Raw genomic sequence first — 70,735 nt, 5'->3', positions numbered from 1 at the left:
CCAAAATGTTGTCTATATCTAAAAAAACAAATAAAACTCATCTGTCAAATAATAAAATCACTCACAATCCCCGAGAACCCAACTCCTTATTAAACTCTTTGGCAATACTTACCCCACTCCCACTCGTTACAAATAATTTAAAAAAACCAAAAAACACTAAACCAACTCATAATTAAAAAAAATCCAAACTTTTATCTATATCTAAAAAATAAATAAAACTCCTCTGCCAAATAACAAAATCACTCACAATTCCTGAGAACCCAACTCCTTATTAAACTCTTTGGCAATGCTTACTCCACTCGTTACAAACAATTAAAAAAAACAAAAAATACTAAACTAACTCACAATTAAAAAAATCCAAACTTTTATCTATATCTAAAAAAATAAATAAAACTCCTCTGCCAAATAACAAAATCACTCACAATCCCCGAGAACCCAACTCCTTATTAAATTCTTTAGCAATACTTACCCCACTCGTTACAAACAATTAAAAAAAAAAAAATATTAAACCAACTCACAATTAAAAAACCCAAACTTTTATTTATATCTAATAATAAAAAAAAAAATCTTCTGTCAAATAACAAAATCACTTCACTCGCTTTTGAATTATATTGAATAACACAAATTAAAAATAATAATAATAACATTAACATATATAGAGTCACATTCTATTGTATTGCTTTAAGCCACCAAAATGTCAGGGCCGGCACTGAAAGATGGCAGTGATTCAGTTTGTGGATAAGCTCCTACCGTGAGTGTTCAAAAGCAAGCATAGAAAAACATATTGTCTGGTTTGATTTCAATAAATTGGAAAGCATTGCAAGAAGGTTTTAAATGTAATTACGACAAGTTGGTACACTAGTAGCATGGAAGTGCACTTGGCTAAGTTATGTAAGAACACTTGGACAGTTAAGGAAATTCAAGGAAGAAAAATTTGTTTGTGATTGGCTGTTTAAAATGGGGGTGATCTTGGACATACCCAACAAAACACTCCCGTATCCTAATTTTTAAAATAAATAAAAAAAATGATTTTAGACATATTTAGCTTCCTAAATTACCTTTTTTTTTTTTTAGACATACCCAAGATATTTATTAACAAAAACAAGTCATTTACTTCCAGAAGAAAAAGACAGCGTTTTTTTTTTTTTTTTCCCATCTTCTCCAATAACCTCTTATTCTTTTATCTCATCAATAAACATGCAAACACCCACTTTTGATTTGAATCAATCATACCAAAGTAATGAGGATGAATACCAACTAAATAAGGATGAAGAAAAAAATTTAAAATCAAATTTTGACAAATGGGAGAACGCAGAAGACTATTATACTTGGGAGAACCTGCTGATTTCCTAGTTCAGTTGAGAGCATACTGCAGCAATAGTACTAGTGGGCTCTCTCCACCGTCACCTGGCATAGGGATGATGTACTACTAGACTCTATTACCATCCATGTCCTCAGGAGCTGGTTTCGACACTCACTACTATGTGAGCTTGATGAGAGGGAGAGGACTCCTATTTGCTGATCAACAATTGATGGCGACACAAAAAACTGCAGCACTGGTGATCATGAAGGCCTATGCGTTTGATGATGGTTTGGCTTTTAGGAGGGAATTTGCTCGTGCAATGGTGAAGATGTCAAGTCTAGGTGGTGTCTCCAACTACCAAGTTCCTACTCGGGTCACCTGCTCCATGCTAGCCCAGGAATCTGACTATTGAACACCAAGTTTGTCAGTTCTGTTTACGGCTCTTATCTTAGCTTCTCTCCTTCCTGGAATTTGTAAGTATTGTTGGTACATGAGCACGGAGCACCCCACATGTTTTCCAGGTGTTTTACACATGGTTTTGTATTTTGGTAAATTTCACTTGGTTTTGTTAAAAAGCTAATACGTGTAAGTATCCTATAATATGGATCATCTCATGTATTTACCTGGTTGGGCATTTACAGTTCACTTGTGGACTGTGGTGTGAGATTTGAGTCCCATTTAATCATCGTCCTTGCTCGTTGAAGTTAGTACTTCTAATAGTCTGGTACCTTAGGCGTATTTTAAATACTCTAGCTGTAAGAGAACAAAGATAACCAGGAACGTGGTCACGATGTTGTGTGTGTATTCAGTATTCACATTGGCGTAAATAAAGACTTGCCTCCTAAGTCCTAACCATCTTAAATCTAGGTTTGTTTTTAGGCATGTGTCGCCGTGTCCCAAAGTCTTTGAATGGAAATGTATCAATTCTCGTAGCATAGAGTCCCAACAAGTTTTAAAGTTTCTGCTGCACGAGATATTAGGACTGAAGTGAGATAAATTAGCAGGTGGTTGCCAATATACTTGTCAATCGACAAATTATCTTAATTGAAAAGAGGTATCAGATGGTGCCAAACTAATGGCGGCAGCATAGTTGTGATTGAATTTGCCTTATTGATTCTGGAACTACCTATTAAGATATATACCTTCTTTAAACAAACTTCTCCATTAACGTTTACTAAGTTTTCTCATTGTCACGTCCTTGCTTCATCATGACGAGAACCATATCCACAATAAGAAGGTTATGATACGTTCGTCTCACAAAAAGTTTCATGTTCTCCATTACTGTCTCATAAGAAAAGGCCTAGGCAAAGAACATTTACAAAGCAGTCAAACATGAGCATGGTGTTTTGGAGATTCTTGGCTATATCTCCTCTTATATTCTTTCATTTTTCGAGTAGTAGCAGAGATAGAGAAAGCTACTCCTTCCTAAGGTAGCTTGAAAGGAATAAATTGAGTTCCACATTGTCTGGTCCATGAACTTCTATTTCAAGTTCTAATCCTAAAACAACTGATCGAAGGTTAGTTGAAAGCGACAAGAGAGTTATTCACTTAAGCTTCTGAACGTGGATTCTGGTCCCATTACAAGTTGACAAGGATTCTCAGCTTGCAAAAGCATATCTCCCATCTCACTAGTGGATGTGCAAGTGCATCGGACTATTGATCATTACATATATTATAACTTCATTGATCATTTAAAAGACGTGAAGGGTAACTGCAAATTATTTTTATTTTTAAAGCTTCAAACACGTATATTTAATCCTCTATGCAAATATAGCAGGTTCTTGTGCTCAAAATAATATTTTTTCATTTTTGTTTTCACTTCGGTTAGAAAGTACAGCGAAGGATGAAGAAGAATGCGAAAAAAAGAAACTTTCACTAAAACAAGGGTACAAAATAGACTTGTTATTTTGTTTATCTTTTTTAATCTTTTGCCCTTATGTTAAATACCCCAAAATATATGGGAGATACTATTGAATTTAGGCAGTTATTGGGGTATGACAAAAATTTATGTTAGTTATGGGTATGGGAGTATTTTTATGGGTGTGTCCAAGATCACCCTAAAATGGTAGTGGGATATATTGGATATTAATTGAGAAGAAGCATTCGAAAGTTAAGCTGCACAGACTTGTTATTAAGAGGGGAGATATCTACTATCTATATACTAAAGCAGAGACCTTTAAAAATGATTTTCTCTCTCCCATGGCACTCTAATATGAGAGTTAATTTTTTTCTATCTTATGTGACACTCTAATATGAAAAGATCTTTAAAAGAGTTTGAGTGTATTTCTAATTCTTATATTTGGAGAGTTTGAGATATTTCCAATTCTTATATATTTGATCAAATAAAAAAGTTTTTGTTACATAGGACCCTAATTTGTGTTGGGGACTCCCACAAAAAAAAAACTATTATTACAAGTGTGCCATTGGTTTCAAAAAAATCCAAAAAAAAAATAATTTATTACAAGTATGCCATTGATTCCCAAAAAATTGAATTCGAAACCTCAAACTTAAACGACCCGGCTAAGTCGTTTGGACTAAGTCCCAAACGACTTGGCCACACCGGTCAAGAGCCCAAAAAACGTAACTTTGAATTTTTTTTTTCAAAGTTCAAATCCTAAACGATTATGGCCACACCGCTCGATCGAGTCCAAAACGATGTGACCATATCGTTTGGGATTTGACTTATAAAAAATGGCCACACCGCTTTAGGTTATATGTTGTGGGAATGTCTCGATAAGTATAGTTTTGCATTTAAAATGATGTTTATCTTATCTATTTCCGATGATTGGGAACTCCTTTGCTATTCAAGTAGCTTCATATATATGAATTTCTCGCCTTTATTAGGCAATCTCACAAAAATTCATCAAACTTCTATTATTAAACAAAAATGAAGTTGAAGGTTTTATCAAAGGTGAGTTATTTTTTTAAATGGAGAGTGAGGTTTTCACGTTATAAGAAATTTGGTTGAGTGATCAATATAATATTAATATATAATAATTATGCATATTTGCAAATATTTTTAGAATAATTAATATAACAACACCGCTCAGAGATAATCTTTGAAGATTCCACATAGTGAGTCATGCATAATTTAAAGAATAATTAACGAAAATCGAAACTAGATAATCTTCGATGATCCCACATAGTAAATTAAGTATAATTTACTTTTTATGTCATGTTTTCAATGACACTACTGGATGGATCGATAGAAGTTGGTATTACACACCACATTGGATAATTATAAGGAAATTGAAACCTGATTCAAATACATAACCGAACTCAAGGAGTAATTAATGGAAATCATAAACTTTATGCAAATTGCATTAAACTAATGACGAGAATAGCTAACGGATAATTAGAAATTGAATGCAAATCCTTGAAAAATATTTATTGGAAAATCGAAATGGTATGCAAATACATCAAACAAACCTCAAATAATAATTAGTGGGGAATCGAAACCTAATGCTAATGCATTGAACTTAACTCAAAAAATAATTAACATAAAATCAAAACCGAATGCAACCGCATTGAACTAACCTCATAAAATAATTGGTGGAAAATTGAAAACTAAATACAAATGCATTGAAATAACCTCAAAGAATAGTTAACGGAAAATCAAAACCGATATAATTATATCGAACTAACCTCAAAGCATAAATAATCGAAAACTAGATGCAAATGTATCAACTAACCTTAAAGAGTTATTAATGTGAAATCGAAACCGGATCCAAATGCAATGAACTAATCTCAAAGACTAATTAATGAAACATTAAAAATGGATGAAACCGCACCTAACTAACAATCTAAATGAATAATTAACGGAAAATTATAAATTTGATGTAACTACATCGAACTAACCTCAAAAAATAATTAACCGGAAATCAGAAACTTGATGCAAATGCATTGAACTAACCTCAAATAACAAATAACATAAAATCTAAAATTATATGCAACTGCATTGAACTAACCTCAAAGAATAATTAATGGAAAACTAAAAATTGGATGCAACTGCATTAAACTAAAATCAGAGATTAACTAACGGGAAATAAAAAATTGGATGCAAATATTCTGATTCAAAAATTTGCCGCTAAATCACCATAAATCTAAGAAAACTATTATACAAGCTAGATCGAGTTTAATATAATTCTATTTGAAAATTATGAATTAATATCCTAAACCACAAAGTGAATAGGCTATCTCAATTTGATCCCTTAGTTTCCAAGTACTTATGCATCATAATCACCGCCATTAATGTATTTCGGTTTATTTTTAATAAAAATATATTCTCGATTCGAAAATTTGCCGCTAAATGACCATAAATATAATAAAACTATTATACAAGATAGATCGAAGTTTAAGATAATTCTATTTGAAAATTACGGATTAATATCCTAAACCACAAAGTGATGAGGCTATCTCAATTTGATCTCTTAATTAGTTTCCAAGTATTTATGCACCATAATCGTTGGTCATTAATGTATTTCGTTTATTTTCAATAAAAATATATTTTGATTCAAAATGTGTGTGAGACATTTTGTAAAACATTTTCAGCCCACAAAATATTTAATAGATCCCGGCGTATGTCCGGTCCAAAATCTAGTTTAAACACTAAAAGTGTACCAAGGTATAATGGATAGTTGCGACTCTTTCTTGAATTGTGGGCTTTTTATTGGGCTTAAGGGCATTGGACTTTGTTTTGTAAGGTTTCTATTGGGCTTTTTTTTTTTTAAAGTTGCTTATCGCTTGTCCATGGGCCAGTCTTTGCTTTGAACCATTCGAGAAGTTTAATCATTCCCAACTTGAAAAGGTTCCGACATACAAAAGATGTTTGAAGCAAAAGTTCGTGATTCCGAACGGAACTCCGGAATTCCGCTCGGAATTTCGGTTTTCCAAAAAAACGAAATTTCAAATATAGTGTTGAAATATTCGAAATTCCGAAAGAATTCGAAATTCTGAATATAATAGGGTCGAAATTTACTGGATTTCGGTTTTTAGATTTATCGGAATTCCGAGAATTCCAAAATCCCGAACTATGGTTTGAAGTAGCACTCCCCAAGTTTAGCCAGATTTATGTTTCGGCCCTTCTAAAGTGGACGGGTGTTACAGATTTCTATCTGGAAGTTCCTACTTCCTAGTACATTCGCTTTACATTACTCCAAAATGGATGAAAAATAAACAAAAACAAAATAATAATAATAATAATAATGAACAAATAAATAAATAAATAAATATATATATATATATATCGGTTTGGCTAGGGTGACATCCTAACTGTGACATCCTTATTGTACATCCTATCAAAAAGTGCATTTCAACAATGAATTAGTGTATGATTTTTGTAGATATAATCTACTCTTCATGGATTATATCTCTACAAAAAATTAAAATTTCTAGCTCCGTATATATATATATATATATATATATATATATATATATATATATATATATATATATATATATATATATATATATATATATATATATAGTCTCTCTCTTAAACGTTGGTACTTAAGATAATAACTAACGGAGTAACCCTCACAAGATATCCCATGAGATTTATTCAATTATAAAACTAAAAACCCCCACCGTATCTCTTTTATTTTCTCTCTCCAAATTTCTCTCCCACTTTTTTTGTCTCCCGTAACTCTCTCTCTTTTCTCTCTCTAACTCTCTCCCACTTTTTTGTCTATCGTAATTCTCTCTCAACCAAAGGAACCAGCAAAAAAAAATGAAAAAAAACTCTCGTTGCTCTCTCCCACTTAAGTAGTTTGATTCTCAGTGGTAATAAATTTTATGGTGCAGTGCCTTCAAGTATTGGGGATTTGAGGACTTTGAAATTTCTTAATATGAGTAATTGTGGGTTTTCAGGAAGAATTCCAGCCAAAGACCGGGAATTTATCGAGTCTCACAACGTTGGATTTGAGCCATCAAAAATTTTCTCGTGAGGTTCCAATTGAACTTTCTCGGTTTATGTAATTTGCAGTTTATTTCATTAGAACAGAAAATGTTATTCTCGGTGATGTACCAAGGGTTTAGTAGTTTATCGAAGTTTACGATATCCGAACTTAACGCCCAATGCTCTCTCCGTGAGATTCCAAAGAACTTACGGCTTTCGCCAGGGTTATTGATAATCGTCTTTATCCGATAATCGTGTTTCGCACGATTCCAACCGAGCTTGGTAACCGTTTCTAATCTTGAAGTACTTGTGCTCGAATCGGTTAACCGGTGGGCTACCCGCTGATCTTTCAAGGCTTTCCCATTTGAAGGAGCTTGATCTTGGGAACAATAATTTTTCGTGTCAAATCCTTAAGAAATCTCCCAAAGTACAAATGCTAACGCCTCGTTATTTAATGAGAATCACCTTCGTAGCATACCAAACTCGATATCTAAGCTATCTAACCTAACTAGGGTTTGGATTTATCTGCAAACAACTTGACCGTGTAATTCCCGAGTCATACTTATATTGCCGGATTTCATATTTTTGAAACTTATTTCATAGCAAATTTTGTTGTTAGTAATTTTTTTTTTTTGTAGTTAATTTTTTTTTTCGCGCCTTGAATTTCAATATCGAGTGATGGGTATGTCAATGGGCATGATGTAGTGAAGTCGAAGTTGAATTTGGTTTTTCGCTTTTTGTTGTGTTTCTAATGGTAATTAGTAAACCGGTTTTATAAAGTACCGATAAACACATTCACAAGGATTGATCTTTAGCTCAAATGGTAGAGCACTTTGGGGTTATCCAAAGATATGGTGGTTCAATCCACCAAGATCCTATATTGTTCATCCGCATAAATTTAAGAGATGTTTAGAAAGTATTCCTTGTGTTGAAATGAACTGATCGCTGGCTAGACACCACCAACTCCGTTTAATGATACTACAAATGAGAAATAAACCGCTAATACCAAGTGCGTAATGAGAATAAGGATTTTGCACTTCCCGAGAGATGCTTAAGCTTGGCTGATGAGTTTGAAGGATCAAGATCAAATGTTTGTTTGTCCGAATTGTTGGGATGGATTACATTTTTTATCAATGATAAGGACTTTTATATGAGCTTTGTCGAGTTCTGAATTTTCTATTCAATTTTGATGTTTATTGACTAATTGCAACTTCATCTTACGGTTGACGTTATTTTTCTATTTCTTCTTTTTCAATGTGCATTGAAATATCTAAGGTTCTTACTGCCTCAAGCTTTAGCTAGATTGTTCGGGCTGCCTTCAACATATTCAAAATGAATTAACAAATGTCCATTCTAAATAGCATGAGGCCTTCAAATTTGATTTTTTATCCCAATATTGCCTTTTAGTGAGAGACACTTAAGATTGCCTTTATTGAGAAGTCTTTATCCTCTAATTCTCAAGTTGACATCCCGTCCAAAGAAAGTCGCCACAAATGAACTTGCTACCCACAACTTTGAATCTCTTCCGGGATAGAAGTTTATCTCATCATTTCGAAGTTTATCCATCATGGCGGACTTTCTTCTACTGAGCATGACATTTATTTCACTACAAATACTACAAGAGCTAGTCATTTTGAAAGATGACCAAAACAAAAGTTTCAGCCGCGTATGCGTAACCAACTATGTATTCAAAAGTGTCTTGTTGTGGTGTTAGGTCCAAAATAAGAAGTTCCATATCTACTCGGGTTGAACCAACCATGTATTTACATTCTTAATTCAAAAACTTTAACTGCCATTTGAGCTATTAAAGTGATAGGCAAGATAGCATCAGTTTCCATTATAATTGAAGGACACTAAAAACTTAAAAAAGATATCAAATACAGAGAGCACGCACTTACATGATCCACCAAATACATGCGCGCCTTGGTCCGACCACCAACCGCTAATCAATCAAATTATAAACCACCACAACATCACATCTTTTACTTACTTGTTTTAGTTAGGTCTTTACATTATGTGCCTTCTATATGTCAGTCCATCTTGTCCATATAAACCACGTAAACAAGTGACCGGATCGTCCGACTTTGGGATTTACTCTTATGAAATCTGTACCACGCACCACCAACTGCCATGTACTTTATGCATATCAATGCAAAACTCCATCACCTAATATCAAGCAAAAATTTAATAGCGATAAGGATAAAATGAATATAATACTAAAAGGTAAAAAACAATACTAAAAATCAGTGTGTACCCGAGGCAGAATAAGAATCATCATCACTATTAGAATTTGTATTAGTTTCATTCTCCTCGTCACATGAAATTTGTGAAGCTTGTTCGCTACAAGACAATTAACATAACAAAGAATATGTGAAATGCACTTTTAGGATTAAAAATGAAGAAATAATAAATTGGCATTTCTTACCCATTATTAAGCATTGACAATTCCTTTTGTCATGAGATACTCCACCTTTATTACATCCATTGCAATTTTTGCCTTTACTTTGCTTCCCCTTTTTAGTGCCTTCTCTTTTGCCCCTTTTAAGCCTTTTTCCAACCTTTTGACCTTGCTTGACTCGGTTCAGTATAATTATTTTCTATATTAGAACTCATATTTCTAAGAAAAATATTTTTATCGCGTGTTGCTGCTACACTTGTGCCACAATCAACTAACTTCTTAATCTCTTCAAGTGCACTACATAAAGCATCAGTATACACTTTAATTGCTTCTTTACTTCTAAGAGCTTCATCAACTACATCTGTAGACATTTGAATCAGTTCATTCCTCATCAAAAGGTATAATTTATTATCTTTTATCTCCATTCCACCATCATCAATGACTGCCTCTCGATTTTGCGGTTTTACACCATCTCTTTAAAATGTATTGGTCCGCAATTTATCAAAATCATGCATCTTGTTCAAATATGCCAAACGCGTCTACACAGAGGACCCCGCGACTTTCAAACATTTTGCAACTATATGAAGCCAAATCCAAATCTTTTTTTTTATAACAAACTTCCCGCACTCTATACTTTTCCTCCACTTTCTTCCCCCAAAATTTTTCTTCTTTCACTTTTATAAACACAACAACTGTCATCGCACTAAAAGCTCAAATATATAGTTCAAGCTCTCCCACAACTCATCTTGAAATTTAAAAACAACTCAAGTGTATAAACATCAGCCATATGTACCAAAAAATTATGGGGCATTTTCAATTTAGGCTTCTCAATCATATCTTTGTTATCGAATTAATTCTTCATGGCGTTGGTGCATAATTCCCCTACCAAATTGAATCATAAAATCTACTAAAGAATTTTCCTTGAAACATACCTCTTGTAGAATGAATGAGCACTTTCCGCCACCGGGCTACTTGACATACCAAAAGAGAGAAAAATATGATTCACATATGCAGGCACCCACCGTGAACGGATATCGCATATTGATCAGTAGCCATTTGTTTTCATGTAAACCACTCTTTCAACAAGATTATTTCATTTGGAGTCAAACTCGCCCTTCGCCTCACATCTCCATATGCAACTTGAAAACTCACCATAGTACTCAAGATACTTAACTATATCTAATCTCTCGAAAAATTTCGTTAATATGTGCCAACTGCAGTACCTGTGACAGAGTACCCAAATCTTTAATATGCCAAAAGAAATAAAAATAAAATAAAAGAAAAGAAAAAATTACAATACCTATGATAAGTAGTTGAAAGAACTTGAGAAATGGCTTTTGTCATTGCTGGATCCTGATATGTTATAATCATATTCGGCGCTTTGCTTGGCATAGCTTCTAAAAATTGGTCGAATAACCAACAAAACGACACTGCGGTCTCATCACATAAAAAAGCACAAGCAAATAAAATAGTCTGGCCATGATTATTAACCCCAAATAATGGTGCGAAAATCAATCCATATCGATTGGTCTTATAGGTAGTGTTAGGAATATACAACTTAGTTGTACTTACTCTTTACCAATTACCAAACTATACAAACCTTTTGTCTTGTAAGTGTCTTGTACTTTTTAATTAAATCCGAGCCTAGTGTAGATACACTATGTCCTTAAGACAGATTTTTCCCCTCACGGTGCTTGAAGGTTGATGGGAAACTATCTCCCAAGATAGAACGGATTTCCTTCTATAGAAAGCTAGCACTTCAATTCTATAGACTCAGCGAACACAACATAGTATTTGACTAAGAACAGAGGGAGAAGAGAAAGATCAGAACTCTGTGTGATCTGGTGTATTTTTCTCTCCAAATTCATCCACTATTTATAGGTGAGTGGTGCCTTTTCGAAACAACACAGTGACTCTTGGGAAAAAGTAAGCAACTCTTTGAAAAGTCACATGTTTCGAAAGGACACACCATTTCGCATATATAGCATCGCTTCAACCGGTGCCTATTTCGAAAAGGTTGCACCTTTTCGCATGATGCAATCGCTTTCAAACCAAGGCACATTTCGAAAAGGTCGCGACCTTTTCGCATAATGCAATCGCTTCAAACAAATGCATCATTTTGAAAAGGTTTTTCTCACATTACGTACTGTTTCAAGAAAAAACCCATTTCATCTTAAGTGGGGTAACTTGGGAGACAAACTACTCATTCATATTTAAATGGATTTGAGCAAATCATTTTTCTAACATGTAGTATAAAAAATAACCACATCTCCAAAAAACGTGTATGCTCGCCTAGAGATTGCATCTGTCCAAAAACAACGAGTAATTCTTTGTTCAGCATCTGCCTCAATTTTAAAAATGAAAGAAGGATTCTTTCCTTGTTCCAATTTTAAATACTCGTGAAACATATCTCCATCGTGGCCCTTCATCTCATTACGCTTGTTCCTTTTCTGGTTATATAAATCCTTCTGTATGAAACCAATGTTTTCTATCCCACCCGACTGCACTCCAAGCAAGCTGAATTGTTGATGTTGTGGTATATTAACCATGCTAAGTTGTTGTGTTAAATATTTTTGGGCATTAGAAAAGCCACGGTGAGATCTCAGAAAGTGTACTCTACTCGGAGTTGACAACGAGTGAGTATGCCCCTCAACGAACATACTAACTACAAATGCACCGGATTTTGTCTTCGTCACCGCTACTTTTGCTTTACAATCTTCTTTTATATTATCCCGACGCCTTTTTTGCCCAACATCCGCTACTATTAAACTTTTTCCTTGTTTATAGCAAACATATTCCTTTCTTACTGTTACACCATCCTTCTTCTGTTGAGTCCAACTACGTATACTAAATCCAGCTATTTTTGCATATGCGTTATAAAAGTTATAAACCTCATCCAATGATTCAAATTCTTTACCTACTTTTGGCTTCACGTCATTTGATTCTTGAGGAGTATAGATCTCAAAATTTTCAACACCTAAGCTCCCACTCTTTGCATCGAGTTCCGGATTCTCCATCACTATAACCTAACACATAAGAAAAAATTTAACTTATTACCAAAAAACACTATATAGTAATAATTAATTATTTGTTTTAGTATAGTACCTACTAATAACTATAAAATTAAGGAACTACAAAACTTAATTAATTCCAAAGAAGAAAACTTATGAAGAGGTAGATATTGTCAATGGCGGGGACGGAAAAAACTACTTTCGTGGAACTAGTGTATCGTACTTCAAGTTGAGATATGTGAGATATGATGATATATATATATATATATATATATATATATATATATATATATATATATATATATATAGATGCTATTTACATGGAAGAAGAAAATCCTTGTCTGAAGTTAAACTTTGATATATATTTTTTTTGCAGGATAATATTGTTACATGCCACTTCAATATACTATTGTTAATAAGGCATAAGTAGTAATTTATACCTTTAAACAGTAAAGAAAAACCTTCTCCTAGAAAAAGTAATGGAGAGAGATATGAATGAGGTTTTTTTTTTTCTTTGGAAGAGAGAGAAACGAGGGAGAACCGTGAGAGAGAAAAGTTGGAGGGGAAGAAATTCACAAAATGGGAGAGAGAAAATAGGGAGGGAAAGAGAGATTTACGAAATGGGAGAGAAAATAGAGAGGGAAAGAGAAAGATAGATACGGTGGGGTTTTCTAGTTTTAAGATTGACTAAATCTCGTGGGATATCTTGTGAGGTTTACTCCGTTAGTTATTATCTTAAGTACCTACGTTTAAGAGAGGGACTGTATATATATATAGCCCGACTCCTAAAAGGACCTTAAATAAGTACCAAATCTAAAACACCCACAACTTCACCTACAAAATAATTTAAACCCTAATCTTTTGTGCATATGATCTGTTAACTATAAAGAACATCTCTACAAAAATTCAACTCGTTTGACAATTTTTAACACTGGCAAAAGATGAATGCAAAAACTAGACATTTCTGGACCTTTATATATATATACAGTCAAGCCCATTAATGAGCCTTGTTGGACCAACTTCCAGGGCTGGCCCTGAACTCAATTCTTGCGGAAGGGTGCTTCATGGGCCTAGTCAAGCCCATTAATGAGCCTTGCTGGACCAACTTCAGTTAATCCTTGCAATCCACTGACGTGTATATATGCCGGTTCAGTTTTTTTACCTATCACAATTCACAAACCATGGGACTAGAAACAATAGTAAATAAGTGCTTTGGTATCATCGAAAAAAATAAAAATAGGACGTGTTTTGGGACGAAACAAGGGCAGTACAAAATGAACGTTTCAGTGTGATGCCAGTGGTGCACCGTGCACTGCTGTTAATCCCTCTTCCAGCTTTTGCTTTCTTTACTTTTGTCCTAGGAACACCTCAACAAGGAAAACTGGCAATCATGATTTAGAAATGTATAAGCTCCATATATGATGTATTCATTCTATGAACAAAACAAAATTGTAAGTGAATATCTAACTCAAACTCTCAAAGCAATCTTTGGGCTCACGCAGCCTGAGTTGGGCCCAACAAATAGACTACAGAACTACAGATCTTAAGGTAAATCTAAAATTTGAGTCAAGATTCAAACAGTTGGCTTGAATCCGAAGTACAGTTGGCCACACGTCTGTTTCTCTTTATTTATTATTATTATTATTACTTTCCTCGAAACTGAAAATAAATTCCCCCAACACTTTTCTTCTTCCGTATTAAAACATATTTCCGATATTTTAAATCAAAACACAAAAGAAGCTTTTTCATCATCATTATTTCCAATCATGAATCAAGAATAGTAAGTTTGTATATCAGATCTGTTTATAAAATTTCTTGATCTGTCTTTTTAGATATCTTAGATCATGTTGCTTGATCTAAGATCCGTTTATTTTAATCATAATTGATCTTGTATTTTGCGATGTTTTAATAATTGATGTTGATTTATAGGTTGAGTTTTTAAAACTAGATTTATTAAGGGCTTGTTACCATCTGGTGTAGTTTGATTGAAAATAGTAATTTCATTGATATCCTTTGAATTTTTGTCAGACTCAGGCAATTGTTTTAGCTCATCACGATATCCAATCAAATTTAATGAATTAATTACGACTAGCGGAGATTGCACCTAGAACGTATCGTATCTCCTGGTATTCAAAGTTGTTGTTGTTTGAGGTGTTGATATGTGTATTTGTTTGAATTATTGTACTAGTAATGGACAACAATTATTGTTAGCCTATAAATGAACTTTTCTGAGAATTCTAGATGAACTCTACATGAAGCAACACCCTCCCTTTGCCATATGCTTAACTAAATTCAATTACCCTGTAGAGTTTATGACGGTTCCGTGAATGTGTTTTATGATCCTAATCTAAACGATTAGCTAATTATAGGTACTATCCTTATTATTTTTAGAAATTTTGCATAAGCTTTCATGATCTTTTGAAAACTTACTGAAGCAGTATAACATTCCAAAGCTTTTTACTACATTTTGAAGCATTGTTCTTCGATGTGAATCATCTGTGATCTAGAAGTAAATATATTTGGGTGGTTGTTTTGGGGGGGGAGGGGGGAGGGGGGAGGGTTATGCCATTATGCAACTTGGTACTATAATGAGAATCATGTTTTCTGTGGTGCTGTTTTGTAGTGATTATCTGTTCAAGCTTTTGCTCATTGGAGATTCTGGTGTTGGCAAATCATGTCTGCTCCTGAGATTTTCTGTAAGTTATACTGATGACAGCATTTTTAATATTCATATCGTGGTTCATTTTTTGTAACATTGAGGCTCTATTCTATTGAGTGTTTATTTTTTATCTTTAGCAATGATACACTTGCTTACAACATATTGGTAGATCGATGCAGCTTGAGGGAATTAAAGTGTGTTTACAACTATCGTTGCATTTTAAACAATTCACATGATCAATTTGGTTAAGTTTAAAATGCGAACAATTAGCTTTTTTAGTGAATTGAGATGGAAATTTATCGCGGTACTGGTTACCAGAATGCCGTGGTATAACTATCAAGCCTACTGGTCAAGCCTTTGGATGTTGGTTCCAAGGTCTTTGGTCTGATTCCCAACCTAAGCAGGAGTTAGAAACCCTGATTGTCAGTGCATTATTCTGTGTCAAGTGATTCTGTAGGTCATTGAGAAGTTGCTACTTCCCAATATATTTCTATGTGGAGTTGCTCTCAGTTTCCTGACCTTTTTCGTTTCCATGGTGTACAGGATGACTCATATCTGGAGAGCTACATCAGCACAATTGGAGTTGACTTTGTAAGCAGTTGTTACTTATGCAGATATTTTATTTATTTTTTCACTTTTTCTTACCGTGAATGTGCATTAACAGTATTACTTTACTCGTCCATATGTAGAAAATAATGACTGTTGAGCAGGATGGCAAGACCATTAAACTTCAGATTGTAAGTTCTTTTGTTAACTTTAAAATGTATAATCTTGTGATAACTGCATCGATGGATATAAGACTATTCACATTCAAGGTCTTCCTTTGACGCCCAAATGGTGACATACATCAGATGTGAGTAGGAGGTGCTTGATTGGGTGGGGTACCATTCTGGGATTCAACGGTATTCTGTACTGTTGGTCAGTTCTTTTGAAGAAATAAATGGGAAAACCTTTGGAGGGTTTCATAATTGGTTCAGAGGTTTTATTATTTGCTAAATATGGCGCCTTTAACATTTATCTCATTCTACATCTAATTATCTCTTTTTTGAAGAGATCTATCTCCATGACAAAAAAAAAAGAGAAAATGATTGGCATAGTCTGTCAGGCCACTGCTTTGGCAGGAGGTGTCCTAACTGTGATTTACCTGTCTGAATTTGCATATCTATTCTTAGCATGTGGTTATTTAATTTTACATTTTATGGGTATTCAGTGACACAAAATTGTGGATGCCATTCATTTTCTGGTTGTTTTCCATCTATGCCATTCAACATTAAAGAGCAACCATTTTAATTTTTTATACATTTCTGTAGTAAAATAACCCATTTAAATCTTTTTTTAATGGACTAATTATTTGGTCATCAACTCAAAGGAATATATGTTGAACTGCTCTCTTTCTTTTAATGGACATTGCATCACAATTCACATGTTAGCTGTATTATGGTCTTGCTAACAAATAAGAAACTACTGTGCTTTGTGCCTTTCTTTACCATGCAGTGGGATACTGCTGGGCAAGAACACTTCAGAACGATCACCAGCAGCTATTACCGTGGTGCACACGACATTATAGTAAGTGAATCCCGTAGTTTTAACCTTACTTTGGATATTCTTACTCTAGTACTGGCTCATTGTGTTTGTATTTGTTTGCAGGTAGTTTATGACGTTACAGACCAGGAGAGCTTTAACAATGTTAAGCAATAGTTAAACGAAATCGATCGCTATGCTAGTGAGGATGTAAACAAGCTTCTGGTTGGTAACAAGTGTGACCTAACTGATAAAAAAGTGGTGTCCTATGAGACAGGCAAGGTAGAACTTGTTATCCCTCACATTTTGTTTTTAATGATTACTATATATCTTTTTGTTGGAGAACATTTTCTCCCAATCCCTCTTTATGTTTTCTCAATTTGCATTTGTATAATATTAGTATATCGAGAAAAAAGGTCAGCTTTGTCTGATGTCTATTCTTACGTGTTTAGGCTTTTGCTGATGAAATTGGAATTCCATTCATGGAAACCAGTGCCAAAAGTTCTACCAATGTAGAACAAGCTTTTATGGCCATGGCTGCTGAGATCAAGAACAGGTATTTATTTTCCTTTGCATTTTTATATTTGAGGAGGAATGTTTAACTGAAGGGCTAATCTACATTACTCATTCTCAGAGTTTGGGGTTGCACTACTAGATAATGATGCATTTGTGGATTTTTCTTTAATTTAAAAAAAAAAAAAATTAGAAAAAAAAATGACTTTTGAGAGATCTCCAACCCGGTCTTCTTTTCAAGCAAAGTAGACCTAAGATATTTCCGATGAGACCTGGGAATCTTGGATGTGGTAGACAATAAATCATGGCAAATGGTCAACTGCTGTTTTTGTTTACAATTCAATCTGTTGATGCATTTACATGTTTGGAGTACTAATTCAATGTAAATAAACCACATTGCAGTTCTAGTAAGTGTGGTAGTAAGTGTTTAAGTCGACCATGTGTTTCCTCAATGATAAATAATACTGGTATAGCCACATAAATTTGTTTGTAACAATATGTGTCTCTGTATATTTATGATTCTGATTGCTTTCCAGAATGGCAAGTCAACCAGGGTTGAACAATGCTAGGCCTCCTACTGTTCAGATCCGAGGACAACTTGTTGGACAGAAGACTAGCTGTTGCTCTTCTTAAAGGAAGTATAAGCAGGAGAATACAGATTTCTGTCTTGACCATTTGCACTGTCATGGCATGTAAATCTAGCCTACTTTACTGGGATGAAAGACCGGTCAAGCCTCACCTTGATTTCTGTTATTTCTTGTTATTTCAAATGTTACTGAAATTCAATTCTTTTAAACTATCAACAGGTAGGAATGTACAAATATGGAACATTGTGACCAAATAGCAGTATTATGTTTCTTGTGTTCAATTCACATGTGCCATGTTTTAATGTTCTATGCAATGTTTGAAAAGTCTATTTGTAGCTACGTATTGTAAGACGTACAAATTCGTGACCCAAATTCAGCTGGGAGCCATGTCCAAATATCATCATTTAGGGCCCAGTCATGGCCTAAACTTATACGAAATCCGAAGCTTGATTTTTCTAATATATATTGCGAGTGTTATTTTCAGCTCTGGCATCGGTAGAAAGTCAAACGTGTTATTTTCAGCTCTGGCATTCGTAGAAAGTCAAACGTTATTTGATTTTGTAATCTATTGGTCCGAGCTTATAGCATTCCAATCTTGTCCTCGTTTTAGATGCTTTGTTGTGCCGTCCCTCCCATTACATTATCCGAAGTTGAGGTCGTAGAAAGGCTAAAGAAGAAGAGAATGCGTGCCAAAGGTGAGAACAGTGGTATCTGGTAACCTTCAAATCTGGCTTTGAGTCGTGGTGCCACAAGTCGACAATACTTTCTGCAAATACACTTGGAGAAACCACGTAACTCACAATCAAAAGATATGATACCATGTTAAACTGTAGAGCTACAGAGATTATCCGTGCTTCATAGAGTTAGTATTGTACACGGAACAAAGGTTTCCACACCTACACTCCACACGTTCACGTCGCCCTCGTGATACATAGTTTGCCTATAATGAAAACTCCCTAAGCAACAATGTTATTTCCATCAACCGGATTTTCCACTTTCTAAATTTGCCCTCGCTCAAAAATTCTATTTATAATGCTATAATCTGATTTGATAAAATGAATGTGTAAATATAATATTCAATTCTAATTAGAGTGGTCAATAATTGTGGCTGGACTGAAATTCGATGGGCTTTTGAGTGGACTTCGGTTGCAATTTTAAGTGGGTTTCTGTTGTAATTTTTTAAAAATCAATTTTACCGCATGGACTAGTAGGTTTTTGTTGGGCTTGCTTCCGTGGATCGAGACAATTCCCGTGAAACTCTTTCATGTAATAGAAGTGAGTTCTTATTCTTACGAAGCACATAGCATTTCCTATTGATTTGTCCTCTGGACTGGATGGACCTATTCTGATTCTTAATTATCCGTCGCTACGCTGCTCCCAAGGACTAGCAGAATCGAAATAGCGAAATTCTTGGGTCATCTCAATGTGTTCAGAAACCACACGTTTCTCTAGATCAATAGATCATCATAGCGTACTTCCACATATCCACTCAGAGGAAAGTCTTTTCGTAATGGATGACCCTCGAAACCATGATCTGTTGAACCACATCCGGATGATTGATGGAAGAAACACCAAACATATTCCCATACTTTATACGTACGCTGTGACTGCATACGGTACCTATGAGGCCCAAACTATAGATGAATGTATTGATTCGTTATGTTGGGCCTTGACTGACCCAAGGCCCGATCGAAGCTACTACTTCCTTTGTGACGCAGCGGTGGTCAACACACCAATTTGCTCTCTCCAGCACCAAACCTGTAAGCTCTATCTTGTTTTTTCTGTTTTCATTAGTTTGAGAATACACCACAAGTTGCATATTAATAATATTTGATTAGTTTTTACTTTGTTGTTAATAGGTCAGTGTGAAATTCCACAATTTATTACTCGATATTATTTTTAAGTTCAATTGTTGAATTAAAGGAGTTATGAAGATTCCACCTCCCATATGCTAATATTAATAGTTTTGGTGAATTTTTGAGACTATGCTTAAAAGTTACGAGCATTGTTGTACATACTCTTCAGCAAGCCCTGACTAAGTGTGGGGAAATGTATTCGATGCATATTGTGCATTGCCTTATAATGAGTTTTTTGCAAAATGTTTGCAGTCAGTGAGAAAGAAAAGTTCGTGATTAATCAATGGCGACTACTTCAGCTTCAGTTTTCAATCCAGCATTAGCCTTAAATAACTACTCCAAAGAACAATTGCATGTTGCGTTTACATCAAATCTTAGAATGTCCACTTCCTGTTTCACCAAGTTTCAGTTGAAGCACTTCTCTTCCTCCTTAATCCCATCACAATCCACACGAATCCCTATTTGTGCCGCCACCAGCCCAACATCTCCGTCAGAAACCACTGCTACCACCTTCCACGGTCTCTGCTATGTCCTTGGCAATAACATCGATACTGATCAAATCATCCCTGCTGAGTACTTAACTCTGGTCCCTTCCAAACCTGATGAATACCGCAAGCTTGGATCTTTTGCCCTTATTGGTCTTCCCTCTACTTATGAAACTCGATTCATTGAATCAGGTGAAGTCCAATCTAAATACTCTATTGTCATTGGAGGAGAGAATTTTGGTTGTGGGTCATCGAGGGAACATGCACCTGTTGCACTTGGTGCTGCAGGGGTGAAGGCGGTTGTGGCGGAGTCTTATGCAAGGATATTCTTTAGGAATTCAGTCGCAACTGGTGAAGTCTACCCATTGGAATCAGAGGGAAGGTTGTGTGATGAGTGCTCTACTGGTGATGTTGTTACTGTTGAGCTTGCTAAGAGCCTCCTGATTAATCATACTACTGGAAAGGAATATAAGTTGAAGCCCATCGGAGATGCAGGGCCTGTTATTGATGCTGGTGGGATTTTCGCTTATGCTAGGAAGACTGGGATGATTCCTTCTGCAGCACCTTCTTAAGGTTTTACTAAAGCCCACTTTCTCTGGTTTCTATGGATGTTTACTAATTAGTCATAAATAATGGAAAGTCGAAAGAGCTCAGACTAGCCAATATTGGGTTCTATTAGTTGCTAATTTTGGTGCTGTTATGTGTTGCTCTTTTTATGGTTTTGGTTACAGACTCCAAGGGTCGTACTTTGTGTAATACCAAGTGTCTTTCATTTCAAAATACAATTTGTTTGTATTTTTGTATTTTTGGAGTAGATGCATAACAAATGCATTGGTTTGTATTTGTTCCTTGTATGCATTTTTCGGATTACAATTTCTTTCTGTGTTCTGCATATGCATGTAGTGCTTCTTCACATTGTTGCCTCATCTTCTGGATACTTGGTCTACATATATACATTATTTCAAGTTTGGGGGATGCAGCCGTTAGTCTGTCACTGTACTGTTGAATATATCAAAATATAGATGGAAGTTAGAATTATAAACGACCATATCTCTATATGGCATATTGCCTTCAGTTATCAACATTTGTTTAATGGTGGTGCAACAAATATACAGATATTCATTAGTTGAAGGTGCAAATAACTCAACTACGGAGTCTACAGCTCGTTTGTTCTCTTTAAATGCATGAGAAAGGGTCAGTTGTCTTAATGTTATATTCAGTATGTCAATCATTAGGTGAAGTGTCACCGTGTTTCTATTGTGATTCTCTCGGGATCCATTTAGCTGTATTGTTTTAGTGCTCCGTTCATGAAGTAAAGATAAATTTGGTTGGACCGTTTCTCCCGTAAATCAATTATATTACACGCATATCCTTCAATATCTTCAATTAGGGCATAAGCGATGGCACTATGGCAGTTATGTTGGAGACGCAGAGGTAATAACTGAAGAAAGTTAGCACTGGAATAGCTGAGCTAAAGTGCTAAACTATTTCTGCAACTGGTATACTCGACTACTGACATGTCTCTTCTATTAAAGCAACTTTTGTACATTGTGTTCTGGGAGGCCTTAAATTTATATAATGGCTTGTTGAATGCGTGTCTCCAACAAAAAATAATAGGAGAACGTAATAACAGTATTTTTTAAGAAAAAACTGATGAGGTACATAAATGTAAGAAGCCGATCGTTCTGCAGACTCTGGTAGATGGGACTTGTAGTCTTTCGGTATGTCCCCCTCCAGCTTTTGCCTGTCCTCGGCGTTCGGCATAATGGTTGGTCTGGAGTGGTGGTATCAGACACATCTTGGTAAAAAAAAAAACGGAAAAAGTAGAGCATTTGCAGCGTGCTGACGATCAATGTTTTTCTCCATAAAGAATTGGTTCTTTAGTTTGACGCACGTAATATTGGTCCATTTTGTACGGGAGTGAAAATTTGCCCTGTAGCTGTTCGGATTTGTAGGGAATGAGTGTAAATCCTCCCTTTTGTTTCAAGCTCTCTTTCGTACGAGGTAAGAACAATTTCTTTTCCTTTTACACATGCAAACCTCGTTTGGTATGTAGGTAAGAACAACTTATTATCGAAAAGAAACGTTTTCCCCTTTTACATAGAAAACACAAACGGTAGCCCTCTCCAAACCTACACACCACAGCACCAAGCTCTCTGGTTATCCTTTCTCAATGACTCCATGTAAAGTTAAAAAGTGCTTAATAGAGTGCGCATAAGTGTCAAGTAGCAATGTAGCATACTTTATGTGGCTCACTGGCTTGTACTGAAGGTCTCCAACCTACAGTTCCAGAAAGTGAAGATCAAAGAGTTCAGGAGTAGCACGGCGTCCAGCTCTTTATTGAATTTTTATTAACCATCTCTCTTTTAAAAGAACTACAGCACAACAAAGACGCATTAATTATGACAACTTAGACAAGACGTAGCAATTGGAAATGAAAACAAACATCGACACACATAGATGACATACATAACCATAACCCACCGTCAATCAACCAAAACCATACAAACAAAATAACTCGGACAGGCACCTAGTTGTACACCAAGTGCATCTCCATCTACCATCTTCATCGATCTTTAAACTGGAACAGCTTACGCAAGTGCACAAGCCTAAGAACCCTATGTACTCCCACGCTGCTGCTCACCACGTTGCTGGTGCTGGTGCTGGTGCTGCTGTCCACTAATTTGTTCCTTCATGTCTTTAGCCCTACTCGCAAGCTGCATCGGTACATCACTTCCAGTCAAGCTCTTATACATCCACGTAAACACCGTCACTGCCGCTACACCCATCCCTCCCGAAGCCAAAAACCCAGTTATTATCAGTCCCACAGTTATCACCGCAGGTACCAATACTGGACTGAACAACAACATCACGGGGGTCGCCACCATTAAGCCGATAATGGTTCCCAACAGTGTTAGGCCTGAGAGTGTCAAAAGGCCACCACCAAGTGTTACACCAGTTGCTGCTTTAACCACATGACGTGCAGTGGAGCTACCTTGGTGTTGTTGTTGTTGTTGAAAACGATCATGTGATTGCCAACGATCTCCCATTGATACTGAATTGATGAACTGGTGTTTGCCAAGGACAGTACTCAGAACACTGAATTTCTTGAAGAAGAGTGTGTGGTTTGAGGTAGTGAGTATAGAGAGGGTTTATATTGAAGAAAGGGAAGAGACACGTGGATTGAATTGTGGCAAGTGTCTGAAGTGACTTGTATGAGGGTTTCATGCATGAAACGTTGTAAGTGTGTTTTGACAAGTGTATTTGTCTGAAGTGGTAGGTAGAAAAGAGTTACCTAATGCAAAAATGAGATTCCGTTGGGCCTGGCTTAAATGGGTAAATTTGAAATTGGGTCGGATTCCTAGTATTTCTCCAGAGTGGAACAATAAGTTTTATATCTTCAATAATTCTGCACCTACTGTATTTATAAAAAGAATTTAACAAGTTGATTATCAAATGCGCAGTAACTTTCTTCCTGCGCTTAGCCAAAATTACTGATGCCAAAGAATTCAGAATGAGAAACAAAACCTCAATAACTTGAAATTGTCTGTCAACGAATTACAACAAATGACCAACTATAAGAATTACAACAAAACCTGCAAGAATTACAATAAATTAATATGAATGATCATTTCACAGAGAAATAATCATCTGGATCACTCATTTTATTGGCAGGTCAAGGGCTGAGTCAAATACCCAGTGTTCCCGACATCTCCTTGCTTGCACTGATTTGAAAAACTGGTTCAGAATACATGGTCCTAGCATATGCCAATTGCCATCACAAATAACATTTTATTAATTGAGATCTCCTAAATCCTTATCTATAATCCTTCTCCAGTCCACGTATGAGGTCAAAATCTAGTCTGAAAGTCTGAAACAACCTCCAACGGTCTTGCCAGCTCATCTGCTTGCCACTCGTGCCGGTACAAAGTTACAAACAACATTAATGAACGATGAAGCCAATGAATTTGATTCCGAGTCACATCAAGGTTGGATACTTAGCATCAAGGAAATCTCTTAGTGTCCGAGCAGCTCTTTGACCACCCATCAGTTCCGCCAGCCTCTCAACAGGAAGAACAGCAAGCTCGGCTAGGCTTGTACAACCATCCATCAGAGCTCTGTAGTTGGAATCCGTCACACCTGGGAGCCGTCTCAAGAACTCAATAGCGGATGTGTTATAATTTTCGGACCTGAGATTGCAAATAATACCATCGCCATGTTAAAGGTGGCGTACTTAATATGGTTGGAAGTTGAAGCTACAAGTTTCTCAATGTGCTAGGCTAAGGAAGAAAACTTCTTTGTAGAACTAAGGCAACTACACAGCCACAACAGCTTACTACTGTATGTCCAAATCTAAATGAAGGTATAAAATATTAAGAAAGAAATCAACTATAACCAGTTCATACCAACACAAATCTTTACCCTAGACCTTAGCCACTCAAACAAGCATTTCACCTTGTAATGGACCTGGGTGAACAAACATTTGATACATGCAACATGTAGGCCATAGATGATAGAACTCTTTCTGCCCAACTTGGCTTGTAAAGTTGGTGGCCTACCAATTTTAGTGCATTAGTATGTCTGAACTTCCTGGTTATAATCTAATTGGTGAGTTCAGCTGGACTAGTAAAAAAATATAACCCCGTCTGTTGCATACCTCACGTCATTATCCACAATACCCTCGTCTGTTGGGACACCCACTCTCATTGCCTTCGTCTCGTCGGGTTCATCCTGATTTTCCTTGAGCGATGCAAATATTTCAGCTGTGGCATGCAGGCTGCGTGACCAGACAAGACGCAGGCGAGGAAAATGCATCACAAGCAGTGATAGCTTAGATATTATACTTGTCGGTGTAACGTCATCACCAAGTTCACTCGCGGACTGTCAAAAATCCAATAGAAGATATTAAAGCAACCAAATTTCTTCTCATATAACTATGCAACATATTATTTCTTTTTCCTACTTAACGTGACCAGTTTATATTTATCATAAATAAACTATAGGTTTCACCATAATGTTCATCATTGTCAGACAACACTAGGTACCCATTTATACATAAGGTCAACCATAAAAGTAATCCAGAAGCTCCACAACTGGATACTTTATAAACACATGTATGTCAAAATCGATGTTAGCATCAGAAGCTGTTCCTTCTGAAATGTAAAGAAAGAACCAGAAGGAAGCCAGATTTGGAAATATGTCACTAAAAGTGATCCACCAAAGTTTTGGTAAATATCATATAACTTTAATTGCGTAAGTTCGAGTCCCACAGTGGGCAAACTCTTGTTAGTTTCACTAAGAAAAAAGGAAGAAGAACAAGAACAAAAGTGATAGTTATAAAATAAACTTTTTCACTTTCTATTGGTCTTTTCATAAGTTTGCATCTTTAGAGACAAACATGGTAAAAGAGACCACACTAAAAATAAACTTCTTTGATTAACTTTGTGAGTATGAATTACCTGAAAGGAAAAACTCTTGTCTTGCAAGAACTCAATCAAAAGCACTGGCATCTGATAGTAGCGGGACATCACTTCCACCTGGTGATAGAGGCGTCCAGATGCAAAGCTTTGATAGAGATCCATAATACTCTTCCTCTCCACACAAATCAATGGTGAAAGGACGTAATCCCCAACTTCTAAAGTCACAGGTATAATACGCATGCCCTTCATGTGGAGAACATTAGGAAGGCTACTCATAAACTCCCTCATGTCAACAATGACCTGCAAAACAGAGTGAAAAATCGCTTGTAATTCATTTTTGACCTACTACCCAGAAAAAACGGAAATCACCACTACCTGCATTTCTTTCTCCACTTGCTTTCTTCCACCTGCCCTTCTAGTTACTGAATTCTGAACATTTAGAGCTTCCGGCCCACCAGACACAGCCAATCCAGAGCAGGGCTCATCCTGACATTAATTGCATAAAATGACATTAATTACTAATAAAATCATTATTAGTAAATGAAGATATACACCTCATTAACCGAATGATCAAAACTATATCGAATGGACAGAGATACCCAAAACCCTAGAGACATGATAGTTCCAAATAACCAGCAAACCATAGAATTTATAGCACATAATTGAACAGGAACTAGGAGATAGCTTTATCCCAACCTAGACTTGACACAAAATGAAAAGATCATAAAACGCACCTCAAGATAGACGCAGCTGAAATGAAATGTCCATTCACAGTTTTCGATCAAATAAACTAGCTCAAGAAATATAAAACAAAATTTTCCAGTACTACTAAAAAGAAACTTTTTTTCAATAAAATGTATTTTCATTCCCAAAATTGTTAGGAAGGTAGCTAAACCTTAAAAAGTTGCTAATGGTAGGTTAGGTAATTCCAATCCCCAAAAAACAACCCAATTACAAGAAGTGAATTACAAAACTAAATTATCCCAATTCCACAAGAAGTCTTGTTATCTAAGTTCCCTAAAAAGATTAACACTCCAAAAAATGATACTAAAAGAGAAATTTATTCAGTAACATAAAAGGAAAGAAAGCCACCACTGGCTTAAAAGGGCCTACCAAAGGGAAATGCAAACCCTGAAAGTCTGAAACAATGAAATACCAGAAAATCTCATCTAAAGCATGTCCGCTGTCCGCCAATGTCATAGATAAACCAAATTCTCGACATTGTTGAAAATCTCATCACTTCCCACTTCCATTTGAAAACTGATCTGCGTGATGGAAAGTGCCCATAGACCGAATTTCACAACCCTCGTGATCATGGACAAGAGATGAAAAATCAAAATTTGAAGCTACAAATGAATTTTTCCCATTCATACCCTCCCATTTCTCACAACAAACCAAAATTTCCTGCACTCCCTAGTCAAACAAATCTCTAATGCAAAGCTATACCAGACAACCTTCCTGAGAAGGTCTTCAATCTAATCAAATACCTTCTGCAAGTAACCATTCCCACGAGACAAGATTACTACTTTCATTGTAAGCACAAGCAGCTAACTCAGCAACGATTAAAATACAATATGATGGCAGTCTAAAATACAAGAAATGCAAATCCTTTCATGTCATAAGAGATTTTTTTTGAAAGTGCCATGTATCAAGCCAAATATAAAACCAATGGATGAAACAACAGAAAATGTAACAAAAAAATGTAAAGAAATATAATCAAAATATTAAAGAACCTGATTGGTGGGGATCATCATTAGTGACTTCTGCCTAATCAAAGATTCGAATGCTCCATTTTCCCTGCGTATGCTAGCCTCAAACTTTTGCACCTCAGTAGAATCCTCATAAAACAGAAAATAAACTTTCAACAGCTTTGAGGGATTTTCAGCTTTATAAATTTCAACCTCTCTGACGAAAGTCATGTCTGGATGATATACAATAACCACAGATGGCTTCACTATATCAAGTATGTCTCGATTATTTTCAAGAGCATAAAAATGCACTGGAGGGAGTGGCTTTGCATTTAAACAATCTGTTCCATTGACCTCTTGAGTATGCTTTCGAAGAACTCCTTTATTTATGGATGGCCTTGTCAGCAACCTTTCATGGCTAAAACCATCTTCAACAGGACCAGTGGCAATCTCTGGACCTTTATTTTCTGAGCCAGATACTTCTAATTTACTGGTTTCTGGCACATTTTTCTTAACAGCTTTTGCTTTGGGACCTTTAGCATTTGTTGGACCTTTTCTACTACTCCCATTTCCTTTTCCTTTCCCTTTCCCAGTCCCTCCACTGCTAGCAGAAGGCTGAGGATCATCTCCAACAATGACTTCTTTAGTGTCTATACCACTTACTTCTGAAGCAGCTGCGAGAAGGGCATCGTGCTCTAACTTGTTTACGCTGGTGGGATCTGCATTCTCCCTGGACATGGTGTGAACCACACCATTCAGTATACCAAAACCTTTGGGGTCCTTTTTCTTCTTGCTACGTGTTTGAAAGCTATGCAGCTCTGCTTTACTCCGCAAGTACTTCTCCCACTCCTCCCGCATCACCTGCACCAGAAAAGATTATCAAGTAACCGATGGGTGACTTGGAGCATAAATGATAATTCGGTCAAAGTACTTTTACGATGAAGAACAATAAAATACTCAACTAACGGCTTAGTGATATCTAAAAATTTGCTAATCTCCCCATGGATGGAGCTAGGATTTGGATTTTTTTTTTTTTTTTTTGGAAAGAGCCATCACTGAACCTCCCCCCATATCATAATCAACACCCAAGCTTATTTTTTTACTTGAGGCCCCACCAACATGTAGGCTAAATTCCAAGGACTCGCAGGAGGTGACGATGATATACCAAAGTAAACATGTGAAGCAACCATCAGGAATTAGATGTATTTCAAAGAACGACATGCATCCGCCGATGACTACATTTCCACCACGTTACAATATATTCACCACATATAAGTGTCTCTCTCACCTTCCATACCATCTCCTTCTCTCACTGTGTATGCATAAAAAAACAAAACAAAAGACTCTACAAAGTCGATTTTTCATTGGAAACTTACATGTAAATAAACAAATTAGGCGTTATTTTATCATTATCTACCTTACTGCTTGACAATGTATAGCAAACCAACTTAGTATAATCGTGTCAACAGTTATGTGTGACATCCTACGGAGTTGTTATTCTTTTTACCAAAACATCCTGTCCTATATTGTAGACATTTATGCTTCCATCTATAAAGTCCCTATTCACAAGAGAAACATTGAACTAAAAGAGTAACGCACAAGCATTAACATGCCACAGAATGAAATAGGTAAATTACTTACAAATATTAAATAAAAAAAATGCTACTCCCATTAGACACACCGCTGAGACAAAAATAACAACATTTATTAGTAGCGGAGAGACCTGTCGTGGGCCCTTCTTGATGCAGTCTTCCATCTGCATGCATGACCTCTCATCCTTGCATGCGACTAAAACAATGAAACTATCATCCTCAACATTTTCAACACGTTCTTTGCCTATCGTAGCTTGCTTTTGTCTTTCCTCTTCAATCTCCTCGAGTACCTCCTGCAAGGCAAAGTTAGTATGAACTTTACAAAACAGTAACACACACCTGAAATTGATTTTATGCAGCTCAAACCTGAATTGAAACTCAAGAAGAAAAAGAGACTCTTGATAGGTATCTATTTATTTTAATGAGTTTGACACGATCACACCAATCGTAGTATTTAAGTCATGTTTCAAGTTTACGACTGACAAGTAAAACTTTTTTGATAAGATTTTCTCAACATGTATTTCCTTTCTTTTCTTGTATGTTCTCCCAGAGGCCTTTCTGTAATAAGAACATGAATGTGGCCAGACACACTACTAATGTTTTGATATGATGGTGAAACAAGATAGTGGGGAAATCTTAAAAGCAGCTGACTCTATTTGCAGTCTTTTGATCCAATAGAGAGCCTATGTGTCTAAAAACAGTGTGGATATCATGAAAAATAATCTGAACCATCTAATATAAAAATTAATGAAGCTAACTCACTTACACGTAAAACCTTCCACTTGGGTGCTTCCTCCAACACTTCTTCAAGAGCAACTGCAGTAGTTGTGCTTGTATCTGCAGAACCTCCCTTCACTACATAGACATAAGACAAAGTAAAAGTCAAGTTCAATGCATCATGGCTACACTCATTCACAAAATTGAAACTATCATTTACCTTTGCCGTTAATTAAAATGTCAATGCCAACTTTTTACAGTCGTGCGCAGGAACTCATTAGAAACTTGTCATGGCTATGTTTTGGTACATTAAAAAGATTACACTATGGACATTCAAATGAAAAATGATATTCAATAAAACCATTACCTTCCTTCTCATTGTATTGATCCTCCTTCACTTTCCTCTTCTTGTTCTCCACACGTTTCTTATCTGCACTCACTTTCACACCATCTGATCGGACCAACTGATAAACCCTTTTCTTAGCAAGTTCAAATATCTTATAGCTCGAATCCGCAAATATCCAAACAGAACGTACACCTTCCGATACCCTCAGAGTATCTAAATACTTCAAATAAGTTACTGCATCATACCTAAACAACTTCAAATCATTCAAAACAAAAAAACATTAAAAAACCATTCAAGCACCAAACTAATAAAACAAAAATCTCCATCACTTACCTAACAAGATAATCCAGCAGTTTCCTCAAAGTCTTCAAATCCATAACAAGCTGTTTTGTCTTCCTACCCAAAGTATGCCAAATAGGATCCAACTGCCTTCTGACAATCTCATCAAACGACTTAAACAAACCATTCTCCACAGTCAAATCCTCAACATCCACTTTATTCGTCTTCCTAATTTCTTTCAAACAACCATCCATTGCTTCAATAATTGCTTTCTGAATCCCTTTCATATACACCGACAAGGACACTCTAATATCAACAACCACAGGTGGATCTTTCTCTAAATCTTGCGAAACATAAACTTGAAACCTAGGCCATAAATGTAATTTCTTCAATCCCAAACACTTAATTATCCTCTCCGTTTTGGCAAACCCGGATACCATAGAATGTGGCTTATCCGAAAAAGCGCGAATATATGCATTTTTATTGAATGATCTAAAAATTCTAACTATAAAAGATTCAGTACAAGTGTCAGTAATATTATGAGCGTTTAGAATAATTAAACCTGATATTAATGACGTGGGAATTCTTGAAGTCAACAGGTCAACGATAAGAATACGGGAGGTTATGAAAAATATTGAGGAGGATGAGTATAGGGAAATGCGGTGAGGGGCGGAAAGTTCGGAAGTGATTTCTTGAGGGAGGGGGTTGGGATTAGTGGAGTTTTGGAGGAGGGAGTTGGTGATGGATGATTTTTGAGAGGGGGTTGCTGAGAGGATAAGGAGAGTGTTTTGAGAGGAGGAGTGGAGGAGGACGAGAGAGGAGATTAGTTTGTGGAGAGATAGACCTGATGAGAGGATTACGATTCCGTTGTTGTTGTCTTCTACAAGTTCGGAGATTATGTGTTCGTGAAATTGTACCATTTTTTTTCCTTTTTTCTTTTTCCAGATGGCGGTCAAGAATGCAAATTGGTTAAAATAAATGTTTCTTTTAAGATATTCATTATCCTACAACCATTAAAAAAAAGGACTTCTTAGAAACACTACAAATACAAATTTTTTAGTCCATTGTTAAAGAAAACTCGAACAAGAACAATAATTGTAAGTAAATAGTACCAAGGACAATAATTGGGTAACAAGTTCCATTTACATTCCAATTCCAATCGATTTCTCTCGCTGCCTAAACGTGATTTTTTTTTTTCGTTTTACGGCACATATATTAGACATTGATGTGTCATAAAGTACCAAGGAGAGTGTGATGAGAGACTTATTCGGTCTTCCTGTTAGTGTAACCATTTGGTTTTACCGGCAGACTTAGTTGTTGAAGTACTCTAACCAGATTTCTTATTGTATTCCTTCAATTTTCTCCAAGATTTTACAGCTTGAAGTCGGTTGAATGTTATGGCGTTACCACACTTAATTTCAACGAGGTCTTAAGTCAATATAGGATGCTCACTTACTAGCAAGTAATTAGAAAGACCGGCAAGCGACTATATATTGGCTACTAGTGTTGCAACTTGCAAACTAAACGAGTTGTATGTGTTATTTCTGAAATGCCAAAGAAGCTCGCATGATTATCAAAGAAAAACGGTGTCTAATAGATTTGCAAGCTTTAGAATAAGTGATCATGAAATTTGACGGCTCAGTTTGGTGCAATATAAGTGGACAGGTGTCACCAAAATCTCAACAGTTACAGAGATTGATCTCTGTCCCGGTTATAGAGGAACCGGACTCTACCATGATTATCATCTGTCTATTTTTCGTTACATGAAGATACCAAAAAAGTATATATGGATCAGAAATATCCAGACGTAGTACTCGCTTCACTCACTTTGAAACAAAAATTGGATCATAAAACATCAATAACCACCAAACTTTTATTTGATAACTAGCTTATTTATCATCATCATTAGAGTTTAATATTTCAGCAGTACATTAATATTAATATGATTGATCATTATATAGTCGCGTTAATTGCATGACCTCTATCTTTCCATTCAAGCACACGCTTGTAACTTTTATCATTAAGTAATGGAAAGGTATGGTATATCCCATCACCACGAGCAGACCAATTACAAACATCACATGCGCTCGTTTGATTGCGGTGTACTAGATGAGCGTTGAATATGTGGAAACTTTGCGCTAGCCAACGACCTTTCCCATCCTTCCATTCCATATTGCACCAGAAAAGTGTTTTTAACAACATATGAAGTTTGAAACTAAAAGTGAAATTTTGTTTGTATTCAAGATTGTGCCACCCAAGATTGTCGTCTTTAGATGCGACGTAAGCTCTCAATATTGAACCTGGATATAAATCATTGTAAACGTATATATGTTTTTCTGAGTTTGCGTAAGTTTGTGAACAACAAAAATAAAGGAGCACTGCAAAAACTAGTAAAAAGGTGTGAGCGATAGTTGTGCTCATGGCCGCCATTGTTGTTGTTAGTTGTTACTGCCCTGCTGGTTGGCCTTTTCTTTTAGAGTTAACTCGTATTATCCCCCTACTAGATGAGCTCTTTTATACTAATTCTGGCTCTTAATTGTTCTTTTAAAAATCCAAGGTAGAAATTCACATTTTATCTATGTTTACTACATTTGGCCATTCCAATCTCACATTCCTCTTTCGCATCTCCTCTTATCTATTTGATATTCACTTTCTATATTTACAGTCTTATCTCTTTCGCATCTCCTCTTATCTATTTGATATTCACTTTCTATGTTTACAGTCTTATACTATACTTAATGAAATTTGCATACAAACTAGGCAACTACCTTGTAGTTTGGGAAAGAGATTTGTAAAGGTGGGATGTGATATTCCCTTACACACAGTCTTTGGAGGACTGATATGGATGGATGGGTGAGACCGAGTTCGGCTTTTGGAGCGAACTGCCTACGTATCTTACTCTGGTTCTCGGGGTCAGAGTAGAATCAGGTCTGGCGTAGTTCATAGGAGTGGTATTTATAGAGATTGAAAGTGTATCCTCACCCTCCACGTGTAAAAGGATGTCACCAACGTGGGGTGTGGATCATGGGGAGCACGTGAAATATCTACATAGGTCCGCTGTGATGATGAGGAGTGGCGATCCAGGCGCGTAGCTTGGCGGCCGTGACTAGTGACCGATTAGGATGAGTGCAAGTACACCTTCACCATGATTGCTTATGGATAGGGTCCGTGTCATTGCACGGCGTGGTTCGCATGATGTTGCGACCGTCCCCGTGGGCGCGATGTTGGCTCATGGATGCGACACGGACCATAGGTCGGTGCATTAGTTCCACCATGTTAAGCGTCGTTGGGATAGAGAATATCACTCCCCACGGCCCCCGGTAGGTTGTGGGTAACGACCTGCCGAGAGAAACGGTGGCACGCCGCTTACGTACTATGTGATATTTGGGAGGCGCCACGATCGCTGTAGAACAACCGGTGTTAACCGCGTCGCTAGTTAGTTAGTATGATCGTGTGACGCGGTGCAAAGACGCGACGTGATCCGAAAGCAAATGAAGAGAAGAAAACGTATACCCGCTTTTGGGGATGCTAAAAAGACAAGACAGCTTACTTGGAAGTCGTGGATGGCTAGGGCTAGGGTGTAATCATAATGCCTTGGAAACCGGAGGGGCGGTTGTTCAAAAATCCTACTTGCGTGGACCGAGACTTCATTTTGTTGCCGGTTGGTAGAGAGAACTTCATTAAGCGATCAATCTTCGTGTTAGTGCTCGCCATTTTGAACCCGCTTCCCTTGTTTGGTGCTAAGCTTCGTGCTAGAGTTGTTAGGTACTCGCTAGATACTAGTAGCTAGATTTGATAAGTTTAGAGGAGAAAGATGTCGGATTCCGATGACACTCGTTCGAACGAGATCCGTGAAGTTTCCCTTGGTTGGGAGGATGAGGAGGAGACAGATGAATCAGTTGGTGTGCGGGGTGAGGGTGATGAGGCTGCGAGTGAGGAAGGCGATGCTCGATCTGCTTCTGTGGTTGCTGACGTTAGCACTTCAGGACGCGGTGAGAGGTCGTCTTCGAGCGAGCTTCCAACTAGGGCTGTGGATAAACACGCTTTGAGGGCGTTTCCACATCTGAGGAAAAGATATGGTATAACTGTAGACGGTCTGGAGATCCACGAGCCCCGATCGAGGCGCATCGGGTGTTTAGCGATAGGTACGCCCCCGCACCACGGGTGATCGTCATGCGAGGGCAAATAAGGGCGATATGACGATACCATTTTCGGGTTGGTTTGTCAATTTTGAACCACCGCGGCAAAGCGCCGGCAGCGGTTCGTTGGTAACACGTGGCGGTTGTTGAAGGTGTTCGACTGTTGAACGCCAGGTGAATATCGGATCGGTCGCCGATATTATTGAGCACTTCACCTTGAAGCGATCTAGGGCATTTAACTTTAGCTTGCAAACCCGAAGCTACTCACACCCGCTCGATGGAGTGAGTAACGAGTCTTGGGATAAAAGACCGTTCCTGTTAGTGGGTAACTACTGTGCGAGTGGGTTCAGTGTTGACAAGAAAACGTGTGATTTCATCACGGGTACCGATGCGTTTTCTTAGGCTTTATCTTTGGTAACGATTGATCCCAGTATTGATCTAATATTTGTTATGTTGTCTTTTGTACAGATAACCGTCCTGCACAGGAGACGAACCGAGCAGTGATCGAGAGCTTCGCTAGGTTGACTCGGGCCGAGAAAATTGCGAAGTTGCCAGAGGTCGCCGAATTCTTTAAGGAGCGTGGAGGGCCCGTCGTTCGGAAGAGAAGGGAAGCTCAGAAAAGTAGGGCTCGTGGCAAGGGAGCGTCCAAAGTACGTGTTATGGAGAAGCGTGGCAGTGATCTGGTGACCAGAGAGGATAGAAACCGGGGCCGTACTGGGGTGAAGCGACCCCTCGGGGGTGCTGGGGCCTCCGGGTCTGGGTCGGGGATGGGTCGGGAGGATGCTCCGTTCGACGTGGAGGACGACCCCCGGACGCTCGAGTACCGACCGCTAAGGTCGCGAGGGTGGCCCGTACGCATTGGGTGGTGAGGTGCTTAATGGGTGGGAGGGCAGCCGCAACCCGGAGGTCGGGCCGATGCCCGACTTCAGCCGCTCGGGTTGAGGACGGCCCGGAGGTTGTCCCGGAGGTCATTCGACCCCGGGTGGTTGGGGATGGCGCAGGCAAGATGAAGGGGAAGGTTGGCTCGAGAGATACCGGTAAGGGGCCGTCCGGTACTGGCAAGGACGAGCTGGAGCGCAACCTGATGTATGTGGAAGAAGTAACTGGGAAGAAGCGCTATGTGAAGAGGTCGGACTGCAGCTACAAGTCCGCACCCATAGCCGCTTGCTTGTTGGAAGGAATGACGCTTGATGGTGATAGGAAGGACCTTGACTCCAAGGAACTAGAGTCGAATTTGAGAGCGGTGGATAAGGCGATTTGCCTGGTAAGTGGTAGTGTTATTACTGATTGTGTTATCCCTTATTGTACACTGTTGCTTATCGTTTGTTTGTGGTACTATGTATGAAGCCGCCGCAGATGGTTGCCGGGTATCAGAAACTGAAGACAACTGCCTTGTTTGCTGAGATGGAGAAGTCGGAGGTTGAGGCCTTGAGGCTTGAGGTCTCCGATCTCCGAGCGATATCTCAATCGGAGAAGGTGGAGCTGGAAACGCTGAAGGCGCAACTAGTTACACTCTCGAGAGGACGCCGGCTGTGGAACGAAGGCCGGGCCGGAGGCATGAGGTCGATGATCCGATCCGAAGAAGAAGGCGTCGCTGCTGCTAATACGCTTTGCCGCATCACGCTGTAAAGCTACCGCGAATGGAGGCGGCGCGCCTATCTTGCCATCCGTCTTTGAAATAGAGGAACCGAGGCGAGGTATGGCGACCGCCCGGGAGCCGACTCAAGGACCTCGCAATAGATCGACAGTCGACTTCGCCGAGGTCGGTCGTCTTTGGTTCTCATGGTCGTTCTTGCTCCTGGCCGTGAGATGGTTCGCGGATCAACCTCCCGCCGTTGGCGGTGCAGGTGGGGCGCTTAACCGGCAAACATTATCGGGCGTCTCCCGTGATCCGAAGTTGTTCCCAAAGTCTTTGGGCGCCCCTCCGGTTGAAGGCTTTGAAGATGCTGTTTGAAAGTTGAATGTCTGGTTTTTGCGTTTGTAAGCGGCCTCTGGCCTAAAACAATAGAGCTGTTTTCCCGGGGTTACCGGGCAATTCGCCTTTTCTTTGTCCTGCGCTTTTATGATCGATGATGTTTTAGCCGGGTTTGGATTTTTTCGGGTAGACCAGCCAGACTCGGCTTATCTCGGGCGACTGAGGTCGGGGATGGGTCTTCGGTTTTGCTAACCGCTTTATATTAATGCCATGTTGTTATCCGTTGTTTTCTTCCTTTATGCATCTTGATGTCCGCTTTGATTTGTCCCTTGGGTTGGTCGACTTGTATCAATCGTGAACTGTGTCTGCGTGAGGACGGTGTTAGCGTCCTCTGGTTACTCAGTACTAGTACGACTGGAGTGTTTTGTGAGCAATGGTCACTTCCACTACAGTGCGTGCTTGGCACGTGTGCGGATATGACCGGTTTGCGAGATATGAAATGATGGCTGCCAGTTGGATTGGCGTTTGGCGTCTCGATGTCTTAATGAGCTGCCTCGGGAAGAGACGTTTCTTTTGCATAAATAGAACTCGCTCGGGAGAGCGATGGCATTTGGACTTCCATTTGTTCTTTGCCTTTGCTTCACCGAACGTGCTTGCTTTTGTTGGTCATCTCCTCGTATGGTCGTTTCTTCCGCTCTTTTGATCATGCTTGAAAAGATGCTATCTCTTCCTCATTGCCTCTCGCTTTTGTTCTTTTTGCTTTAGCTTTCCTCATGGCTCGTTGTTACGCTTTTGGTGTGGGTGGGGGCAACTGCGTGAGAGAGCTCCTCTACTGATGGAGGAGATGGAGTTCCATCCGCGCATGCCGCGGTGACCGTGGCAAAGAGGAAGGTGGTGGCATCGGGTCAAAAAGGCTAAACGGCCCCAGAGGTCGTGGCGCCCTCTACCGAGGTGTGGTGATCAAGTCGCCCCATCGGGGAGGACGGCGACCTCGGCCGCCGAACGGATGGACGCCAGGGCCGGGGCGGCGCCGCTAGTGGGAGTTCGCGCCCTCGCGTTGGGGACGTGGGGAGCGAGTTCTTCTATGTCGGGAGGTCGGGGAAGAAGCGTGCTGTGAAGCGTTCTGACTGCAGCTTCCACTCTGCGCCTATAGCGACGAGTCTTCTGAGGGGTATTGTGCTGGACGGGGACAAAGCTGAGGTCGAGGACGACGACATGGATACGCTCTTGGGGACCATGGACATGGCGAGCTGTCTGGTGAGTACGCTGTTTGCTAATTTCTCAGTCGTTCTTTCTGATTGATTTTTATTGTTCTTTCAGTGACTTGCGGTTTCTTTGCCGGTTATGATAAGTTGAAGAACGCCAGGTAACGCCTGCTATCGATGTTGATGCCCGAAGTCGAAGCCGATGTCCGCGAAGCCGCTTTCGGTAGCTGACAAGAAAAGGCTGGAAGCTATGTCGGCCAAATGTCGTGCTGTTGCTGATGAAAATGAAAAACTTGCTGCGTCTGTTGTTGATCTGCAAATGGAGATCACGGAGGTGACCGAGTACGCGAAGCAATGCCAGAGGGTTGTTCGTAAAGGCTCGAACGCCGCGATACCACCGCCTCTGTAGTGAGTAATGCAAGACGAGAAAATATTGTCACCGGAAGGCGGGTGGTGCTCAAGAGGCCGGTATGCGTGTTGCTCTGCGAGCTGCCAGACATGTTCCCTCAACCAGTACTGTTCCTGAGGATAAACATGTGGTCGCTCCGTGATGCTGATTCTGTCTATTGGTGAGGATATGTTTTTGTTTTGTTTGATCTGACCGCGCGTTTTCTTTGCCCCTATGAGGGTTAAACATTAGAGCTGCGTTTTTTGCCCGACCGTACCGCTTCTATTGATTTGAGAACTGGTTTCCACGAAAGTGGCAGTTCGTTCCATTTGGTATTTTGTAACTTGGTAACCGACCTGGATTTTCTGGGTAGACCCAGCAGGTCGGTGCTCTGGAGATGATTTCACTGGGTCCGATATGTGTGCTTGTTTTGGTTAACACTTGACTAATGCTGTATATGTTTTGGTCTGACTTGTTCATGGCTTTGATTCTATGTACGCCTTTTGCTTCTGAAATGTATTCTTGCTACATGTTATGCTGCTATGATAATGTATGGGAACACGCTATGTAAGCGTTTGATCTTTTAGGACGAAAACGGGGCTTTGCCCCTGTAAGTTCGTGGGCTATGGTGCTCACCGAGAGCCGTTCTTTCTGTCGATTAACCTTAGGAGTATCGGTCCTTGTCTAGTGAGGATGAAAGAGGCTCTAAAGCATGCTCTCACTTAGTTGATTCGAAAAGTGTATGCCCCCAACTTAGCGAGACTCGGAGAGGCGTTGAGCCTGTAAGCTCCTCGAGGCGCCCCGCGTATGAGCGTGTTTAGCCCCCGAGGGCGCTTCGCCCTCGAGAGCCGTTCTCGCTTAGTTGAATCGAAAAGTGTATGCCCCCAACTTAGCGAGACTTCGAGGGCGTTGAGCCCGTAAGCTCCCCGAGGCCCCGCGTATGAGCGAGCGTGTTTAGCCCCCGAGGGTTACTTCTCTCCCCCGAGCCGTTCGCTTAGTTGAATCGAAAAGTGTATGCCCCAACTTAGCGGTGACTTCGAGAGGCGCTGAGCCCGTAAGCTCCGAGAGCGCCTTGCGCCAGATGAGCGTGTTTAGCCCCCTCGAGGGCGTTCTCCTCGGTAGCCGTTCTCGCTTAGTTGATCCTAGAAGTATAAGTCCTCAACTTAGCGAGACTTCGGAGAGGCGCTGAGCCCGTAAGCTCCCGAGAGCGCCCCGCTGGCGTGAGCGCGTTTAGCCCCCGGTATGCTTCGCTTCCTCGAGAGCGTCGCGCTTAGTTGATCCTAGAAGTATAGGTCCTCAACTTAGCGAGACTTCGAGAGGCGTTGAGCCCGTAAGCTCCCCGAGAGCGCCTTGCCGTATGAGCGCGTGTTTAGCCCCTGAGGGCGTTCTGCTCCTGAGAGCGTTCTCGCTTAGTTGATCCTAGAAGTATAGGTCCTCAACTTAGCGAGACTTCGAGAGGCGTTGAGCCCGTAAGCTCCCCGAGAGCGCCTTTGCGCCGTATGAGCGTGTTTTAGCCCCCGAGGGCGTTACGCTCCCCGAGGCGTTCTCGCTTAGTTGATCCTAGAAGTATAGGTCCTCAACTTAGCGACTTCTCGAGAGGCGTTGAGCCCGTAAGCTCCCGAGAGCCGCCTTTCGCGCCATGAGCGCTGCGTTTAGCCCCCGAGGGCGTTACGCCTCGGAGGCGTTCTCGCTTAGTTGATCCTAGAAGTATAGGTCCTCAACTTAGCGAGACTCGGAGAGGCGTTGAGCCTGTAAGCTCCTGAGAGCGTCCTGCGCGTATGAGCGCGTGTTTAGGTATGGAGCTTGCTCGGTGTGGTTTGGAGATGTGAGTAGGTCCGCCATTTATGATACCATCTTGAGTTTCTTTCATTTGAACTTTGTTGTGCCGGGGAACAGGAATTACAATGCGTACTACACCTATTGGTAAAATTGCTTTAGCAAGTACGTGTTCCATGGTCGTGGCAGCATCCTTCCTTCTTGGGTTTTAATCCAATACGCGCCGCTGCCAACGACGCGCTCCACGATGCATGTAAGGCCTTCCCATGTTGGTGCTAGCTTAGCCTCGCCTTGAGTTTTCTTCAATACGAGATCCCCTCCGGTGGAAAGATCGTGGAAGTACTTTCGCTTGTTGTAAGATCTTTTGAGGACTGTTGGTAGGTCGCCACTTTCTGACGGCCGCTAGGTCGCTACCGCTCCTCGAGGAGGTCGATCTCGAGCTAGAACCGAAGTCATTAAGGCCTGTTTCGACAAGTTCAGATCGGGTTGTCGGATTGTCACCGGTGGGTATGACGGCTTCGTGCGCCATAACATAGGGAGAATGGTGACTCCCGGCGCTTTGAGCGAAGCCAGAAGTCGCGATGAGCCCGGAGTATGTTCTCCACCGATTGGGCCAATCGGGCTTTTGTTCTTTCAATTTTCTTTTCAAATTCTCCGTATGGCCTTATTGCCGGCCTCTCGCTTGTCCATTGCTTTGAGCGCATCGTGGTGTGTAGAAATGCATGAACGATCTTCCACTTGGCCGTAAACTCTTTGACTCGCTTTTGCCCTTGAACTGAGAGCCATTATCCATCACCGATTATGTGGAAGGCCAAACCGGGTGATGATATGAGTCCAAATGAAATTTCGACATGTGATTCTTTGACGGTGCTAACGGAATTGCTTCAACCCACTTAGTGAAGTAGTCCGTGGGCGTTAAGGGACGGCCGGAAGCCGGTGCTTTTCTCGAGGGATGAATGGTCCCATAATGTCCATGCCCCACATGTGGAACGCCAAGGACTCGCGATGTTAATCGGGCCATGAAATGGTTGTATGATGTTGTGACCAAATGTTTGGCATTTGACACATTTGAGGACGACGCTTTAGCATCGACCGCATACGAGGCCGGCGAAGCCCCGGAGATCGCTTTGTGGCGAAGTGAGCCCTCCGCATGGTTGCCGCATTCTCCTTCGTGAATTTCAGCAAAAATTAGCTGGCCTTGCTCTGGGCTGATACACCTCAGATGAGGTCCCCCTGCGGATTTGCGAAATAATCTGTCATTCACCATACAATAGCTACGTGCTTGGTGTAGAACCTTCTTGGATTTGGTGCGCCCTTCGGGAGTGTGCCGCATCGATGTACTGTATAATAGGCTGCATCCATGATTGACTCGTCTGATCTTCAGAGAGTGGGAGCAGGTCGCTAATTGTGCAGACGTGGTTCGCTTGGTAGGCTGGTCGATCGACCACGTCGATAAGTAGTTGTCGAGGGACACAGTTCGGTGTCTGAGTGGCTAAGTACGCCAAGCTATCTGCGTGACGGTTCTCGTCACGCAAAAAATGGTGTATCGTCGCTCTGCTAAATGACGGAAGCAAATTGTTAACAACTTGAAGGTATTTGGAGAGGTTACCTTCGCTGGTAGTGTACTCTTTTGCAACCTGGCGAACGACCGGCCATGAAGTCACTAAAGATTTGGATCTCCTTTACTCCGAAATGGATCGCCACAAGATTCCCATTATTAGTGCTTCGTGATCGCTTCATTGTTGACGCTATGGTCTATAACTTAACCCTTCTCTACCATAGCTCCCCTCGGGAGACTAAAACGATTCCCATACCAATCGCCTCCGTTCTTGCCGGAACCATCGACGAGAGACCGACTGTGTGCATGTTCGCTTTCTTGGGTGCGACCTCTGTTTCGGCCTCCCAATTAGGGTCGTCGACTGGGAAATCAGCTAGGAAATCTGCCACGACCTGGCCCTTTTGTGATATGCGCGGGACGAAGTCGATGTGGTGTTCACCCAGCTCTTCGGCCCATAATGCCATCCTTGTAGTCTTGTTTTCTTTGTGAAGAATCCTCTTCAAAGGAAGATCGCTGAGCACCTTGATTGGATGAGCCTGGAAATACGGTCGGAATTTCCTTGCCGAGTATAACAAAGCAAGGACGGCTCTTTCTATGTAAGAGTAGTTCTTCTCGGCTGGAGTGAGTGTCTTGCTTGTGAAGTAGATCGGCTTTTCTGAATTGTGTTCGTCCTTGAATAGGACCGAAGCCGATGGCGCGAATCGATACCGCCGTAGAGCCCCCGTGAGTTTCTCCGTCCGGTTGGTTTGGCGAGGACGGGAGGAGTCTGTGGAGGTACTCCTTAAGCGGTGGCTTAATGCTTGGTGGCATTGATCGCTCCATGAGAATTGCTCGCCTTTCTTTAGTATCTCCAGGAACGGTCGGCATTTGTCCGATGCTCTAGATATGAATCGGTTGAGGCAAATACCATACCCGACAACTTTTGTATCTGTTTTTTTGTTTTGCGGGTCGGGCATGTCGATGAACGCCAATTTGGTCTGGATTTGCTTCGATGCCTCGTTTGAGACCTCGATATCCGAGAAATTTTCCCGAGGACGCCCAAAAGACATTTCTCGGATTCAGTTTCATTCCGGTTCGCCTTTAGTCCGGAGAACGCTTTCGAGGTGAGTGAGGTGGTCACCGCTTTTTGCTCTTGACTACCATATCGCCTATGTAGACCTCCATGGTATCGCCTAACATGTCCCGAACATGTTAGTTACTAGCCGTTGGTAGGTCGCCCTCGCGTTTTTAGTCCGAACGGAGAACGTTGTAACAATAAATTCCTTGTTCGGTGATGAACGATGTCTTCCCCTCGATCTTCTTCAGCCTAATGGTATCCGATTGTACCCGCTATATCGCCCATGAATGATAGCAGCTTCGTGCCCACACGCCCGGGTCGACTAGTTGGTCGATTCTTGGTAGGGGAAGCCGCTTTCGAGTTTCCCCGATTGACGCTGGTGAAGTCGACGATAAACGGATCGCGCCATTCTTTTTCGACTCGCCACTATGTTGGCGACCCACTCTGGTAGTCGACCTTCCTGATGAAACCTACTTGTTTGAGCTTGTCCACCTCGTCGTTGATTGCTTTTTGAAAGCGTAAGGACAATCTTCGAGGACGCTGTCGAACTGGTTTGGCACCATGGTTGATGTTTAAACGATGGCATGCAACACTAGGGTCTATACCAGGCACATCGATACACTACTAAAAATATGATTTTTTGCCGCGGTCAGTTGTGGTGGCAAAAGGCCCAAAATTCGTGGCAACATGTGTTTTGCCACAAAAAAACTTTTAGCCTCGCTCGAGGCAAAAAAGGGTGTGGAAAGAAGTTTGTTGCCACGACTTTTGCCACCGCTGCAAGAGAATGAACATTTAGCCGCGACCATATCGTGGCAAGACATTGTTTTTTATTTGAATTAGTTTAATTGCCAAAATAAATTAATTCCTTTTGTCATTGTAACGCCGCTGCGAAGTATTTATTGCCACAAGTCGTGGCAATAAATGTTTCTCCCGCCATTATTTTTATTCTTTTTGCAAGAAATGCCCCGCGACAAGACATTACTTTTGGTTTTTTTTGTCAAATTGCCGTGGCAAGACATTACTTTTTTTTTTTTTTTTTTTTTAAATGGCCACAAAGAAGATATTACTTTTGGTTTTTTTGCAAAGAAATAGCGCTGCAAGACCGCAAGACATTACTTTTGGGTTTTTTTTACAACAAATGGCCGCGGCAAAGTGTTGTATATATAATAATAATAATAATAATAATAATAATTTGTGTACTAAAACCACATAGAGCTATGAATGAGAATCTAAACTGAAATTTCATTTCACATGGAAGCTACATAAACCAATTCCAATCAATACCAAAAAGAAGAGAAACAACAATCCATCTTTGGAGTATTTCAGTATCACACAAACAAAAGTATCAAAATGTCTACACAAAAAATCCTTGTGATTTGGAAGTTCAAAATCCAGCAGTACGCATGCGCAGTAGTACCATATTCCGCCTATCGAGTCAAAATCGCAAAACCACAAAATTGAATCGATCATGCATGTACAAGAAGCCATCAATGTGCATTTATTTTCTCAAGAAACAAACAACAAGAAAAGTTTAGAAATAACAAGAAAGACATAAACCGAAGACAATAATTAAAGATTTATCACTCCAACAATGCCTAGTCATCTACCAAGCTTAACATATGCTTCATTAGTGTCGACTCTATAAACCAAAATGTTCATTAGAAGTTGTGTAGCTATTTCATACCTAAGACCCGAAAGACCAAGGATGATAACCACTCCCCACCCTTTTTTCTCACCTGCCCAAAGGAAAAATGAACAAGTCAAGACCGATCACTGCTTGTAGCATATCTAGAATTCTAGATTCTAAATTCTAGACAAAACAGAGTAGATGTAGATGCAATTCCATTATTAGAAATTGAATAATACAGATGGATAATATTATAATGTAGCAAACAAATAGATTATGACGTAGTTGACAATACCCAATAATCGCCCTTAAACCCCATCAGTTATTCTACTTTAAGTAGTTGAAAACAAGATACTGCACAAATAATCACTGAAAATGAAACAATATACTCTTTTTGCATATGACTTCCATAAATGAAAAATAAAAAGGTGATTTATACAAAAAAAAGATCAAACTTCTTCTTTAGCCAAAGAGGCAAATGAGAAGGGTCCGACTCTAACCATAACAAATGGTAAAATGTTCCACCAATGAAACACAAGGCATGGAGGAAAGCACTTAGGGTCTCCATCATTAGTAATATAAAAGCAGTAGCAACTGCAAATACTACAAGCCCCACCAACGATATGATTAGTTACCTTTTATACACATCTTTCATATCCCGAAATAATCACCCACAATCATTCCTCGGTGGACCTACACATAAAAAGATTTTAAGTGTAAAGCTCTCAGAATTAGAGCCATAGAGCCATAGGAAACATGGTACAAGTTGGTCTGGGAGACTGAGGGTTTTGGGGGGGATCACACCCGTGTTCATCACAATATTACTATGTTACATGGACACACCACGTGTCCGTTTCGAACACATTGTATGTGATATACCTCACTTTTTGATATTTTGTTGTGTCATGCACGGGCACACCAAGCCATGTCAATGTAACTTGGCAATATTATGGTCAAAACAAATATTCAGCGTGCTACCCATGAAAAAAATGTAGTACTTGAAGTATCCTTACCAAGTCATATCTTCCAACTTTAAAGCCTCATTCAGAGATAAGTTGCTCAATGCATGGCAGACATTCCATCGGACCTATTATTTGATCTCGAATTTCAAATAAGCAAGAGATAGATAAAAGAAGACAAGCACAAATATATCGAGAACCAGAGATTACCTTCACATTTCCAGTTGTCACGCATGAAACAAATGCTTGGACCATTTTTCCCAACCATTGAGGATCTCCCATAACTTCTTTTTGAAGTTTGTGCATTGTGACTATCATTATAGATTCTCGAGATGAACCTCCAAAATATGCTTCTAATGTGAAGTTGGTAGACTAGTAAATCTGAAAAATCTTGAAAAATTTCCAAGGGCTCTCACATCATTTGATTTTATCTAAAAGACAGATTTTCAGTGTTCGTGTGTATGCACAAGGAAGACAACAACAAATTATACTGGACAGTGAAGAAGAGCATGAGTTAGGATGAAAAGAATAATAATAATAAATTTACCTTGTCACCATCCTTGCTCAATCTCATAGCACATTCAGCTAAAAGAGCTATCCAAAGAGAATATGCCTTTGAATCTACTGAAAAGTAAAAGGGAGGAAAGGAAAGTAAGACGGAAAAACACAAAAACAAGATAAAAATTGAATATTCACGAAGCTTTGTGACAATGAACCCACCAGTGGAAACCATATCCAAATTGAAATCACTTGCTCTAAAGCCTAGGATGCTGTTATCCAAACCTGGAGAAAACCTACTTATATGCACATGGTCCAGAGATGCAGAGACAAACAAAATTCATTTTGAATATTATTACAAATTGGATATAACAAAACAATTACCGAGACCAAAGGATCTCGTGTGTTCATTTCAACAGCATGGATAAACTTGTCCAAAGTTTCTGCTCTAAAAGAATAAACATCTTTCGTAAGTGGCAAATAGATCAAGTTCAATAGATCTCATAACAAAATCAAATTTACCTGTGAAAGATTTGTGGAAAACACTCAATGACACCAATGGCCCTACAAGCAACTGACCTGACTGAAGGAACCTCATCGTTGAGTGCTGCACTGATCTACAAATGAAAAATATCCAAAGAATGCACTGACTAATGAGGAAAGTCATATTATATAGACTAAAGGAAGGAAAAAATGATGACTTTCAGTGAACATTATTATTCACACTTACAAAAGATGACAACACAAAATCCTGCTTTTCTTTTGCGAGGGAGAAGAAAACATATGAAGTTATATCGGCAAAGCAAGTTACAGACGCTGCTCTTACCTTCTAGGGAAAAAAAAGACTCAAATTTAATAATTAACTTTGAATAGAAAAAACTGAATTAAAGATTAACAAACATTAGCAAACATACCATCGCAGAATTATGCCTTAAAATTAGTGGTAGATGCTTCTCAATAACCTCACACCACTGCTCGCTTCCTGAAGAATCTTATGTTGGGGTTCCTTCCTCTGGATCAACAAGTCCATATGATGGAGCATATGAAATTCTTTTTGTTCTGGTACATTCAGATGTAAATGGGGTGTCCAGAGACCTATCATCTAGAACACCCTCGGTTCCTTTAAATCCAGATATTGCACGTAGACATTCATCTAATACCTAAATCAACATTTGTTTACAACCTTAGGTATGCAGTAATAGCAGTCAAATTGTAGTTTACAGAACTTGACAGATGCATAATATTTTGGAAGAGCACCTTGCCCATGTAGTAAACGTATCTATTTAAATATATATTGTTCAATGAGGAAAATGAAAGGCCAAAATATTTTACCTTCACATCAGCCATTATGCATCTCTCTCCAAGTGAACCTACATAATTTAATATATCATTCTTCAACAGCCTAGTTGAACACTCAGAGCTAGGGAATCCAACTGTAGTTTCCCTCAGTACTCCAAACAAAATACTAGAAACTTGCCCCCAACAAGCTGCCATTATGCTTGGGTAATTATGTGATACTGCCCGAAGGACCTGCAAGAAACTATAGATCACATGCACTGTTCTCCATAAATAAACATGAGCACACAAACTAATGATGGATTACATGAAGGTAAAGCAAGCAGTGGAGAAGGAGGTAGAAGTAGTGAAGAAGGCGGCAACCGGTGAAGGAGAAGGCAGCAACTGGTGCGGCAGCCGATGAAAAACATTTGGGGTGAAGAAGAAGGCAACAACTGGTGTGGCAGCCGGTGAAAAATATTTGGGGTGAAGAAGAAGGTAGCAACCGGTGCTGCATCCGCTGAAAAATATTTGGGTTTTTCTGTTTCTTCTTTTTCTTTTTGTTATTTGAGATTCAATTTTCACCAAAATAAATGAGGGAAACAGATTTTCTGCCTTTTTTTTTAATGAAAATAATTATTTAATATTTTAAATAGTCTTTTTGCCGCCATTGACGCCAAACACTTACTTAAAGCCACGCACAAAACTTGTTCGCTACAAAAGGTGTGACTTAAAGCCACGACGACATTGAAACGGTTGCAAAATATGCACATTTTGCTACGAAAGGATAAACACGAGGCAAAAAAGGTACTTCTTGCCACATATTTGGTTTGTCGTGGCAACAAGTAAGATATAGCCACCAAACCCCTGGCCGCAGCAAAATGTTTGAGGCTAAAAGTCACTTTTTTGGTAGTGATATACGACCAAGCGAACACATCTTTATTCATGGATAGAAAATTTACAAGTTGAGCCTTAAGTGTGGGGTCGAGGTTGGCTCCCACATAGACGAAGTTTAGGGTCGCCTCTTGGTTCCGAGGTTCACTTCTTTTTTGTCTTGAGTCGGTGCTTGGCTCATGCGCTTAAGGCGCTCTCGGAGGGTTGTTCTTTTGCCGAATGTCTTGGTGTGCTTAGGGATGTCCATTCCGCCAAACCCGAACCCGCCTAAAACCCGAAAAAAAGACCGAACCCCGAACCACGAGTCCGACAAAACCCGAACCCGAACCCGGACCGAAATACATAGGGTCGGGTTTGTTCACACTATCTAAACCCGAACCGACCGAACCCGACCCGATAATTTGGCCCTAAACCCGTTAAAAGGGTTAAAAGCCCAAACCATATCCGCATCGAACCCGAACCCAAAACCCAGTTATATAGGGTAAAATGCCCGACCAAAACCCGAACCCGAACCAGACCATAATTCCCAACAACTATATTTTCATTTATTATCTATTTATCTTCAACAAACTTTTTAGTCTTTTTGCTTTCATTACTATTTACTTTTGGTCTTCAAGACAAATTACCTTTGACCGTACCACTACTACTTCTCTCTCTCTTCCCTCCAACAACTCTCCAAGAACAAGACAACCCAATCACACGCTCATGATGAAGAGATTGGTGGGTTTGATGGTCTTCGCTTAAGTTTGCATTCACTCGTAAAATTTGCAAAGCACCTCCTCAAATATCTCTTTCTAAATGTGGTCACCAAGGCCGAGCAAATCAACAGTCGGATTCACACCACCACAAGAAACCGAAACTCCCAAAAGCCATCAATCTTATTGTCAAATCAACAGTCGATTCACACCACCACAAGAAGTCGAACTCCCAAAACCATCAATCTTATTGAGTTATTGTCTTGGAATTGCTTTGCTTTTGTTGGTCTACTTTTCTCTTCTTTTGCTTTTCAAAAATGCAATCCCATGTGTTTTGAATCTTTGATGATTTATTGGGTGGCTTTTACGATGTTAAAGTTAAACAGATCAAATCCAATAAAAGAAGATGGCTTTTGATTAATTAGATGAAAAGAGGTTTTTTCTTGAGATCTAATAACTCAAAATGGCGTTCCCCGATGAAGAGATTTAATATTCTTTTATTTCATATATTTCGGGTTTTACCATACCCGAAACCCTAACCCGAACCCGACGGGTTACCAAATATAGGGTTAGGGTAGGGTTTGGTCACATGTATCCAACAAATACCCGAACCCGACCCGACGCAAAAGAATAGGGCGGGGGCCGGGTAACCCGATACCGCTCAAAACCCGAAAAATCGGGTTCGGGCGGGTCGGTACCCGTTTGGACATCCCTAGGTGTCTTTGGCGGCCGGAGTAGTCGATTAGAACTGACGCCCTTCGTAGGTTATGACAACGAGTCGAAATGACCGGCCGGCGTGACAACAACAAATCGGTAGTTCCCCGCCATCCTTCCGGTTGGAGGGTAAGCGGTGGTGGTATCAATGGACTCGCTTGTTCGTGATGCTCTTCAATGGGCTTACCTCTATTATTTGAACTGTTGGTTCGCCCGGCGCTCGGTTGGTGGTCGATCGGGCCGGTGAGTGGAGACTTCTTTGGAGCCCCCAAATACTACGCTTTTGTTCAAGCTAGCTCTCACCTCAGCCACTAAATCTTTGGCCATTGTATAGTTGGTAGGTTCGTTGCTGACGGAGATGGGAGGTTGCATGGCCTTGGCTGCTGCAATGATCTGGTTACAATGATGGGCCTCGAGCTGGTTGCTTCGAAGTTCCATCATTCCCCTTGGGCCGGGAAAACGGATGACCTGATGCAGTGTGGATGGTACGGCCTGCATCTGATGTATCCAACGTCGTCCTAGAATGGCGTTGTAGGACGACTTGGTATCTAGGACGCTGAAGCGCGTGTTGAAGCTGACTTTGTCTTCCCGGGATCCCACTGAGACTGGGAGGATGATGTCTCCTATTGGGTCGGCTCTGGAGCCGTTGAATCCGAAGAGGGGTGCAATGGGGTCTATGAAGACCGACTTTGGTAAGTTCATCTCTTGGATCGTGTGATAGAACAAAATATCGCACGAGCTGCCAGGGTCGATCAAAACTTCGCTTTGACGGTCCATCGATTTTGACGCGTGTACCACGAGTGCATCGTTATCGCGGGAGGCGGATCTTTGTTGAGGTCGGCCTCACGAGAAGGTGATATCTCCCCGCTTCGACCACGAATCGCGTGGCATAAAACGCGGCTTGTGGAAGTGAAATTGTATACTTCGTGGAGGGCACCTACGCCGCCGCTTTTCCCGCGGAGCTCGAGGCGGAATCATCTTGAAGAGTGATCATGTGGATGGTTCTCGCGTGCTCGCGACCTCCGGATGGTAGACGGTGATCTTGATGGATGCGTTCTCGAGGCGTCCTCCGATATGAAAGGGCGACTTTGAGAACGCAGTCGCTTCCTTCAGGTGGGGACTCGCCAGATCCTCGCGAGCCATGAGTTTGTGGCGCAGTCGCCGTCGTATATTAGTGTATCGCTTGATGTGCCCGGCCGACCGTGTCTTGCAAGTAATGCTTAAGCCCCCGCCAGACGCCGGTCTCGTGGCGGTTAAGCCGTGAAAAGCGCATAGGGGCTGGGTCCAGGCGACCGTTGGTCACGCCTTATCTCCGGTCGGTAGAATGCAAAGACGCTTGATCTTTTCTAGTATGTAACTAGGAGATCTAGTGAACACCGCTAATTCCCCGATCGTTTCTTGGTTTTGGTCCGGACGGCCGCCTCTTGTTGTCGGGTCGCTTCCTAGAGGATGATGCTACTTCGTAAACCTCTCCCTCTTCTCGCTTCTTCTTCTTCTTCGTTTTACGCTTTAGCAAAGCTTCTTGCGGTTTGATGTATTTATCCACTCGAAATCACTGCATTCGCGGCTAACGCTTCGGGTTGGTCTTTCAAGAAATACTGGTTAGGTCGGTGTTACGGGAGCGGCAAGCGGTTGTGAAAGCCACTGCGGCAAATGATTCCTTGAGGCCGCTTTCCATGTCCAAGAGTTCGGTTTTGAACCGGCTTAAGAAGGAACTGTAGGTCTCCTCCTTGCCCAGAGTGAGCTGGAAGAGTGAATTGAGGTCGCCCTTTTTAAAATCTGTTATGCGTCGTTCGCTGAACAGTCGGTGAAGTCGCTCGCTTCGAATGGAGTCTGGCTCCAGGGAGAAGAACCAGTCGAGTGGGCCGTCCTTTAGGCTTGCTGGAAAGAGTCGGCATCGAAGATGGTCGAACTCTGGCGCTGTAGAGCGCGAGGCTTTGAGCATATCGTGCTATATGCTGGCCTGGGCATGTACGACCGTCATACAGTGGAAACCGTGGTTGGACAAAGTCTGGAGGAGAGATCTTATGAAGAACTTCGGCGGCAAATGGAGATGCGCGATAGGTTTTCAACATTTTCTGCACTATCTGGGTGGAATCTTTCTTGACCGCATTCTTGTCGAGCCTTTGGTTTAGCTCGGTGATCTGTTGACTGACGTTGATGACGCCGTCGTCTCGCGATTACCCGACTAGTGGGCTTTGTGTATCTACTTGTGCACGAAACGTGGCGCTTTGCCCGAGTTGGGCAATTTGTTCGCTCATTGTTCCTAATGGGTCGGCCAAAGTGTTGAATTGAGCTTGAGGCTTACCATGCTTCGTGGGCTTGAGAATCTTTTGGTTTGGTTTTTGTTCTTGATTAGTGTGAAAGTGGTTTGGTTTCTCAAGTGATCGAGACCACGAGGGCGGCCCAATGTAAAGGTGGGATGTGATATTCCCTTACACACGATCTTTGGAGGGTGATATGGATGGATGGGTGAGACCGAAGTTCGCTTTTGGAGCCGAACCGCCTCGATCTTACTCGGTTCGGGGTCGAGTAGAATCAGGTCTGGCGTAGTTCATAGGAGTGGTATTTATAGAGATTGAAAGTGTATCCTCACCCTCCACGTGTAAAGGATGTCACCAACGTGGGGTGTGGATCATGGGAGCACGTGAGAAATATCTACATAGGTCTGCTGTGATGATGAGGAGTGGCAGTCTGTGCGAGTAGCTTGCGGCCGTGACTAGTGACTGACAGTTAGGATGAGTGCAAGTACACCTTCAGTCATGATTGCTTATGGATAGGGGGTCCGTGTCATTGTTCGGCGTAGTTCGCATGATGTTGCGATCTGTCCTGTGGCGCGATGTTGGCTCATGGATGCGACCTGGGACCATAGGTCGGTGCATTAGTTCCACCATGTTAAGCGCGTGCTGGATAGAGAATATCACTCCCCTACAAGATTATTATAAATTAGTCTTCATACTTCGAAGCTGTTATGGCAACAACAGGGAGGTTCCATGGTCAGTGTCCACAGGTTTTAAATGGCATTTGATTTTGGCACACATTTAGTTACACTTGCTCCTTTTGAATTATAAGAAGTTTGATTTTGGTCCCTGATTTATTGTTTTGATTATTCATATAGACACTACTGATTTTACCAAGGGCACCACACAACAAACGGTTCTTCGAATTAGGACTGAAAAGAATAATATTTTAAAATAGTTTATTAATAATCAAAATACAAATTTTCTTTTACGAAATTTTCTAATATTCAAAATCAAACAATAATGATTTATAAAATTTATCACTAATTGAAGATACTCATTAATTAATTTATTTTATTTAAAAAAATGATTGAATTATAAAATTTATCAAAGTTTGAAGGAACCCAACACGAAAACAAATAAGCAGTCTCATAATAATTTACGAATCAAATCCATAATTTTTTCTCTACATTATTACAATTGAAATCAAAACAAAACTTTTAATGAAATTATTCAATCACGCATTTGAATATACGTCCATTAATGGCACAAGGAGCCAAACCAATCTCAACTGATAAACAACTCAAAGGACAAGCTTAACGGACAACAATCATTAAAGGAAAGGAGAGCAAGAGCTCAACAAGTCATTACTTTGTAACGACTTGATCTATAAAAGGAAATGACAATCCTACAACCATAAAAGGGAAGTAAGAACTATACACGATTGGCTTAATTCGAGTCTGGCAGAAAGACTCAATACATAGGCAATTTTTCTCCAAAGAAAGAGTGTTGGCATTTTCTCAATATTACAACCTTAGTTTATAAGTAAAGTTTTACTCCTTTACATTCTAGTTTTTGGGATAAAATTTTATTTGATCCATGAAAAGATCACTTGCTCCATGTAATGTCGCTCCAAAAACTTGCATCAATGTCAGTGTGTGCATTTGAGGCAAAGTAATTTCCTTTTTCTTTTGCCTTAACAAAAAAAAAATCACAAAATGGTTGTCGTTCGAACTGTTCAGTACATTGTTGACATTGAAATACCCGTAATCATGTGTGAGCCATACAATTTAGAATAGAAATACCTGAGGACGTGTGATCTATACAGTTTAGAATCACCAAATGCAAGACAAAAACATAATATTTGTAGACCCAGTATGCAAAATTGATCTTGGGGTCTCATCACTCATGAACCCGGCCTCTTCAAGTCGTATAGTGACTTCCTTATGAATTTTCATTTTAGTTTCCGTAAAAACGTAACCGGCTATTTAATACTGTAAGTATGACGTGAAAAGCTTAATGCTTCACTAATTAAGCACCATTGGACTCTGAATTTGAATTTGTCTTGAGGTTCAGGTTTACAATATTATTCTCGAGTCTCTTGAACCACAAATAAGGAATAGGTTTCTCTAGTACAAACACAATATATATTGTCGGTTATTCCACACATCGGGTGTGGTTGCAATTTTCTTTGCGATTTCCATGTCTTCTGGATTTTCAACACCAAACTCAGTGTAATCTTTCTTCCACTTATTATGGTTCCCGAGGCTGATAAAAAATTCTGGACTGTTATCAACCCATGCAACTGATCCTCTTGTTATAGTTGGCAGCCTTTTCTAGCCTTCTGTTGGCTTTTACTGAAATTGGTTCCTTCAACTTCAAGGGTTCCTTGAAATACAGATCTTTCATGCTATCAGCATGGAATTGTGTTTAGGGATAGTAGGTGTCATTTTGTTGCTGTGCTAGGCAGACACATAGACCTTATTACAAATTATATAACTAAATGCTTGGCTATATATACTTGAAGGTGTAGAATATGTGGTTCAAAAGACGTGAAACTGCCCCATCACTAGACCCTAATCATTTTCCTCACCACGGGTTTGGATTCATGGGTGACTAACACCAATGGCAACTGCAAGGATTGGGAATTTCACACTTTCTGTGGCATTCGGAGGTCTTTTTCCTTTTATCTTTAATCTTCAAGTCCATGGATTTCCCGACACTATGTATGGTGCAGCTGTTGGTAATCTATAAAGAAATTTGAAGATACCAACCCAAATTTAAAGATATTTGAAATTTTGATTTGTTTTTAAAGGTATTTTAGTCATATAGGTGATATAAGAGAAGAGTGCAGCTCACGTGACCATTTCTAACAAGGAAATTGATATTCCGTCACATATATCAATTGTAAAAAAATTAAAAGTTTCATGTATTTTAAGGCAAAAAAAAAAATATAATATTTAATGTAAAAAACACCAGAATACTTGGATTTTTAAGGGTCATTATGTCAAGAAAAAAGCATAACCATAAGCCAAACATATCTTAAACCGGCGAACAGATTAAGTTTCCGTTTAAATGAGAAGCCACTTACATATTTTATGTGGTTTCCCTCTGAATCCCAAGAACTTCCACAGCCTTTTGCTCGATACAATTGGCAACTGGCACAATGGCCTATTCCCAACAGGTCAAGAATGTAGTTTACGGAATTTGGGGCACATTCAGGCAAAAGCTATAGCAAATCAATGATTACAGAAAAAAAGTAAAAAAGATCAAAAAATAAAGGTTGTAACCAAATATAGCAGAAATGAACGTATCATCACCTATCAAGTAAGAATTTTTTTTAGTGCAGGAGTTCATATCATTGTATTTTAACAAGAAACAAACGAATAGGAACGACATGAGCATATTATTCAATTTTGAGGCTCTTTTGGAGAGGTTAGAAATTCCAAAGTTAGGTGATTCTTGTAGCATGTATCACTCCCCCAGCGTCAGATCATTTTGCCAAAATCAAGACCTAATTCCATATATGCCCGGGGTTCCATGCAGGTTACGGCTGAGCTAAGAAATTTATTTGTACAGTCCTAAAAGATAGAATTCAGAACCTCCAGCTGAGAAGTTTTTTTAAAATTGAAGAAATCAATTTGGTTTTTGTGATTTACTATGCAAAGTCCATTGATTTTGAGTAACTTGTGAATACTAAAATCACTTTCTGTCCGTGGATGAAGCTATTGGACATTTTGGACTTGCTTATATTTTGAGGGAAAAAATAGAAAGAAAAGAAAATTAATGAAGAAAAACTTGATTCAAATCACCGCAAGAATAATTGAGAAGAACGAAAAAAAAAACAGAGTAACAGATGGTCAACTCTGTTACAAAATATCCCACTGACCCTATGCAATACTCATTTCACTTAAAAAAAACATGGATCAGAAAACATCAATAACCACCAACTTTTATTTGATAACAAGCTTATCATCATCACTTGAGCTTAATATTTCAGCAGTACATTGACGATTGATCAATATATAGTCGCGTTATTACTTATTAGCAGGACCTCTATCTTTCCATTCATAAATACGCTTGAAACTCATTCTACCACCAGGTAATTCGAAGCCATGGTATATTCCATCACTACGAGCATCCCATTTACAATTATCACATCCGCTCGTTCCATTGAACAACATTTGACGAGCGTCGAATATGTGGAAACTCTGTGCTAGCCAACGACCTTTTCCGTCCTTCCACTCCATATTGCACCAGTAAAGCGTGTGTTTGAAAAAATTGTGAGGTGTGAAACTAAAACTGAAAATCACTTTATATTCGAGTTCGACCCAACCAATTTTGTCGTCCTTAGATGCGATGTAAGCTCTCAATAGTGTACCCGGGTATATATAATTGGAAATAATTATTTCTATCTCTGGGGCTTTAGGAAAAAAAGACATATCTGTTTCTGCGTAAGTTTGTAAACAACAAAAGTAAAGGAGCACAGCCAAAACAATTAGAAAGGCGTGAGTGATAGTAGTACTCATGCCACCATTGTTGGGTGTTAGTGCTGCTTGGTATCTGATGCTATTTCTTTTATACTATTTTTATTTTTTTTATTTTTTTTTTATTTTTTATTTTTTTTTTATACTAATTCTGGCTCTCAATTGCTCTCTTAAAAAGCCAATGTAGAAATTCACATTTGTACATTTAGGCATTATTAACATTCCTCTTTCGGCATTTGCACTTATTCTATACATTTAGGCATTATTAACATTCCTCTTTCGGCATTTGCACCTATTCTATTTGAATTCCCTCTTTCTATATTTTCAGTGTTATATCTTATCTTATATTATATATACAGCGGATACCAGATTTTCCAATTAGTTTCCGTATTTCCGATTTTATGCCAAAGTTTTTAATGGAAAGGGTACCGAAAAGTTGGACAACCATTTTATTTTTGGTCTTCACTGAAAGGGTATATATGTAATTTAATATATTCCCAGACTATAAAACACAACGTATTGACATTTTCAGCAAACAGAGACACCGTTTTGCGGTTTCCCGAATAATAACCCGAAACAGATGCACCGCTTCAGGCACTTTACCTGTAAATAAAAAAACGAACGCTTAACCAAAATTGTTCGTCTTATTCTTCTAATTGTTCATCTTCTTCGGTACCAAAATAACGAGTCTCCACTACTGATGATAATATGTGAAATGGGTTTAAGGTACTTTTTGCTTCAAATTCGGTCGGATTTTATTTTCGATTTTCTTTTTTAATGCCTTAAATCGAACTTCCCTTTTTTTCCATTTTATTATTTGCTTTAATCATGAGTTTTAGATTGTGAAACTTCAATGGAAGAGGTGAGTTCAATGAGTTTTTTTTCTTACTATTCATAAATTCAACCTTTTTATTTATGCTTATGCTACAAATTTTGGATATGCTTCCCGAATTTTTATTCTGACTGTTCCTCAATTTTGCAGGAAACCCATCGTTCTCACCTTCTTCTCCCTTTCTCTCTCTCAAATCTCCCATCACAAATTAAAAGGTCTGGATCAGGTATGGTTGTTTAATCAGTCTCTAAATCATTCTCAATTTCAAATCTCCCCTCACAATTTTAAAAGGCCTGAGATTTTCAATACCGTTTTGTTTGACAGGAAGTGACCGTTAGTTCTTTAGAGGAAGTGTTTCTCGATATTCCTCGCAACAACTCCAAATTGGAAGCATTATATGTAGTAAGTCATTTTTCCTACTCACTAGTTACTTGATTAGTTTTAATTTGCAATTGCATGTCTAAAGTTGTGCACATGCCGTCTCTTAGTTGAATATACGATCTGAAAACTGTATGCTACCCCAACCACCAATTTTATATGCAATGATAGTTTTCGGGTTAGAACTTTTGCACAGATAGTTTCATTTGGATTTACGAGGATATTTTAGAATCGTCGTCGACAATTACATTAAGCGCATCATTCACTAGGTGGTTAATCTCAATTGTGGAAACTGTTTTGTTCCCCTGGATAATGACCATAGATGTATCGCTTGAGGCGTTCGACGTGTAGTATCCACCAGATCAACACAATTCTCTTACTCCTTTCCTAGAGCGGGGAAGAGACTACATGCTTCTAATGTATCCCCGGTCCCTGGATGCATGTTTTGGTCATAGGAGGCTGATTTGTAGATGATATTCTGTAGAGAAATCAGCAGACTCCTTGGTAGTAATCATTTGTTTTTATGTGGCAGGGGTAATTCTCTGAAGGGGCATCTACGGCTTATGCTCAGGTCTTAGTCAAATACTATGTTATGTTCGCTGATTCTATAGAATTGAAGTACTAGCTTTCTATAGAAGGAAATCCATTCTATCTTGGGAGACAATTTCCCATTAACCTTCAAACACCGTGAGGGGGGAAAATCTATCTTAATGACATAGGCTCGGATTTAACTAAGAAGTACAAGACACTTACAAGACAAAAGGTTTGTATAGTTTGGTAATTGGTAAAAAGTAAGTACAATTAAATTGTATATTCCTAACAAAAAGATGACGGCCATTGTAAGATTTCAACCTCCTCACAGAAAATAGAATGTTTACAATATAGAAAGTCCAAAAAAATCTGGTTCATGGGGCCCCTTTCACTAGATCCGTGTCCCACCAATAACTCTAACACAACACTTAAATGGTGTTATCTGTCATGCTTTTTAAGAATCCTCTACCTCCCTTCTACCCCTAATTAAGTTCTATTATTGCATAATTTCGTGTAAATACTCTTCAAGAGCGCAGCACACACTAAACCGGGAAAATGATAACGAAAAATGTTGAAGGTGGTATGCATTACTAGCTAATAGAATAAGAATAAAAAAAGTGTGAACATGAACTATATGCATAACCATAAGCCAAACATATCCTAAACCGGCGAACAGATTAAGTTTCCGTTTAAATGAGAAGTTGTTGTGAATAACTAAACTATGGAAACAACGTTATCCACTCCAAATCAATCAACCCTACACAAGGATTGATCCTTCCTTCTAGACAAGACTTCAACACCCTCAAAGTACTATCCCAACACTTCTCAATATCAATTAACTAGCATATAAAGTAAAGAGACTAATACAAAAGAAAACAAACCACAATACACGGATATAACGTGGTTCGGCAATGTGCCTATGTCCACCAACAATTTTCAAGCTTTACTAGATGTCCAAAGTAACATGTTATAAGAGATCTCAATTCACTCACAAAGAATGAACACTAAACTCACTAAGAATTCTCTCTTACAATCTCTCTCATTTTTTTTGGTTTTGGTTAGTTTAAGTTTTTAGAAAAAAAAAAACTTATGTTTATACTGTTTCCGAAAAAGATCGAAGTTTGAGTGAAAACGGTGGAGCGCGGGCACGCCTTGAGCCAGGCATAGTAGAGCATGCGCACCTGACAAACTTTTCGTAAGAAAAGTCCAGTACTGTTTTTCTTTCTCTCGACCTAAATTTTGGCCAAGTAAGAAAAACGCAAACACCCTTTTTTCCTCCTTTTTTCTCTATATTCTCCACCTCGGTGAGGTTTTAACACATAAAACCAAGCCAAACACATCCAGCAAGAAGCACTAGCTAGTCTTCAAAACATATACAAAAGCTCGCTGTTTGCCCCGAAGGGCCGGGCCATGCCCACAAAGGGCTCTAATCAAACATGTAGGATTTGCAGCAAGTCCAAACAGTGTTGGAACTTAACTCCTGTGACAACTTTCGTCAGCATATCAGCAGAATTGTCATGGGTGTCCACTTTCTCAAGTGATACATCACTATCCTCAACGACATCCCGTACAAAATGATAGCGGACATCAATATGCTTGGTCCGAGTATAACGAACCTAGTTCTTCGCCAAATAAATAGCACTCTGACTATCACAATACAAAGCAACATTGTTCTACTCAATACCCATATCATCTAGAAGACCTCAAAGCCATAATGCCTCTGCCACTGTCATATACTCTGCCTCTGTAGTTAGGGCTGGAAATGGTACGGGATGCAACCCGAATCCGACCATATCCGAATCCATATTAATGGATATGGTTTCTATGTTTGTGACTAGAATCCGACCCGAATATCCGAAAACCCGAATTATTTTAATAAGATTTATATTTTGATGCCTAAAAATTAATTTATATCTTACATTTATATATGAAAATCATTAAAATAGTGTATTTTTTTGTTTTTTTAATGGATATGGATATCCGAAATCTGACCCGAATCCGGATGGATCCAAATATGGTAAAGAGTTTTGAGTGAAAATCCAACCCGAACCCGCTCTATTTCTAGCCCTATCTGTAGTAGATAGAGAAACTGTAGCCTGTAGCATAGACCTCCAACTAACCGGTGCACCATGCATCATAAGCACATAACCAGTAGTCGATCGTCGTCTATTTAGATCACCTGCATAATCTGAATCCACATAACCACTGATATAACAAGTACCTCCACCATAAACTAATCCCACATCCAAGGTTCCCTTCAAGTACCTCAATACCCATTTCACTGACTCCCAATGCTGCTTCCCAGGATTTGCCATACCTGCTTACAACGCTGACTGCCTGTGAAATGTCCGGGCGTGTGCACACCATAACATACATCAAACTGCCTACTGTACTAGCATAAGGAACATGAGCCATATGCTTTTGTTTCTCCACCGAAACTTAGCTAAAAGCCTAAAATGCCCAGCTAAAGGAGTAGAAACCGATTTTGCATTCTCCATACCAAATTGAGAAATTACTTTCTGAAGGTATTTCTTCTGAGATACAACTATCCGTCGATTCTTCCTATCTCTGTCAATCTCCATGCCAAATATCTTTTTAGCTCCACCCAAGTCCTTCATCTCAAAACAGAGTTAGGTTGAGATTTCAACTTGTCAATCTCCACCATGCTTTTGGAAGCAATAAGCATGTCATCCACATAAAGCAAGAGATAGATGAATTCATTACTACAAAGCCTACGAAAGTAAACACAACAGTCATACTTACTTCGGGTATACTCATGTTGCATCATGAACGTGTCAAAGCGCTTGTACCATTGCCTAGGCAATTGCTTTAAACCATATAATGACCGGTTCAACTTGCACACATGATCTTCTTTCTTAGCAACAACAAAATCTTCAGGTTGTCTCATATAGATCTCTTCTTCCAAGTCTCCATGCAAGAAAGTAGTTTTCACATCAAGTTGCTCTAACTCCAAGTCGAAGTAAGCAACTAAACTCAATAATACACGAATAGAAGTATGTTTGACCACCGGGGAAAATACCTCATTGTAGTCGACTCCTTCCTTCCGTAAGAAACCCTTTGTTACCACTCTTACCTTGTACCCAGTATTGTTAAACTCAGGAAGGACCTCTTTCTTTCTGAACACCGATTTACTGCCGATAGTCTTTTTACCCTTTGGCAATAAAACAAGGTCCCATGTGTGATTTTTATCAAGAGATTCCATCTCTTCCTGCATAGCAATCAACCAATCTCTGTAATGAGCATCTCTAACAGCTTCCTTGAAGCTATATGTCTCATCATCTTCAATATTCAGTGCATATGCCACTAAATCCACCTGACCATAATGTTTCACCGGCTTATCGTGCCCATACTTGTGTACTTCCTTAACTTGTTTCTTTGGCCTAGGGTTAGCCACTACAAGTTCATGGATGCTCATGCTCTTCTTTCACTACGTTCTTTGCGTGGTTCCATGATCCGGTACCTCATCATGAACCAACCAGGTCATCTCCACATCGGAATGACTCAAACTTCGGTTTGAACTTCTATAAATTAACTCACCATTCTGCCCAGCTTTTTCCGGCTTACTTAAAGATAACACGAAAATCTCATCAAAGGTAACATCTCTGCTGACCAAGAATTTGTGGTCTTCTAGACACCACAATCTGTATCCATTTACCTTATTTGTGAAGCCCAAGAATATTGCCTTCTTAGCTCTAGGATCTAGCTTGTTTTCCCTCACATGGTAGTAAACAGTCGATCCAAACACTCACAAAATACTATAATCAGCTGGGTTACCTGACCACACCTCATAAGGCATCTTGCAATCTATAGCTAGAACTGGTGACCTATTATACAAGTAATTCGCCATGGACACTACATCTGCCTAATACTCTTTGCCTAGACTAGCATTAGACAACAAACATCTCGCTTTTTCAAACAAAGTTATATTCATCCTCTCTGCCATCCCATTCTACTGAGGCGTGCCCCTGACTGTCCAATGTCTGGCAATACCCTGTTACGCACAAAACTCTTGGAAAGGCCCATAGGTATACTCGGTACCATTGTCAGACCGTAAAGTCTTTACCTTCCTATCTGTGCGATTCTCAACCTTTGCCTTCCACTTCTTAAATATCTCAAATACTTTATCTTTCATTTTCATCATATACACCCACACATAGCGAGTATGATCATCAATGAATGAGACATAATAACGGTTACCTCCTTTTGAAACCACTCTGGAGGGTCCCCACACATCCGTATACACATAATCAAGGATACCCGCCGTTTTGTGCTTGCTAGAACTGAACTTGACTCGACACTACTTCCCATGGACACAGTGCTCACAGAATCTCATGCTTGGTTTCTTCAAGTCCTTCAAGAACCTTTGCTTGCACAACTCAGACAAACCTTTTTTCACTCATATGCCCTAGACGCATATGCCACATCTTAGTGCACTCAGACTCATCACTACATGCACTCACTGCTACATTGCCTATCACCATACTACCCATCAAAGTATACAAGGTTCCATGTCTTTGACCCTTCATGACAACTAAAGAGCCACTAACAATCTTTAGGACTCCACCTTCTCCCACAAACTTGTGGCCTTTGGAATCCAAGGTACCAAGAGAAATAAGGTTTTTCTTTAGCTCAGGAATATGCTTCACATCGGTTAAAGTCCTCACTACACCATCATGCATCTTGACCTGTATAGTTCCAATTCCTACCGTCTTACACACTACACCATAACAGGCTATTTGCAACGGCAAAAAAGCGTTGCTAATAATTTTCGCAACGCTTTTTAAGCGTTGCAAATATGGCGTCGGTAAAGTGTTGGAAATATTTGCAAACGCTTTAAAAAGCGTTATAAAACGAAATTTCAACGCTTAAAAGCGTTAAAACGTAACTTTCCAACACTTATGATAACTATTTCGTACACATTTAAAACCTTTGCAACGCTTTTTAAGCGTTGGTAATTTGTTCAAATTTTTACCAACGGTTTATAACCGTTGCAAAGTTTAGTTAATTTTAAAAAAAAATAATTTAAAATTCGTTTGTAACAGTTATAAACCGTTGCTGATGGGTTGCTAATAAAAAAAAAAAATCTCATATTTTGTAGCGAGACCAGCTAAACCAATTAATTGAACAAGCATATTCAACATAAAATTCTCAAAACATCAAGTCATTCATTTCTCAAAACATCAAGTCATTCATTTCTCAAAACAGACATAAAATTCATTCCCCTCGATTCTAAAACAACTACAAAAACAATACCACATATCGCCACGCTTCAATCAATTAAGAAGCAAAGCAGCTCCCTTTACTCCCGAGGCGGCTTTGAGTACCTAAAATCATTTCCCATTTTCAATAAACTATATATAAAACCAAACAACTAATATAAATAAAGGGAGCTTGCTTGTTTGTTTGTTTATTATATACCTTCTCTGAAATTACTCTTGAATCTGCGAGGAAGATGACGAAGATACTGCATCCTTCCAGTTCCAGTAGTCTTCCTTCGAATAGCTTTCACACTCCGGTTATCTATTAAACCAAATTATTATTATTAATAATAATAATAGCAAAAATAAAATAACAATATTTTTAGATCGCTACATTTTCGATCGACTAGTTGGTAAGCACAAAGCGAGAACAAACGACTCTTACGTAGATGGAAACAATAACAAACAACTCAAAACAATAACAAACTCACCAAACCAGTCTTCCCCAATACCATGCAATGTAGGGGTACATGAACGAATTTTTGGTAGAAAACTAAATTATAAAAAGATCCTAAACATTAACGTCGAGCCACATTGGGTGGCTAGTGGTTACAAGGAATTTTTCTTTCTAAAACTTGAAAGATTGAAGTTTCATTTGTGCCAAGAGACAAACAAGAATAAAGTCATGGAATAATCATACCAATGCAGCATACAAGTTAGACGATTGAGACAAATTAGTCTTAGTTCATGTGTGTGGCATCACATCAAGGCTCAAAATCTGTTTGCACTTTTCACAAACAGATTGAAATTGTGTTTGCAACAACTAAGAAGGAGAAAAGATAGTTACCGCGCCAGTTGCAACTGTAATCTCCGAGTAGATGAGATTGACGGGTGTGGAGCTGACATGAATGCCAAAAAATGATGCAGGGGTTGTACACGCTCATCTTCAAAGAACAGTTCACAGTCAGCATTTTGGTTGGGACCCCTGTGGCATCTGATCCTTCCCCAAAATACAAATTATTTACTGTCAAACTCTGCAAAAGTAGATGTCCCCTTAAATCAGAAGGGAATAGGACATAAGTTGTACAGTGAGTTTCATCTTAAATTCTTAATCCAGAACCAATGACAATAGATAGACCCAATATCATACGTACGTTAAAAAGGAGAGAACACTAAAACCAAGCATCCACAACACTATTAGGTAGAAGATGCTGAAATAAATAATCAAACGTATACTATTTACAATATACTCTTTTCGTAACTACAACAAAGATTACTAACAAAACTGAAAAAAAATGTTTTAGCATAATTATAAACAACCGAGAGAATACACAATACTTTCAAATCTACATAAAGCAGAACAGAGAGAATTATATATGGATTTAAACATATGAAGAAAACTTGTATTGTAGCTCGATTTCTTTATAGTTCAATATAGTACAACATCTTCACTATTAGAGTGGCAAAAAAATTTACAGAGAAATTTTTGCAGATCAAACCAAATTAGCCGAACTAATTGACTGTTCAACAATAGAAAAATCTAAGAAATGCCAATCAATAAGAACATAACACAAACAATATCAGTTCTCTTTCCAAAACGAATATGCTAGTTTGATACTGACATACTGGACAATGCTAACATTAATTAATCAGAAAAAAAAAAAAAAAAAAAAAAACCTAATAAAAATGAAAGAATGTTCGTAACATCGTCTAGGAAAATGAGTTTTGAGAACTACCAGATCAGGAATTTCAGGAAAGATGGTTTTAGAGATTCCCAAAGCAGTGCAGTCTGCTGGTGTACCTGTGGGAAAGAATGGTCGTGAACATCCTAACGTGTTTGATGGAAATATAACAAGAAGAGCTCATTACAGCTCGTCTGCAGAAAACAAAATGCTAATAGCAAGGACGGGAAATTAAAATGAACAACACAACAAACCAGAAACTGCGAAAGCTGTTGCTCCTTCAATTTCAACTCGATTGGCAGAAATGGTATTTTGCCATGTAATGCTATGACTAACAGCAGATTTTTCCCTGGTGAAAACAGATGGTAACATGAGAATAACCATAACAATGACAACAACTCAATGAGTAATTTGCTTACCATTTGATATAATTTCGCTCAGCCTCCTCATCCAACAAACTCTTAGGTGTTATCTACTCCAACCCAGAACATCGATCAACTGACTATCATATGTTCATATCTGTGTAATGGCATGATGTAATGCATAGAATCAGTATGTACTTTCATGTATGAAAAGGCAATCATGGCTTTGTCAGCATACATGACCCTCAAGCAGACCTCCAAATCTCCAATGTTCCACCCATTCCTCCGAACACATTTATATCTTCAACCAACTTCCTCGAAAAATTTCTACCAAGATAGCAGATGGAAGAAAGTATTTCATCAACCCCTCCCCCCACCATCCTTTCGAAAAACAGAACCCAAATCCATGCTGCTGACACAAAAATTATTGACAACCCAATGACCCTGACTCCGGTTGTGCACGCGAATAGGGAAACCCGACAAACGGTACACAATCCTGAACTTGAACTAGACAACTAAATGCATGCAGGGACTCAAACAACAAAATAGCAAGGCAGTATCCTCAACCAGAAACAGCTTGAGTGATGGCTAATCTGGCCCATTCTGCAGATTCCTTAATCAAATGGTCATCTGATGACAAACATTCATTTAAAAATTCCCTGCTTGACACAGACAGCTGAATTAGCGGACCAGCATGACTACCTAGAGTGTCCGCCAAATCTCCCAGTAGCCCAACTGCAGTCTTGGTCACCGCATCATCCCTGATTAAAAAACATTACGATATCGGCAACAACACCATCAAAGACATTCATACATGAAACTATGAAAGAAAAAGAGGATAGACTTTAATATTACTCACATGTCTTTCTCCTGATACAAGCTGTCCAAGAATTGGAGAATGTGAGGTGCAAAAGGCATCAATAGTGGTGCCTTCGCAGTACTTTTAAAGCCCTGAAGAATCCCTGAGTAAGCCTCCAAGATCCCATCCTAATCTCAGACATGCCTAAACACGGTAAAGTTTGAAAAACGAACCATGTTTTAGTATGGAACAAAAATACAATTACAGAAAAATATAACAAATTTAACCATAAGGCTGGGCAGCATAAAGTCGAGGTAGAGCCTCGATATTGTGAGATAAAGAATGAGTTGCTTTTGGAAATGACTATAATTGCACTATATTTCTCAAACCAGTCATAAGTGATTCATTTAGAGGCGAAAAACATATCTGGTCAATGTCTTTGAGTATTGTATTTCCAGTGCATACACAAACAGCTTATTCAATTATGTGAGAAGAAGCCATGGAGCCATTTGGCAACTATTATAACTAGAACTAATATTTTTAATATAAATGATTTTGACATAAGCCATTATCAAAAAAATATACCAAACAACCAAAAACATATCAGTTTTTTATTGAATTACTAAAACAAATATGGAAAGAGAAAAATACTAAAACTAAAACTAAAACTAAAACAAAATAAGGTAACTCATTTTAAGAGGAAAGCTCCATGCTTTTTGTTTCTCATTCTTAAGCTAGTTTTTTTTTATATATATATGAAAAATAAATCAAACAAATGATTTAGAGATCAAGCACGATACAAATTGCTCCGCAAGCCCCATAGTTTTTTTGTTTTTTTAATGGATTATCTCATTTTGAGAATGAGATAATGGTTTCTAAGATTTTTTACCAAACAAGTTCTTTTATACCCAAAATCAATTATGATAATCAAATAGATTATTGGTCATGTAATGGATTATCATAATGGCTGCCAAACAGCCCCCATATGTGTTGACTGCACACACCAAAAAGAAGTCAACAGCTACAAATATAATGTCAGGTAATTAAATAGGTAGCATAGAATCCACAAAGAAAGTTTAAGACAGGATTTCAATAACTAACAAGAATTTGAAGCAAGCTTATTGTGAAGACCAATGAGGGTCACCCTATGGAGTGTAATATAAGGTAACCCTGTGGATTGTTCCCATTGTAAAAGGGTGTCAATGCAGTACTATCTCCATAAAAATCTAGTGATAAGAGCATGTCAGAAACTTGCAGCATGGAACCTACATTGATCAAGTTTTTGGCCACAGAGGTGGTTTTTTCTTGCAAATACTAAATATAACATAATAGTCAGCTTTGGAAACTCTAAGCTGATAGGAAGTAGCAAATCACTAATCATATGATTTTCATTTTTTTAAGAACTGAGTAAAATGTTAGGTACTTTCGAACCTAGAAAATGCTCAAGGCATTTCTCATGTCTCCATGACTCAAAAACCTTACAAATGCTGTTAAACCACTCTTGTCTACATTAAGCCTAGTACAAGTATCATCAAAGGAAAATTAGCATCAGTTGTACAATTATGCCAAAGGAGACAGTCTACATTACACACTTAACTACTAACCTGTTATATACAAAAAACATTACTAGCACACGGTCCAGTGACAAAGTAAAAATAAGGAATATATAAGTATATAACCCGATGAAGTTAAAAAACAAAGAAAAACAAACAGAGGCATACGCTCCAGCTTCAGATACAAGCTTAAGACGCTCAGTGACGTGAGTAGTATCAAGTGGAGCAAAATGATGTTGAGTACATCTTGTCTGTAGAGATGGAATTTTCTTGTTGACATGGTCACCTAGTGTTCTTTTTGCATTTCTCAATCACTACATTATAGCAAGTTAGCAACCATAAGTTTTAAAAAACAAAAAAAACTGCGGTAAGTCAATAACCAGTCAAATAGTAAGAGGTATAGACGTATGGCAATGTAAGAGAGCACCTCTTCTTCGAGCAAATTGCAAATCATTTGTCATTTGCATCTGCCGCATCCAGCAACACCTTCACCAAAGCCTTTACACTGACAATAGTAGGAGTGGTTGTCAATAAATTTAAAAAGTTTCACAGCACACACCATCTCCAAGAAATCCATTTAGAAATCACTGTTTTTTCACTGCAAATTAAGATACACAGGCATTTTCTAGTCTACATCAAGAAGAAAGGCCCTTGAAAACCGTATCCGTGGGAGCTCTCCAGGACCTCCAGACCAAATTATATATCAACTGGTGAAGGTCTGCTGTCCACAATTGGAGAGATAGATGCTGTGGGTTCTGGTTAAATGTAAACACAATATTCCCGTTACAAATTGATAAATAATAATCAACTTCTCTAAGGACTTTTTCAGTAAGAAGTCCAACTCTTTGACACTAACGTTTCAGTCATTTGAACCAATAGACGAGGAAAAAGTTCACAAATTTCCATTATTCCACACCAAATACTTACTGAACAATCACATTTGACTTGCATGGTATCCCTACAAATGCGCAAAATTCTCTTGGTAAGAATCGGACTTGATATGTGGATCCCTACCAAAGAAGACGCAAACAGTCGACGCTTTGTAGCCATTTTAAAATTCCAAAGTTGTCTCTGTGTTCTTGCCTTCTTTTTGTAGGGAGTTTGGTAGCAATACGATTTACCGTCCTAAAAACAACCCCAGTTGGCCAGTTCTAATTCAACTTCTATTGGGAAACTTTGGAAAATCTGCAGGAATAACATGCACAAATTTTTCTACATATATAATTTCTATCCATACAGATACTATTTATGTAATTAAAAGTACATACTAAAAGTAAATCAAATGATTGATATCAACGGAAAACAAGTTTATCAAAAAGCTAATTTTATGGAAGATTACTAGACGCCTCTAAGCAACTCTCACAAGAGCTGTTTCTTAGCAAGCCTACTAAATATGGAAGATTAACCAAAAACCAAAAACCAAAAACCAAAAACCAAAACCCACTTCTTTGTCTGAAAAAAAAACCCATAAAAAAAGGATAAAATGCTTGGATTTCCCAAAGCAACACAATTTAGATGTATATGACCGTGATATATTTGCCTTTCTAGCACTCTTAATAAGAAATACATGTGAGAGATGTTTCCATTTCTGTGTTAGGAGAGGAAATCGACCACAGGTTCATAAAGATCAAGCATTTAGATTCTGGCAAACAATGACTCTTCCCCTTAAAATACTATAAATAATAGATAAAATGTAGTTGTGGAATTCGATCAAACAATGATTTCAATCAAACTACAACATTAGAAGGTTGGAAACTTCAAACAACAACAAGTTTGCAAAACAAACACAACACACAAAACAAGTACGAATATGCAGGAATAACAACTACAAAACCTCAGCACGGTCAAAGGGGATTCTAACCTCGAAAGCAAGGGCCTCCCTCTTTGAATCCTAAATTTCTTAAATCTAAAAAACAACATTAGAAGAGTTGCACTAGATTATCCAACTAAAACTCAAAGTATCTCCCTTTGGAAATGAATCCAGAATGTCCATTATTCCACACCAAATACTTACTTAACAGTCACATTTAACTTGGCAAAGCTTTTCCTACCAAAGAAGACGTGGACTCCAAGACGTTTTGCAGCCATTTTAAAAGTCCAGAGTGGTCTATGTATTGTTACCTTCTTTTGTAGGGACTCTGGTGGTTTTGAGATAATTGATTGAATGGCGGGTGTGTCACTTCAATGCGGAGACTGTGGGGTCCTATTAAAATCAGTAGAAGAAGCACAAGAACTCATTTCCCATTCCAATTTTACTGAATCTGAAAATTAGGTTTTGAGGAGTGCGAAAATAATGCGGCGGTGAGAGAGGGAGAGAGGAGAGAAAAAAAAAAGTTATGTTTTATATTTCGATTTTTTTCGTTTCTCTCTGTTCGCGAAATTTTTAAGTTTGTAACACTTCTCCAACGCTTTTTAAGCGTTAGCAATTAATTCCGGAAATTCACCCAAATAAAGAACGCTTTCTGGCATTGCTAACGCTTAAATAAGCGTTGGAAACTTACTAACGCTAAATAAGCGTTGCAAATAAAAAAATGTGCGTGTTGCAAATATCCTATTATGGTGTAGTGACAAGCAACGTCATTACCCATCAAAACGGAACCACCATCAATGCTCTCATAAGAAATAAACCATTTTCTATTCGGGCACATATAGTAGGAACACCCAGTATCAAGAATCCATCTTTCGGCCATATAGTCTTGTGTGGACACACAGAGACTCATATCATCCCCTTCATAGCCTGAAGCAAAACTTGCCTCAACTTTAGCCTTACCTTTCTTTTTACCATTGTTCTTGTTATCTTTCTTCGGGTGAGGACAATTACTTGTGTAATGTCCATTTTCTTCGCAATTGTAGCACTTCACATGTTTCAGCGGCTTCTTTAACTTGAACCTAGACCTCTCATTGCTTATAAAGGCATTTTCATACGACCTTCCTCTTGCCATTAGCCCTTGTCCTGCATCAATGCTATTCTCAACTCGTGTCTTCTTCATCAACTCATAAGAAAGAAACACACTTTGAACTTCGTCAAGATCAACATCTTCTCTGTTCATAAAAGTAGTCATTAGATGATCATAGCTTTCGGGTAAAGAGAATATTAAACATGTCGCTTGATCCTTATCATCCATTTTCATGCCAACATTCAAATAATCTGCGAGGCGTCAACGGAACTCACTAACATTGTCACAGCCCAAATTTCTAAACAATTACAAAGTGAATATTTGAAATATAAATATCTCAAACATCACTATGTTCAATTGTCTAAAAACCCAGGCTATATGGCCAGGTGGATCTGACACATGCCAAAACCGAAAATCCACATCATAAAGAATCAACTTAACAACAAATCTCCAAAATTCCTCAACCATCACTTTATTAAAAGACTTTCTTCCATCCCAATAAAAACATCAAACAAACTTAAAAAAAAAACAGTTTTCAACATTGTATTCTCATGTCATATGAATATGTAGCCTACGTTATTACATCCTTCCAATAATAACAGACCTAATAAACGAACTAACGGACTGCTCCATGCAAGAATCCAAATCACACACCATGGTTCCACTGCCTTCCACCTATGTTCCCAAGAACACACCCACGTTGCCAAAACAAAGCAAACATGGGTCAGCAAAAATGGAATTTGCTAGTATGAGTAGACTAACCACATATAAACATTTCCAGTCT

At 39.0% G+C, this 70,735-nt stretch overlaps 6 protein-coding genes, 2 long non-coding RNA genes and 1 pseudogene across 22 annotated transcripts; 3 read left to right on the top strand and 6 right to left on the bottom strand.

Annotated features, from left to right (window-relative positions):
- Window positions 1–11,837: 11,837 nt before the first annotated feature.
- LOC147512793 (protein FAR1-RELATED SEQUENCE 5-like) lies at window positions 11,838–12,614 on the bottom strand. The gene has a single exon (XM_086598794.1). It carries the CDS (start codon window positions 12,612–12,614, stop codon window positions 11,838–11,840), a length of 777 nt encoding a protein of 258 aa, XP_086454920.1.
- A 1,616-nt stretch (window positions 12,615–14,230) lies between these two features.
- On the top strand, window positions 14,231–18,169 carry LOC147512792 (GTP-binding protein YPTM2-like; annotated as a pseudogene). The gene is made up of 8 exons (XR_015215108.1): window positions 14,231–14,388; window positions 15,232–15,304; window positions 15,811–15,858; window positions 15,957–16,004; window positions 16,762–16,833; window positions 16,915–17,070; window positions 17,241–17,344; window positions 17,838–18,169. The product of XR_015215108.1 is annotated as a GTP-binding protein YPTM2-like (transcript).
- A 1,055-nt stretch (window positions 18,170–19,224) lies between these two features.
- On the top strand, window positions 19,225–21,070 carry LOC147512791 (3-isopropylmalate dehydratase small subunit 1-like). Its single transcript, XM_086595797.1, has 2 exons — window positions 19,225–19,648; window positions 19,997–21,070. The coding sequence occupies exon 2, from the start codon at window positions 20,028–20,030 to the stop codon at window positions 20,799–20,801; it is 774 nt and encodes a 257-aa protein (XP_086451923.1). The 5' UTR covers window positions 19,225–19,648; window positions 19,997–20,027; the 3' UTR covers window positions 20,802–21,070.
- A 1,469-nt stretch (window positions 21,071–22,539) lies between these two features.
- LOC147512790 (oleosin 14.9 kDa-like) lies at window positions 22,540–23,363 on the bottom strand. Its single transcript, XM_086595796.1, has one exon. The coding sequence runs from the start codon at window positions 23,277–23,279 to the stop codon at window positions 22,848–22,850; it is 432 nt and encodes a 143-aa protein (XP_086451922.1). The 5' UTR covers window positions 23,280–23,363; the 3' UTR covers window positions 22,540–22,847.
- A 381-nt stretch (window positions 23,364–23,744) lies between these two features.
- UVH1 (Restriction endonuclease, type II-like superfamily protein) lies at window positions 23,745–31,287 on the bottom strand. The gene is made up of 9 exons (XM_086595795.1): window positions 30,326–31,287; window positions 30,014–30,237; window positions 29,696–29,784; window positions 29,061–29,222; window positions 27,383–28,198; window positions 26,025–26,135; window positions 25,689–25,949; window positions 24,887–25,110; window positions 23,745–24,419 (listed from the first exon to the last, which is right to left on the bottom strand). Exons 1-9 carry the CDS (start codon window positions 31,189–31,191, stop codon window positions 24,209–24,211), a joined length of 2,964 nt encoding a protein of 987 aa, XP_086451921.1. The 5' UTR covers window positions 31,192–31,287; the 3' UTR covers window positions 23,745–24,208.
- Window positions 31,288–43,768: 12,481 nt separating this feature from the next.
- LOC147512788 (uncharacterized) lies at window positions 43,769–45,223 on the bottom strand. Its single transcript, XR_015217264.1, has 4 exons — window positions 45,106–45,223; window positions 44,950–45,023; window positions 43,994–44,045; window positions 43,769–43,814 (listed from the first exon to the last, which is right to left on the bottom strand). It is a non-coding gene; the product is annotated as an uncharacterized LOC147512788 (long non-coding RNA).
- Window positions 45,224–45,228: 5 nt separating this feature from the next.
- LOC147512787 (uncharacterized) lies at window positions 45,229–47,420 on the bottom strand. The gene is made up of 8 exons (XM_086599484.1): window positions 46,997–47,420; window positions 46,726–46,923; window positions 46,308–46,553; window positions 46,124–46,222; window positions 45,916–46,010; window positions 45,616–45,689; window positions 45,443–45,519; window positions 45,229–45,326 (listed from the first exon to the last, which is right to left on the bottom strand). The coding sequence occupies exons 3-8, from the start codon at window positions 46,308–46,310 to the stop codon at window positions 45,249–45,251; spliced, it is 426 nt and encodes a 141-aa protein (XP_086455610.1). The 5' UTR covers window positions 46,311–46,553; window positions 46,726–46,923; window positions 46,997–47,420; the 3' UTR covers window positions 45,229–45,248.
- An 8,844-nt stretch (window positions 47,421–56,264) lies between these two features.
- On the top strand, window positions 56,265–57,596 carry LOC147512786 (uncharacterized). The gene is made up of 3 exons (XR_015217263.1): window positions 56,265–56,756; window positions 56,855–56,932; window positions 57,441–57,596. It is a non-coding gene; the product is annotated as an uncharacterized LOC147512786 (long non-coding RNA).
- Window positions 57,597–62,853: 5,257 nt separating this feature from the next.
- On the bottom strand, window positions 62,854–69,377 carry LOC147512785 (uncharacterized). Of its 14 annotated transcripts, none has more exons than XM_086595790.1 (8): window positions 69,069–69,377; window positions 67,482–67,559; window positions 66,933–67,368; window positions 65,562–65,705; window positions 64,595–65,463; window positions 64,395–64,459; window positions 63,506–63,692; window positions 62,854–62,980 (listed from the first exon to the last, which is right to left on the bottom strand). In XM_086595790.1, exons 5-8 carry the CDS (start codon window positions 64,722–64,724, stop codon window positions 62,871–62,873), a joined length of 492 nt encoding a protein of 163 aa, XP_086451916.1. In that variant the 5' UTR covers window positions 64,725–65,463; window positions 65,562–65,705; window positions 66,933–67,368; window positions 67,482–67,559; window positions 69,069–69,377; the 3' UTR covers window positions 62,854–62,870. The 14 variants fall into 14 exon arrangements, 13 of the variants coding, with proteins under 13 accessions (XP_086451916.1, XP_086451913.1, XP_086451914.1 ...); XM_086595787.1 differs by having other exon boundaries at window positions 69,176–69,377; XM_086595788.1 differs by lacking the exon at window positions 69,069–69,377 and adding an exon at window positions 67,982–69,055.
- Between the last annotated feature and the right edge of the window lie 1,358 nt (window positions 69,378–70,735).

Source organism: Coptis chinensis, chromosome 3, assembly GCF_015680905.1.
Source record: "Coptis chinensis isolate HL-2020 chromosome 3, ASM1568090v1, whole genome shotgun sequence".
Classification (NCBI taxonomy): domain Eukaryota; kingdom Viridiplantae; phylum Streptophyta; class Magnoliopsida; order Ranunculales; family Ranunculaceae; genus Coptis; species Coptis chinensis.
The sequence above is the reverse complement of the archived record's forward strand: the minus strand, read 5'-3'. Positions and strand labels throughout refer to the sequence as shown.

What these genes read in the sequence shown, in the direction of transcription:
- LOC147512793 (XM_086598794.1), bottom strand. Translation starts at nt 12,614, where the DNA reads ATGGAGAATCCGGAACTCGATGCAAAGAGTGGGAGCTTAGGTGTTGAA.
- LOC147512791 (XM_086595797.1), top strand. Translation starts at nt 20,028, where the DNA reads ATGGCGACTACTTCAGCTTCAGTTTTCAATCCAGCATTAGCCTTAAAT.
- LOC147512790 (XM_086595796.1), bottom strand. Translation starts at nt 23,279, where the DNA reads ATGGGAGATCGTTGGCAATCACATGATCGTTTTCAACAACAACAACAA.
- UVH1 (XM_086595795.1), bottom strand. Translation starts at nt 31,191, where the DNA reads ATGGTACAATTTCACGAACACATAATCTCCGAACTTGTAGAAGACAAC. An exon ending in TCAATACAATGAGAAGGAAG is followed by an intron (nt 29,785 to 30,013) that starts GTAATGGTTTTA and finishes ATGTCTATGTAG; the next exon opens with TGAAGGGAGGTTCTGCAGAT. An exon ending in TCAAGAAGGGCCCACGACAG is followed by an intron (nt 28,199 to 29,060) that starts GTCTCTCCGCTA and finishes TTTCTGGTGCAG; the next exon opens with GTGATGCGGGAGGAGTGGGA.
- LOC147512787 (XM_086599484.1), bottom strand. An exon ending in TTTCCACAAATCTTTCACAG is followed by an intron (nt 45,690 to 45,915) that starts GTAAATTTGATT and finishes GCATATAAGTAG; the next exon opens with GTTTTCTCCAGGTTTGGATA. An exon ending in TTTGGATATGGTTTCCACTG is followed by an intron (nt 45,520 to 45,615) that starts GTGGGTTCATTG and finishes TTTACTTTTCAG; the next exon opens with TAGATTCAAAGGCATATTCT.
- LOC147512785 (XM_086595790.1), bottom strand. Translation starts at nt 64,724, where the DNA reads ATGGTTATTCTCATGTTACCATCTGTTTTCACCAGGGAAAAATCTGCT. An exon ending in AACAGCTTTCGCAGTTTCTG is followed by an intron (nt 64,460 to 64,594) that starts GTTTGTTGTGTT and finishes TCTTTCCCACAG; the next exon opens with GTACACCAGCAGACTGCACT. An exon ending in TTCCTGAAATTCCTGATCTG is followed by an intron (nt 63,693 to 64,394) that starts GTAGTTCTCAAA and finishes CTACTTTTGCAG; the next exon opens with AGTTTGACAGTAAATAATTT.